General features: G+C 38.0%; 5 protein-coding genes and 2 long non-coding RNA genes across 8 annotated transcripts in view; 2 read left to right on the top strand and 5 right to left on the bottom strand.

Annotated features, from left to right (window-relative positions):
* The first annotated feature begins 9128 nt into the window (after positions 1 to 9128).
* On the top strand, positions 9129 to 10531 carry LOC139192220 (uncharacterized). Its single transcript, XR_011576206.1, has 4 exons — positions 9129 to 9261; positions 9673 to 9794; positions 9882 to 10160; positions 10203 to 10531. It is a non-coding gene; the product is annotated as an uncharacterized lncRNA (long non-coding RNA).
* An 8733-nt stretch (positions 10532 to 19264) lies between these two features.
* On the bottom strand, positions 19265 to 21176 carry LOC114821803 (transcription factor RAX3-like). The gene is made up of 3 exons (XM_029095190.2): positions 20645 to 21176; positions 20376 to 20505; positions 19265 to 20269 (listed from the first exon to the last, which is right to left on the bottom strand). The coding sequence occupies exons 1-3, from the start codon at positions 20778 to 20780 to the stop codon at positions 19396 to 19398; spliced, it is 1140 nt and encodes a 379-aa protein (XP_028951023.1). The 5' UTR covers positions 20781 to 21176; the 3' UTR covers positions 19265 to 19395.
* Positions 21177 to 32181: 11005 nt separating this feature from the next.
* LOC103425095 (branched-chain amino acid aminotransferase 2, chloroplastic-like) lies at positions 32182 to 44844 on the bottom strand. Of its 2 annotated transcripts, none has more exons than XM_029094218.2 (10): positions 44511 to 44844; positions 44308 to 44396; positions 43850 to 44024; positions 42684 to 42860; positions 42463 to 42594; positions 41809 to 41907; positions 41222 to 41338; positions 33264 to 33359; positions 32938 to 33050; positions 32182 to 32549 (listed from the first exon to the last, which is right to left on the bottom strand). In XM_029094218.2, exons 1-10 carry the CDS (start codon positions 44637 to 44639, stop codon positions 32435 to 32437), a joined length of 1242 nt encoding a protein of 413 aa, XP_028950051.1. In that variant the 5' UTR covers positions 44640 to 44844; the 3' UTR covers positions 32182 to 32434. The 2 variants fall into 2 exon arrangements, with proteins under 2 accessions (XP_028950051.1, XP_028950050.1); XM_029094217.2 differs by having other exon boundaries at positions 43850 to 44027; positions 44511 to 44787.
* Positions 44845 to 52926: 8082 nt separating this feature from the next.
* LOC114821770 (protein CROWDED NUCLEI 4-like) lies at positions 52927 to 59486 on the bottom strand. The gene is made up of 8 exons (XM_029095095.2): positions 59023 to 59486; positions 58136 to 58345; positions 57799 to 58052; positions 57152 to 57422; positions 56980 to 57063; positions 55004 to 56880; positions 54569 to 54872; positions 52927 to 53459 (listed from the first exon to the last, which is right to left on the bottom strand). Exons 1-7 carry the CDS (start codon positions 59233 to 59235, stop codon positions 54623 to 54625), a joined length of 3159 nt encoding a protein of 1052 aa, XP_028950928.2. The 5' UTR covers positions 59236 to 59486; the 3' UTR covers positions 52927 to 53459; positions 54569 to 54622.
* Positions 59487 to 67668: 8182 nt separating this feature from the next.
* LOC139191645 (uncharacterized) lies at positions 67669 to 68591 on the top strand. Its single transcript, XR_011575754.1, has 2 exons — positions 67669 to 68083; positions 68272 to 68591. It is a non-coding gene; the product is annotated as an uncharacterized lncRNA (long non-coding RNA).
* Positions 68592 to 71098: 2507 nt separating this feature from the next.
* The window catches only part of LOC114821512 (uncharacterized), a 5400-nt gene continuing 4693 nt past the window's right edge, over positions 71099 to 71805 (bottom strand). The window contains exon 11 of the transcript XR_011576598.1: positions 71099 to 71790. The gene's annotated coding sequence lies outside the window, so the exon portion shown is untranslated. The remainder of the gene's footprint in view (positions 71791 to 71805) is intronic.
* LOC114821513 (pathogenesis-related protein 1-like) lies at positions 71195 to 71722 on the bottom strand. The gene has a single exon (XM_070812857.1). The coding sequence runs from the start codon at positions 71720 to 71722 to the stop codon at positions 71195 to 71197; it is 528 nt and encodes a 175-aa protein (XP_070668958.1).

Consider the following 71805-nt stretch of genomic DNA (forward strand, 5'->3'; position numbering starts at 1 on the left):
ATTGAGGCCCTGCCATTCGAGAACCTATGAAGCCGATAGAGACAAGAGTCATGCAGCTTAACAAGAGCATTTGATTAAGCCGTCGGTACAAAAAACTCGGTTGTAGTTGCCGAAGGGCCGGCCATTCCTGAAGTATTCAAAAGAAGAGCATCGAACTCGACTTCCCATGAAAGAAATTTAGGCAAAACGAAAACGTAAAAGAATATAGCAGAGAGAATTTGTTTTTAGACCTGCTAACATGAGACTTCAACCATGTCTCCTGGTTCATTGCTCGAACCTAGAGAGCTTAGTGGTCGAGCCCAGTGTTTTAGACTGCTTCTCAATTCATGCGACCGATGAAGGTTATCTACCTTCGACGGCCACTAAGGTGGCCAGGAAATATAGATAAAGCCCTTCGGTGTATAAAATTTTTGATGAAATGAATAATTGGGCACCTAACATGTAATATTTTTTTTGGTTTAGACTCGTTATAGCAAAGTTAACAAGAGAAAGTGATCGAGTCTTACAAAAGTCGAAGTTGCTTCTTGAGAGGGAATGCTGAGGTCTTGATCCTGCAGGTGAATTGGTGTTTCTGTTGTCGCTTCAGGCTCAACTTGAGGCATTTTTCCACGATCGACTGCATGAGGATTGGCCTGGCCAGTCACTTCAACCACAAGAAGAGGCTCAATGGAATGGGGTTTGGTTAGTCGTGGGCGACTAGCCAGCGGAATCTCGTCATTCTCCTTATCCGAAAATAAAAAGTTGTTAATATTTTTGAATTTAATGAGAAAAATGAGTTACCAACAACATAATCATACCTCTTCCAAGATGATCGCTGATTGTTTTAGATTTTTAGGGAGACTTTTCCTGACCGAAGGGGTTACCTCCTCCAAGACGGGCCCAATGGTAAGCCCCAGAGCTGCAGGCTTTTCGACCAGCAGAGCAGCAACTTATTCAACCACTGCTTCTCCTTCGAGGCTTGGACAACGGGAGTAGAATGAAAGGCACTAAGAGTGGTCACTCCCGTGGTCTGGCTGGACGAGGAGCTGCACCTGCTGTCTCAGTTTCCTGGTGAGGCCGTTTACTTAGCGAGGTTTGCGCGGCAATTTTAGTTTTCTTGGAGAAAGATGGCAATTTTTTCCTGGCCGCAGCCACATCAATCACGTCCACTTGCTTCAATACTCGACCACCTAAGAAAGCGAAGTCAAGTTAGTAAAATAGAATTAAGTGTTTGAAGAATAAAGGTATAAAAAGCCATATACCTTAGGTCGTTTCTTTGGATTGAGAGGCGATGGTTTTTTGGGGTGGGTCGCCAAAAACTTTATTGACCACGTCTTCGACCGAAGCGCCAAAAAAGTCTTGAGTGTACTCTTCCCACCAGTCACCAAATGTGTCAGTGCGGAAAGATTCAGGAACAGTTGGCCGGAGATGAAATTTTTTGCACCGTTCCTGAAACTGTTTCTTGGTATCTCTACACTCCCTCCCTAAGGAACCAGAGAGGCGTCATTGGCTTATGAGGGAGCGGGAAGTAAGTAAGGGTACCGGGCAACCTTGGAGGTAGCCGAGCTGTCGGGCAACGAAGTGGGGGTGGTAGACGTCCCAGCGAAGTGGGGAAGGTTACGTGTTATCACGAATGACCTTTAATTTTGACAAAGATCAGCATCCTCGCTTTCACTCCATGTTGATGATGGAAGCCTGAGGGAAAAAGGGTATTTTTGACGATGACATATCAAAAACTTGTCGTCTGAGAGGACATCTAAGCTGAAGAAGTATTTGAAGACTTCTTTGGCCCGGTGATAAAGCACCAGTCGAGAGGCCAACTAAAGGCCGAGTGCTGCAATGGACTAAAAGTTGGGGATCTTTGGCCGAAGTGTGGAAAAATAGACCTGCAGCCAGAGTTGGAATACCTAGAGAGGTTCGTTCTGGTACGGGTCGATCTTGTTGATGGTTGTTTCGGCCAGACAGCGTAAGAGGTTTACGAGAATAGTTGGATTGAGCGCTAGGGAGTGACCACTAGCCAGGGCTTTAGCCACCGGTATATTTTCGACCAAGCATTTGTTTGCCTTGTAACATATAAACTTGTTGTACCGGTAAAATATGAAGGTTTCATGCTCTCCCTTCCATAGATTCTCCTCCCCTCGGCCACCAAAATAAAGGATGAGGGTGGTATAGTTGAAGAAGTTCTTGTGCAACTTCTGAACTTCTTCTTTTAAAGGCTCTTGACCTTTTTGGCTTAGTGTCTCGATTACCCGTTCGTCAAATAACGCTTTAAGGTCGAGATTTGACGAGTACCCTAAAAGGGCAGCATATATTGGGATACCTGAGGGAAAAGTCCCAAGGATGGCTGAGATGTCGAGGATGGTGGGGGTGATAGGGTCGAAGGGAAGGATTATGGTGTTAGTAGCCGAGCACCAGAAGCTCAGAGCTTCCATAAGGAGTTATTTATCCATGGTAATTTCCATGGTCGAAAGTTTAATGTCGTCGTGGATGCTGAGAGCCTCATATTCTTTGCTGAAGAACTTTTCCATCCGTTCGACCCAGGCCGCCCAGGTCACGTTGGTCAAAGGCCAGTCTCCTTAGGGCTTCGTCAGGTACCACTTTAACCAATCAAACCCTTGCAGCAAGGGTGTTAGGCAATGGTCTTTGAAGAGGTTGATGATGGACGATGGCATTGCATCCTTGAAAAGCGGTCCCAGGATTTGATGAGTTGCGCTTAAATCACTCTCGAAGCATAGAGTCTTGACGGCGCTCTGGTCAATCAAGTCCTTGCACTTGTTGCATTCGTCGGAGAGCTTGGAGATGAAGGAGGCCATTGATGAAAACTCGAGGATTTCTGGGTTAAGAGCTTTTTTTTTGGATTTTGAAAGCAAAATGGCAAGAAGTTTTTAAGGGTTTTGGAAAGTGTAAGGTACAAATAGAAAGGATTCAGGTATTTATAGGCATTTTGGAAAGAAGGTTAAAGGTTTGATTTTCAAAATTGAGGATAGAATCGAGCGGGAAAGTTGCTAATCATTGTGGATATTTAGATAGTCCAGGTGAAAGGACCGAGGTTTTTACAGTTTGAGGATGCACGATTGTGTGTTGTGATGGTTTTAATGTAGAAGAGATGTTTTGGCTGTCGCACGTTTTCAAGGGTCATGATTAAGGATTGCTAGGTTAGCCAAGGGACCGACACATGGCAAGACGGTTGGAAAATTGAGATCGTGAGATCATGTCTCATAAATAAGCATGGTGGTATTTCTCGAGAGGGTTCAATTTTTGTTTTAGGACGATAGGTCGACCACCTCAGAAACGAAGGGGCAATGTTTAGGCCTAAAATATTTGTTTGAGCCGAGCTTAGGATTGTTCTCGACCCGGAAGCGTTGCTCAGGGACCGACTGTGTCCTATCAGGATGGGTAGTTGATTCCTGATACAATAAGGAGTCTCGATAGAATGAGGATGCTGAAACTTAGGAATGAATACGGCCTGATAAGGGGATGAGTTCAAAGTCCTAATAGGAGTAAGACTAGCCGAGATAAGATTGGATCGAGGTAAGGAGTCCTAATACAAGTATAGTTTTAATTTGATCAGAAACATGTTTGCTACTATAAATAAAGAGGGGAGTGCATCATTCAAGCCCCCTCTAATTCAACATACAAACTGCCCTGCGCAAACTCTCGTTCTACGTGAAACCTCTCAATAAGCTTGAGATTTTTATTTTCTTTTTCACCGACACATCTTCAGTTTGGATAAACAGCACTGTTGCCGTAGAATCAGCTGACCGTGGAGCACCTTCAGTTTGGATAAACAGCACTACGTCGAGGCCGACTGGTTATCTATCCAAGTCTCGGTCAAGAAGGGTTTTTGAATCCTTATTGGCAGAGGTCATCTCGCTAGCCTTCTTGACGATGTGGGGTATTACAAGTTACTGGGCTCGGCATAATGGACGCCGAGTTGTTTTATGATTAGATATTCGTAAGTAAGTTTTAAAGTTCGACATTATGGCGGTCGAACCACATTCACCATCAAGACATACATCTCTTTTGAGTACTTGTGTCTGTATACTCTTGTGTCGATTCGACGTGTTTATACTCTTACGAATATAATCACCGTGACCAAATCTAGCACCGACGATTTATGAACTTCGTAAAACTAGCAGCCTTGTCTTCAGGCTTTAGAACCCAAAGGCCGAGACGTGTTCCTTCCTCGGTCGTAGTCGCAAGATCGAGAAGTCAACCGCGCGCTCAATGTAATATCAACACATTTTACTCCTCGACCGAACTTGGCGGCCAAGTTGACATGCCCCACATCAACCGAAGGACGTAGTTAGGTCATTAGTTACTTGGCCTGCGCGCCATGTAGGCTTGGTAGTTTTTAGGGTCAACAACTTCACATAAAAGACGCTCGCTCATTATACTTCATGATTCTCATCTATATGAAATAAACCAGAGCTACGTGTCTAATTGCAAATCTAACTCACAAGGACAAAATTATAATAAAGATCACTTAGTTGCAAACACTTCTCAAATATTATGTTCTGAATATTGTAAAGAAAGCAACATTTGGCTGATATGCACACTTGATTTCAATGCATTCTACTCTCTCAAGAAACAACTGACACACAATATAAAAATTTAGTATCTTTGAATCCTTAAGGTCTTTAGTTTTTTCAACAATAGGAATACAGCTGCATCCAACAAAATATAGGACCTGAAAGTTCCATTTCTGTCTTGATAGATCGAAAATCTTCTGGTGTGTTAGGGTGAAAAAAAAATTAACTTGAAATTGTAGATGTCAAGATTTTTGAAATCATTATGCAGATGAAAATTTTAGTAAGTACAAATGGAAGTACCACTCTCTACTTTTGCTAGTGTCATAGAAATTAAATTTGACATCAACAAAAAGAAAAGTTATTTGGAGTACCACTCTTCTCAATTTTTGGATGAGGTCTCAAATTCGAATTCTCCTCTTGTAGGTGAAGTTATTGTATCTACAAGTAATCGTAATCATGTGCTATTGAAACAAAATTGTATGAGTTATAATAGGGCTACTATTTACTTATGTAAAAGGTACATGATTCACAAAATTTGTGGACAATAGCAAAGGAACAACATTATGTATATGTTGTATGAGTTTTTCTTTTTCTTTTATCAACCAAATAAATATGACATTGTTGTTGGCCTATTTTAGTTAGAGAGAGAGAGAGGGAGAGTCGGCTGTAGGGAGGGAGAATAGAGAGAGTTTGAAAATTTTGTGGTACAATTTCTCACCCTTTTATGCCTTTATTTATAGTGATAAAAAGAAAGAATCTAGCTCTCCAAGTAGTACAAATAAAACAAGGAAACTGTTGAGAATGAATCTCACATTGATGGGATGAGGGGCCCTGTGTAAGCTTATAAGTTAGTTGGCATACTCCTCATATTGCCAATTGGTTTTATGGTGGAACCTCAACTCTCTTCATGGTATTAGACCTGGAATTCGTGTCGTGTTTTCCATGTTCGTGACGTTTTCGTGTTATACCCGATATCTTAACGGGTCGTGTTGTGTAACACCCATTAAAATAAACGGATAAAATGATCCGATCCAAAATCGACCCGATAATATTAACAGGTAATATGACCCGACCCATTACTCGTTAAGGAAAATATATTTTAAACCAATAAATAATCAAATGAAAAACATAATAGTAAATAAGTATATACATATCATATTGTCACTTACCTAAAGTCTATAATAGTTTTTTAATTAATGTAGAAGTGTAAAAAAATATAGAAAAAATATATAAACGCTCGTAATGACAAGCTTTACAACTTTTATGAAGAGCTTAACTTTGAGATTCGCCACTATAATCATATAAATCATAGATCAAAATTTAACCGTTGATTGTTGTTTACATTTATGCTTCATTGTTCTCATCAAATTTTATTTTTTCAAATTTTCTTTTTTGAAAACTTGATCTATTAGAGGATACAGGAAGATGAACGGTTTGGATCGTTGATATTATATTTAGAGTTTTACGGTTAGTGAAAATATTGCTTGATGGTTATAAAGTTTCTACAAACTATATGACATCAACTCATATTTCAGTTAACCGTAAATATCGAAACGTGATATCAAAGATCTGAGCCATTCATCTTCTTACATCCGCCATATGATCATGTTTTCACAAAAAGAAATTTTTTAAAAGGAAATTCAATAAGAAGAATAAAGCGTAAATGGCAATCGACGGTTAAATATAAATTTAAGGTTTATGAATTATAGTGTTGGATTTCGAAATTGATCCCTTCATGAAAGTTGTAAAGTTTGTTACTATGAGTGATTGTATATTTTTTTAACATTTTTTACACTTCTACAATAATTATTATTAATTTTATTCATTTTTCCCTCAAATAAAAAACATTATTCATGAAGGTTTGGAGGATTTTAAAAATATAAACGATAATGTAAGTGTAAATCACGAGTGTTTATATATTCTTTCACATTTTTCATACTTGTATGTATGTCTTCTTAGTTCTTGCCTATACAAATACTATATTAGTTTATTTTGATTTTGGACAACAACATGTTAAGTAAAATTTATCCTAGTAATGATAATAAGGAACTCTCATAATAAAAATAAATAATGACTAAAACTTTTTCTTTAAACTTATATAGAATAATAATACAAAACTATATATTTAATATAGAATATATTGTATATATTAATATGGCTATTGTATTTTATAAGAAATCTTTTAGTAATTAAACTTTAAAATTATCAAAATAAATTTTTTCATAACGGGTCAAAACAGGTTACCCATGTGTTATCCGCGTGTATACCCGTTATTAACGGGGTTCTTAACAGGTCACCCGATAAGTTATCGTGTTGACCCGAAACCTATTATTTTCGTGTCATTTTCGTGTCGTGTCAGAAACTGCCGGGTCTACATGGTATCAAAGTAGGTTGTCTCATGTGTGAAGCTCAATGCTTACACATGCTCCACGTCACCCGAGTTGTGTTGTCCATTGTTACACTTGAAAATTCACCACATTTGAGGAGGCGTGTTGAGAATTAATCCCACATTGATGGGAAGAGGGACCATGTATGGGCTCCCATATTGCCAATTGGTATTATGGTGAAACCTCAACTTTCTTCAGAAATATCTCATAGAATCAAAATTCTACGTTTTCAGGACACAAGTAAAATGCACACAACTGTACGACCAGCTCAGGATAGGTGCCTCGTTAAAACATCGTTAGGTAGCAAAACCCCAATGGAAGAAATGCTCATAATCTAAAAGAAAAAGAGTACTTTAGGGCCAAGTAAGTAAAGAATGATAAAACTTCTTCTACAAGATTGTATTTCACTCAATGAATTTTACAATTACACAGAAGAGAATATATATAGCCTTTGGCTCTTTACAAATATACCCTTGACTACCTTAACTAAACTTGTAACCATTCTAACTAACTATAGTTAATAACAAACTAACCACATTTAGCTTTTACTAAACTATTTAACATCAACAGAAATGGAAGACTTGTTATCTTCCTTAATACACCCCCTCAAGCGAAAGGAGGAATCAGAGTTGATTCCAATGGGAAGCTTGGAACACAAGTATCGGAACTGATTTTTAGACAAAGATTTTGTATGAAGATCAGCCAATTGATCGGCACTGCAAACAAACTAGACTTTGAGAAGATTAGCTAGAACCAGTTCACGAATGTAATGATAATCAATCTCAACATGCTTTGTGCGAGCATGAAAAATAGGATTAGAGGCTAAAGAGATGGCTGAAATGTTATCACACCACAGTGTAGGCAGTTTAGGGATAGGACAATGAAGGTCACGAAGGATTTTACAAACCCAAGTGAGTTTTGCAGCCGTATGAGCCAGAGACCTATATTCGGCTTCTGTAGAAAAACGGGCGACAGTACCTTGTTTCTTGGCACTCTAGCTGATGAGGTTGGGATCAAGAAAGACACAATAGCCACTGGTTGATCGCCTATCAAACGTGCTTCTAGCCCAATCAGCATCGGAGTATGTTGAGAGATCAACAGGACCCTTTGTAAACCATAATCCCTGGGAAATAAAACCTTTTAGAAATCGAATAACTCGTTTAGCAGCTTGAAAATGTTGTTCACGCGAAGCATGCATGAACTGGCAGAGTTGATTGAAAGCAAAAGCAAGGTCCGGGCGAGTCCACGTGAGATATTGAAGGCCTCCAACAATTGAGTGATACTCAGTGGGATTGGGTAGAGGAAAACCAGTATGATCCAGTTTATGAAAGCCAAGAGGTGTGCAACAAGGTTTGGCACCCTGCATATTTTTCCGTTGAAGAAGATCAAGCAAATATTTCGTTTGATGAAAAAAGATCCCTTTAGAAGATCGCTGGACTTCCAGCCCCAAGAAATAGTGTAAAGGACCAAGATCCTTCACTGGAAATCGATTACTGAGCTGTTGAATGAATTGATGACAGAGATGAGAATTAGGGCCAGTAACGAGAATGTCATATACATAAACGAGAACTATAACCAACTGAGGACCATTAAGTACAAACAAAGATGCATCATGTTTATACCATATTTAGGGCCTCGTATTTAGATCTCGTACAGATACTCGGGGGACTTAAATGTAATTATGTGATAAAAGAAGGGGCAAATATGTAATAAGTGAGGAGTCCTTATTCTATAAAAGGACCCCTTACCCTTACAATTAAGGGAGGCCATTTCTGAGGCCAATTCCTAGGCCTTCTCACCCTCTCTCAACGCTCTCACTTTCAGAGCTCTCTCTCCCTCAAATAAATATAATCAGTGTGGATATAGCCCAAACCTTGTGGTGAACCACGATACATCTTGTGTTATTTACATTACTTGCAGATTCACGGTCGGATTTAAGTTGTTCCAAGACCTCCGGTTTTGTGCATCAACATTTTGGCGCCATCTGTGGGAATCGACACGAAAAACTATGTCGGTTTTTTTTCATTTTTTCATCAAATCTCACCACCGTGAATCTGCTTACCTAAAAAACCCCTAAAAATTGTTTCATCACGAGCCAGAATAGACCGTTGGGAAATTTGGGTTGAACCATAGAGAAGTTACTTGGGCCCAGCCAGCCCAGATTAGTCATCGCGAATCTCTGTTGATTTTTCAAGGGGAATGTGAGGGCAGAAATGGCGACTTTGGCTGAGGGCAGAAATGGCGACCTTAGTGTTCGCCGTTCTGGTCGTTACGCAAGTCTCTGTCGACCCACGGAAGATTCCCGCTCCTCCATAAATCTCTGAATTGGGGTCAGAGATCTCTGTTTCTTCCACAACTCCTCCGTCGACCTCTTCCCAAGGCACATACGCCAAACGCCAACGCCTTGTCGTCGTCGTCCTACTCCCCCATGCCATTCCACCTCCAACAACCCCAGTACCTCGCGCCTTACGCCGTCGTAGTGCCACCTAACCTATCCGTCTACCCGACCCCGGCTCCGGTAACTGGTGTCTGCTTTGGGATGAACCACAGGAGTATCTATCAGAACTATGACAGAAACATCGGCGAGACGCAGCGGAGGAATGGGTGAAGGCTCAGATTTCTTTTCTTGTTATCAGGATGTCACAGAGAGAAGAATTTGGAAGAAGGCTCAGATTTCTTTTCTATGTTCATGGTTTTTCAGAGCCTAGTAGACTTCCTTAGAGAGCATGTTGTGACAACATTCCTCAACCTTTCCTTATGTTAAGATAACAAAGGAATTATCATATCCTCTGGAGCAGTTCCTGGTATTGTTCATGTTCTCAAGAATAGAGGGATGAAAGCACGGGAAAATGCAGCTACGACCCTTTTCAGCCTTTCTATGGTGGATAAAAAAAAAGTTATGATTGGCGCTTCAGGAGCCATACCGCCACTTGTTACATTGCTGACCCTTTTTTCAGCCTTTCTCATGATTTGATCACTGCAGCTGATACCAATGCATCAGATTTGATCCGGCAAAAGCAGATGTCTTTTCCCGTGAGCTGTAACAATTCCTTTCTTTCACAGGACCCAAGGTGGTGAAAAGGGACCCTGCCAAGAAGTCAGATGGGCAGAAGACGCACGTTGACCATTATTTTTTACGACGCTTCTCTCTTTGGCGTCAGTGATAGTGCCCTCAAGCCTACTCATATCCTTTACAATCTCTCTCCTGCTGCTATTTTGCTTTTGTCGACCACCAAGAAGATGCCCACTTTAAAAAGATAAGGCTCCAATTATTATTTCTATCATGATTCCTTTTGTCTGCCAGTTGAAGAGACAGAGAGAATGCGATGGAAAAACAAAACTAAAAGCAAAAAAGCAAAAGGAAATGGCATTATTCTGTCATCTGCCAAAAGAAAGAAAAATAAAGAGAAGGGAAAGATCTGCAACAACCCAGTACGCAATAAGCGCAGTACACACCAACGATCTGCAACTGTCAAAGCTTTTGTGTTGAAACTTTTTTAATGATGTAATTTATTATCCTTCGGAAACATCTGTATAAACCCCATTAGAGAGTAATATGTATAAACCCCCGTCAGGGGGTAAAAAAAAAAAAAAAGGCAAAGCCTAAAATAAATGGGCTGGCATGTCGTGGAGGGCGAAGGCCCATAACCCCAAAATAGCACCAACCAGGTGACCAAAAGTACGTCCAGTACTCTAAAATTATTCGGCAACCTGCCTCTATTATCACCAACCAGGTGACCAAAAGTATGCCCAGTACTCCAAAATTATTCGGCAACCTGCCACTATTACCACCAACCAAGTGATGAAATGTACAACCCGTACTCCAATATCATTTGGCAACTAACCATTCATGCCACCAACTAGGTGATGAAATGTACAACCCGAACTCTCCTTCATGCCACCAACTAGGTGATCAAAAGTACACCCAGTACTCCAAATTATACATGAGCATTACTCATGCCATTCATACATAAACATCCATGTGCATCACTCATGACAATCATACATAAACATTCATGACCATCATTCATGTCAACATTCATGAGCATCACTCATGTTAACATTCATGAGCATCACTCATGACAACATCCATGAGCATCACTCATGTCAATCAGCATAAACATTCATGAGCATTACTCATGTCAATCAGCTTCAAAAGCTTCATTTACAGAGCTCTAGCTTTAAAAGCTTCATTTACAGAGCTCTAGCTTCAAAAGATTCATTACAAAAGCTCCAGCTTTGAAAGCTTCATTTACAGAGTTGTAGCTTCAAAGCTTCACTTGCAAAGCTTCAGTGTAGGGTATACAAATACCGCCTCCGAACAACCGCCACTTCGGCCTATACATGGATTCAATTTGAAATCTCCAGCCAACAGACTCTATTGACGGAAGACTTAGGGGACTACATTATGTACCATAAATTGGGCCTCAACTGGGCCTCATGAAAAATACTTAGGGGACTTAGCCCATTATCTATATACTGAGGAGCGAGCCCTTATTTTATAAAAGTGACTCCCTCACCTTCATTAGAGAGCATCGCCGCCAGCTGAGCAACCGCCTCTCCGCGAGCATCACTCTTAACCCATCATTTATGTATTGAGGAGCGAGCCCTTATTCTATAAAAAGGACTCCCTCACCATCATTAGAGAGCATCAACTCTAGCCCATCATTCATGTATTGAGGAGCGAGCCCTTATTATATAAAAGAGACTCCCTCACTGTTAAACGCCACAAGCCGAGCCAACCAAAACAACATAAGCCACGAGCCTCGCAACCCTGCAGCGTGTGCTACTTCTAGTTGAGCATCATTTCAGATTGAGCACCACCTCATATCGAGCATCAGTTCAAGACAACATCTAGTTACTTCGGCCCACACATGGACTGAATTTCAAGTCTCCAGCCAAAAAACTCTTTTGATTGAAGACTTGGGGGACTACTGTTTATACCATATTTAGGGCCTCGTATTTAGATCTCGTACAAATACTCGAGGGACTTAAATGTAATTATGTGATAAAGGAAGGGGCAAATATGTAATAAGTGAGGAGTCTTTATTCCATAAAAGGACCATTCACCCTTACAATTAAGGGAGGCCATTTCTGAGGCCAATTCCTAGGCCCTCTCACCCTCTCACTCTCAGAGCTCTTTCTCCCTTAAATAAATACAATCAGTGTGGACGTAGCCCAAACCTTGGGGTGAACCACGATACATCTTGTGTTATTTACATTACTTGCAGATCACAGTCAAATTTAAGTTGTTCCAAGACCTCCGGTTTTGTGCATCAACACATCAGATGAAGATTGATAGAACCCAAGGTCCTGCATAGCTTGAAATAGTTTTTCAAACCAAGCTCTAGGGGCTTGCTTAAAACCATACAGCGATTTTTTAAGTTTGCACACATGACTGGGAAAGAAATGATCAATAAAACCCGAGGGTTAAAGCATGTAGACATCCTCTTTTAAATCCCCATAAAGAAAGGCATTGCTGATGTCTAACTGGTTTAAAAACCAATTATGTTGAACAGCAAGACTAAGAAGTATTCGAATGGTAACCGGTTTAGCAACCAGACTGAAAGTCTCTTGGAAATCAATGCCCACTTGTTGATGAAAGCCCTTGGCAACAAGCGGGCCTTGTAACAATCCACAGTACCATCAGGCTTCTTCTTGACACGAAACACCCACTTGCAGCCACCAATGTTTTGAGAAGAATGAGAAGGAACTAAGGACCAAGTTCCTGTAGACAGTAAGGCATTGTATTCATCCTGCATCGCAGCTCACCAGTGAGCAAACTTAGATGCTTGTAAATAAGTGTTGGGAACAGAATCCAGTGCAATGGATAGAGGATGCTTAGTTACGGCATAAACCTTAGGTTTATAGATGTATGCTTTGGATCGGGTAACCAAAGGATGAGTATTAACCATAGAGGTAGAAATAGGGTGAGAAGCATCTGGAGTTGGAGAAGCATCTAGAGTTAGAGAAGCATATGAAGTTGGAGAAGTATCGGGAGTTGGAGAAAAAGCAAGATGAGTATACTTGCTAAAATAGAGATCCATTGAAGGAGAAGTAACTGGAGAAACACTGCTAGAGCTAGAAGTATGAAGGGGTAGAGACTGAAAATGATAGAGTTCTTCATTAAAAATCACATGTCCGGAGATATAGACTCGGTTGCCAATCGGATCAAAGCACCGATAACCTTTGTGCTGAAGACTATAGCCCAAAAACACACAAATGTTTCTTTTAGCATCCAATTTACTGTGAATATAAGGTTTAAGCCATGGAAAGCATTGGCAACCAAAAACTTTGAGTTTGGAATAATCTGGGTGCTGATGAAATAAAATTTCCCAAGGAGATTGTGAGACACCAGAAATGGGAAGACAATTAATGAGATATAGGGCAGTAGAGAAAGCTTCGACCAAAAACACATGAGGGACATGAGAAGCAACAAGTAAGGTCCTAGCTGTCTCAACAAGATGGCGGTGTTTTCTCTCAGCACAGCTGTTTTGTTCAGGCGTGTGTGGACAGCTGAATTGATGAAAAATACCATGTGCACTAAGAAAAGATGCAAACGAATGACCAGTAAATTCACCCCCTTAATCTGAACACAACACTTTGATTTTATTACCAAGCAAATTTTCTACATAGTTCTTGAACGCAACAAACGTAGAAAGTACATCCGACTTTGCTTTCAAAGGGAAAACCAACTGTATTTACTAAAATCATCAACAAGAAGTAAGTAATATCGGAAACCACTGCTAGATGTAACAGAAGCAGGTCCCCATAAATCACAGTGTAAAAGTTGAAGACTATGAGTAGTTGCTGAAGAAGACAGACCAAAAAGAAGCTTGTGGTTCTTTGCCAATGCACAATCTGAACAGAAAAAATCAACTGTAGACTTGCCTTGCACTGCAAGAGTATTTGTAGATATTACCCGACGAAAAATGGCAGAAGATGGATGACCCAAGCGCCTATGCCATATCTTTATTGGAGCTTTAATACTAACAAAAGCTGATGCGGCAAGTGAAGGAGAAGCTTTACCAGAGACGAAACTAGAAGATGTAGTAGAATGCAAAGGATAGAAGCCGTCTTTAACTGAACCCCGTAAAATCGTCTTCCCAGTGGAACGATCCTTAACAACGGATCCATCAGAATCAAGAGTCAAAGAACAATAATTGTCTCGGAGAAATTGAAAGGCAAACAACAAATTGTGTTGTATGTGAGGAACATGCAGAACATTTAACAGTGTAAAAGAAGAAGTAGAGGTTCGTAATGTAGATGAACCAACATGAGAAATGGACAGACCTTTACCATCACCTATGTAAACCTTGTCTTCACCAGTGTAGGGAGTATGAGATTTGATGTGTGATATGTCATTAGTAATGTGCGAAGTAGCTCCTGAGTCAATTAACCAAGTAGGAGAGGGTTTGGCGTTGGAACGAGCACACATTGCTTGGAGCTTGGCAGGAGGGATTCGACCACATATCTCAGGATTTATACGGTCAAAGCAGTCAAGCGCTTCATGACTTGAATTACCACAAATCTGACAAGGAGCCCGAGGTCCAGAAGAAGAACCACGAGATTGAGCAAATGAATTAGAACGATTGAAACCACCAGTGAAAGAATTACCACGATGAGAGCCTCGATTGCCACGATAGGTGCTACGATTCGAATTGTAACGAAAAGAGTGCTGAAGTGGTTGATTCTAAGCAACATACGCATGAGGTAGGGTGGGAAGAAGTAGGGGTTAAGCTTGAATTGATAAGGCATGAAATGGTTCAAACATACTGAAAGAGACACCTTTCTTGCGACGATTCAGATAAAGCTCTTTGGTAAGGAGCAAGCCATGCAATTCATCCAAAGATGTAGAAGTTAATCGAAGCATGATTGAGTCTGTGAATGATTCAAACTCATCAGGAAGACCAGCCAAAGTAGCAGCAATGAGATCGCGATCAGAAATTGAGGCTCCAGCAGCAGTGAGAGAGTCGGAGATCTCTTTGAGCTCTTGCAAATAATCAGACATGGATCGAGAACCTTTTTGAACACATTGAAGTCGAGAACAAAGCTAATGAACATGTGCATCAGAAACACCCCCAAATCTTTGTTCGATCTTAAGCCATAGATCACAGGAAAACGAAACGTCAACTGTGAAAGGAATCACCTTTTCAGACAATGTGGAATTAAACCAGATCAGGAGATTCTGATTGTTCTCATACCAAACTTCGAAAGCCAAATTAAGAGTGCAATCAGGCAGAAGAGGGGCGGGACAGGGTTTCGTGCCATCGACGATACCAAGAAGACGATAACACCGAAGAATCGGAGCAAACAAAGCACACCGTGGCAGATAATTGGTCCTCTTGAGCTTTATTGGCACCATGATGCCAATATTTTGGATTGTGAGAGAGGAATATGAAGAGGAATTAGGGTTAGAAGATGGATTGATAACAGGCACTGACTTAGATGAAGTCGCCATGAGAGAGCAATAAAACAAATCAAGATCAACAAGCGCAGAACAAAATCGCCATAGAAAACAATCAAATCGAGGTACAGATCAGAAAATCGGAGCGGAAGAAAAGATGATCGAGAAGAGGATCGAGAAGAGCCGTGAGGCGACTAGCAATGAAACCATAAAGAATGATAAAACTTCTTCTACAAGATTGTATTTCACTCAATGAATTTTACAATTACACAGAAGAGAATATATATAGCCTTTGGCTCTTTACAAATATACCTTTGACTACCTTAACTAAACTTGTAACAATTCTAACTATAGTTAATAACAAACTAACCACATTTAACTTTCACTAAACTATTTAACATCAACAGAAATGGAAGACTTGTTATCTTCCTTAATAGTAAGTACACTTCTGGATACTCCCCATAAGTTTGACAAAACTTCCAAATGAGAATTACAAGCATTGAAAATCGGATAATTTATGCATACCAATTCCTTGAACAAGCTTATGGAAAGTAGACTTTAACACTGACTTCGTGAAAAGGTTGGCAAGGTTGTCTTGAGAACGAATCTGCTTGACTTCAGCTATCGCAATAAGAAATCGACATCAACTATAACTATTGAAAATTTGGAATGTGACTTCTTGATAAACTCGCAAGGGTATAGTTCATTACTCACATATCCCTGACTAATCAAATACTCACTCAGACAATTATAATACATCCACCTGAATTGTTTAAATCTATAGAGTGAACACCTCAATCTAATCGAGAGGGTGTTTTGTAGTCTAAAACTATTTAATCCAGTCAATGTAAGTCTTTTGGGAACTTTCATATAGATTTCCGTATCAAGATCCCTATATAGGTAGGCAGTTACCACGTCTATAAGTAGTATATTCAATTCTTCAAAAACTACTAAACTAATAAGGTAAAAGAACATTATGACGTCCATTACAGGGAAATACGTCTCTTGGTAATCAATCCCAAGGCATTGAGAAAAGTCTTGTGCCACGAGGTATGCCTTAGATCACTATCTCATTCTTCTCATAACGCTTTCTTATGAAACTCACTTGTAGCCAAACGGGCGTCACATGTAGAGGTATAGGAACTATTGGCCCAAACACTATGTTTCGCAAGTGAATCAAGTTCAACTTGGACTACTTGTTTCCAATTTAACCAATTAGTTCTATTTTGACATTTATCAATGGAACACGGTTTCTCATCAATTAGCATGATATCAATAGCTACTGTGTATGCAAATGCATTGTCGACTAACATCTCATTCTGATTCCAAAGTACGTCCAAGTGTGAAAAATGTGAAACAAATATGCAAACACTCGTGATCGCATCCTCTACGCTTTGACGATGGGTACATCATTTTTTGGACTTTTAAAACTCTACAAACTCTCATGAATAGTGTTTTGAGATGGAGTTCAAAATGTGTAAATAATTCATTTACAAGTGCAAAAAAGTAAAAATTATGCCAACGCTTGTTATTGCAACCTGTATACTTTGATGATGGTTACATCGTCGTTTGGAACATTAGAGTTTAGGATTTAGCGTATGTAGATATTGATTTAGGGACAAAGTGGTATGTAGATACTAATTTGGTATGACGTTTTTCATTTGATTATATATTAAAATAAAAATTATATTTTTAACATGTAATGGGTCGGGTCATATTATCTGTTAATTTTAAAGGATCGAGTCATATTACCCATTTGTTTTAAGGAGTTTGACACGACATGATTCGTTATGATATCAGGCATGTCACGAAAACGACACAAACACGACATGATCGTCAGGTCTAATTCATTCAAAGACTTGAAGTCCTGGAAGTGTAAATGCTGCCAGTCGTGTCTTACTTTATGCAAAAATATATCTTTCTAGTGATCAAAGCGAGCCAGATAATGCATGGATCTTCTTCAGTTAGGTATTCAGTTTGCAGTGCATCATGAATATGTGAGAAACTTTGGGAACACAAGATACATGTATAAGATATTGGATCATAATTCATAAAAGGTGGGTTGATGGTCAAGAATATGTTTTTTGTCGAACTTATATACTACAGGTCACTTAATTAATCCAATAGGCCGGATCCAAATAGGGATCGAGAGTGGAAGCAAGAAAATATAGTGGTTCAGACCCATATTTGGGCCAAGTGGCTGAGGGCTGGTGGGAACCCTAGAGTTGAGCTTAGCCCGTAAGGATAGGCACCCCAGCAAAAGCTGGGTGCAGGCTGAAGCAAAGAAAAACGCCCATAAAGGGTTTGGGCTTAGAAAAAAGGGCACCAACAGTAACCAAGTGTGGGCCGAGTGAGCAACAAGCCCAATAGGGTTGCAGGTTATTTCAGAGAAAGCCCTCTAGTGACAGTATTCTTAAACAGAAGTGGCATATGCAGGTGCGGCCCATTGGTCTCGAAGGTCAGCGACGTCTTGAAAGACGGCATCGAGGGTTAGTTCGTGACGGATGGGTCCAAAACCAATGATAATTGAAGTGAATCCCACAAATCACGATGAGATTTGACTTGAATCTCGATGTATGTCGTCGAAGACGACGATGTTTCATCGAGCCCAAATGAGCGATGATAGAGATAACACAAAACGACGTCGTTTTTTAGTTTTGGAACAGGAGTGGCTTGGTTCCGTGTGCGGCACAGCTTGGCGGCTTGGGGACGTGGTTCACACGTGATTAGGGTTTGAAAAAATCTTAATTTTGCTTCTATTTTCATGCTTTCCTTTGTACTCAAACACTTCACCATAGCAATATTGAATAATACAATATAATATTACATAGGCATGAACAACATATATAAAAAATATTGTGTATTCATGAACAACATATATAATAGAGCAATATAAGTAATATATAAAGCAAAATAAATTTGGGGTTCATGCATCATGCTAAATGTTTTCATGCTATAAAGGCTTATAAAATATTGATTTTGTGTTTGAGAAGTTACTTGATTGAATGGAAACGATGGAAGCTTTTGGTTGTAGAAGATCCTTCTCCAAAATCCTTCCGTTCCTGAGAACAGCAACATGACCGTGCTGATATCATGTTGTAGGTCTATTTTACTGAACGAAAGAGAAACAGAGGGCTGGCGACAGGGAGAGAGAATAGAGAGAGTTTAGGAATTTTTTGGTGTCATTTGTGCCTTTATTTATAGTGATAAGGAAAAGAGAATCTTACTCTTCAAGTAATACAAATACAACAAGGAAAGATCTCATAGAATCCTATACATAATTTACTAAGATTTACAAAATTACAGTCCTAATGAAATTAGAATTGCAACAAAATATGTATATATTTCCACTTTCTAGTTGGAAATACACATAAAATGGACTAGAAAATGTGTTTTTTACAGCTCTTGTCACCGTTGAAGACATGAAGAAAATTATAAAGGAATGCAGCCACATTGTGATTCCCTGCATGCTAGTGTCGAGCCAGTTATGGCCAAAATGTCAAAGCGCTGTGACTTTATTGTGATTGGAGGGTTCAGAGGTACTTTCTGCCACATGGAAATGAAGAGAAGGGAAGAGAAGTACTAGTAGTCTAGTACATTTTTACCATGTAAAAGTTGTAACTAAGAATTAAATCGTAAAGTTGCTCAAACTGCACCTGCATATCAGACTAGTCAATAGAGTATACATGGTATCCCAACTGAATCATTGCCATGCAGGTGAACAGAACCACATTGTTCTATGTTCAAGACTTCAAGTTCCTAAATTAGTTAAACACAACAATCAACATCGTCCACAAGTATTTCAAATTTGAACTGGGAGAGAAATTGAAGCTTATAAGTTACAAATAAAAAATTTGAGAAATAGATCGTCGATCCCCTTGTAACTTGTTGGCTTAGTGGTACAATCAAGGGTCGGTAGGCATTGGGTTCCACTAGCACCCAGTTGGATCATCGTTGAATTACCAAAAAAATAATAATAATTAAGAGAGAGGTGGAACAAAGTATGACTGCAAAGGAAAGAAATCCTACTGAATTCAGACACCAAATCAACTTACAACCCGTTAACCCCAATTACCATGCATTGTTGGTGTTATTTGAGGCCAAAGTAGGTTGCCTCTGCAAAAAAAGAATGTTGATCTTGTGGTACTACTACTGCTTGTTGGCAGCAGGTTTCATAGTCTGCAACCATTTGAGTACTATAAACCAGTGAGTTTATGTCTCCCCAACTAATTTCACTCTCTGCAGAAGCAGTACTGGTCCCTGCACTGCTACCGTTGTTCAACGTCTCCTCGGAGGCTTGATAATAAAAACCACCCAGTTGCTGATGCTGATGAGCAAAACTGTTGTCGTAAACCTCCAATTCAGTTAGCTGGTTAAGATGATCAGCCTGTAGATTGTTATTCTGATCGTCTAGCCCATGAAATATGGTTGGACTACTTGAACCCCCAGTACCGTTACTAGCATCAAAGTTTGTGCTTGGAAATTGAGAATAGTTATTACTGTTGGCTGCTGAAGTAGAAGCAAGAACATCAATGGAGCTCTGATAGAATTGGTGATCTGATGACGAGGTGGACGAAATATCAACTGGGTACTGAAAACTTGTGGTGCTAGTGTCAGAATCATGGGAAAATCTTCCTCCAAGATTGATGAGCATAGTCTTAATGGAAGCCTCATCCTGCATGAGTTGAGGGTCATGTGTTTGATAATTAGCCACTGGCACTACTGGTAGCTCTGGCCAGTTATAAGGGTTTTGGTTGAAAAACCCAGCTGAGATATTAACAAAATTTGCATTATTTTCTGATCTTTTGATCATCTCTTGCTTAAAGATGGCAGCGCGGCGACTCTGCTGAGCCTCCTGTTGTTTACGCTGCTTGCCCAAGAGCTTTTTCTTCAGCCTTGTGTTCCAGTAGTTCTTAATATCGTTGTCCGTTCGCCCTGGTAACTGGGCTGCAATGATAGACCACCTGCCCAAAAAAAAAGTACTACTTAAAATTCATAAAGTGATAAACTTCCAAATTTGAAGAGCATTAAAAACTAAGATATATAGCCTTGAAATTGTTAAAAATATACCTGCTTCCAATACTCATGTAGAGGCTGCAAATGATGTTATCTTCTTCCTCTGAGAACCCGCCGTGCTTGATATTCGGCCGTAGATAATTCAACCATCTAAGTCGACAGCTTTTGCCGCACCTTCTAAGGCCTGTCGTTGATCATGAAAAGTAGTACAATAGTATTGATGAAAAGTGATCAGCTAATAATTAAAAACATAGGTTGGATCATGATCAATAATTTTGTTAATTAACTGGGATGAGGAGGATCTGAAGTGATTAATTACTGACCTATCTTCTGAGGTAAGGTAATCCAGTTGCCGCCGGTGCCATGCTTCTCGATATAAGCCTTGAGTGTAGCATCTTCTTCAGGTGACCAAGGGCCTTTCTTAACGTTGGCTTTGTCACAGCAAGGAGCTCTGCCCATGGCTTTTGCTTTAACCTGGCTTCTTCTTCTTCTTTTCCGGATGTGTGGGTTATTTTGTGATGTACCTTGGTTTAGCTATATATGTATCAGCTAGCTCCCCCTTTATGATTACCAATTGATGATAATTTCAAAAAGTTTATGATAATGTTAATATAATATGTGTAAGAGAGAAAGAGAGAGAGTATAATAGCTGGAGAGCTGAGGAGATGGCTGGGGACATGGAAAGGGTCACAGAAATTCAAAAAGTTGAATTGAAAAAAGGGTGAGCCTTTACCTATAGAATATTAGAGAATTGGAAATGCCAGAACAGGAGACCAGAGTTTTATCTCATTGTCTCTCTCTCTCTCTCTCTCTCTCTCTTGAAGAAACATAAGATAGTGGATGATGATGACCATCAAAAAATAAGTGACGCAACTAGAAGCTTTAAAGAGTTGAAGCAAACAAAGCAAACATCATCAATTGGTTTGAACTCTTCCACTGGTTTATGACCGTGAATGGTTCCTCAAGCCTTTAGTAAGAAGTTAAGAATAATTCGTCCAGGCAGCCATTATCATGGTCTTGATATGCAACACAAGGAACGTGTGAAATGAAAACACCACGTGACAATGTTTCATGCACACATAAAAATTCTATAGCTAGTCAAGATCTTATTTTAAGCATGAGTTAAGGTATTTTTCCATTATTTAAATTTTTGTTTTAAAGGTGAAAAAAGGTTTATCTATATAAGTAGCGTCTATGACTTATATGCAAAAATGTTACTTTTACCATATTTGTACATTACAATTTTACTTCTAATAAAGATGGAATCCACATATGTTAGTGACCCCACCTCTATTAGAGAGGTGATACAAATGTATTATGTAAAATAATAATTGTAGAATTACTGCTTAAATAATATATTTACATAGATGACTATTTCAAGTCCCTTTCTCTGGTTTTGGAGTCGTTGGGGTTGGTTTTCGATGAAAATACCAAGAGGGTTTTGAGGTGTTAATTAGGGATAATTTCTTGTGACGGAACACACCACTATATGTCAGCCCCCCATGGTGGATGAGGCAGTAACAGTCGCTATATACTTGATATAAGAAAATTGTGTCCACCATCTAATATGGGAACAAACAACCAAAATATATTTTATTTACTTGAAAAGGGAAAACTCTTTATGAATTATTATGTATTCGGTTCACCTGGATAACATAGAAGGTAAAGAAATGGGATTAGTCTTGTAAAGAGAAGATGTTCATTACTCCTTGGATTAGACTACATGACATTCTCAATTGGACTACCGGCGGCTTCTAGTGTAACACAAGTGGGGAATTCTTTCGTGGCTAGCATTATTTATTGGCACTCTTTTCTCACTTCTTACATCTTGTATATAATATTTCTTTTCATATTTACACATTAGAGTCAAATAATATTTGTAGACCGTAAGTTCATAAGTATGGACAACAAATGCATGAAAAAACTAAATGTGATCAATGATTTAAATTTACAATTTGACAAAATAAACATCTTATATTCTTAAAGTCTGGAAAAAAAAAAGATTCAAACTATTTAGCTATAATGTAATTGACACGTAGATTATTGCACCAATTATTGTTACTACATGTTAAAAAAGTAAATCAACTGAAAAGTGTTGCTAATGTTGTCAAAAAATGTGATAACCTTTTCTTATAAACTTTGTAGTAGTAAGAGGTTAAGAAATTAATAGTGTATTATACTCTAATCATTTTCCCATTATGTATACTAGCTTTCATGCCCATGCAGAAGATATTTTTTGAATCACTGCATAATACGCACGGCTTACACGTTTTAAATGTATTTAGCGTAAATTGACAAAAGGAAAGTTAAATATTGAAGTAAACGAATAATCATAGATCATGCTAAAAGAAAGCCCTCATAAACCAATTAAAACAGCTGAATTCACATAATAAAATCGGTTTCTATAGAATTTACATTAAGAATAGAGAAAATAATATGTAATAAACAATTGATTGAATCACATTATTGCTAGCTCATTGTGAGGCTCGGCTCATCTCCTTCCCCCTTAGTGTAGATAATATTGTTTGTTAAAAATAAAAAATAAAAAAAATCATTTGACAACTAATTTAATCACATTATTATCCGCAAAAGACTTTTTTTATAATCAGCATTACACGCATCTTCAGATGTTTTGAACGTGTTTTAAAATAGAGAAATTAAATCACATTATTACTAGCCTATTGTGAGGCACTAATTAAAAAAAAACACAAAAAAAATTAATTATTAAAAAAATACTGTTAAAATGATGAAAATGCCTGTGTCTTATTTGATGCATTATTTTGGGATGCCTTTGAAGTTTTTTGTCTTGGGGGCATTTTTGTCCAAATTTTGTTATTGAAGCTTGGTGACACCAAAATCACTATTCACTTTTCCATTCTCTTTACATATAGATATTGACAACTAATTTAATCACATTATTATCCGTGAAAGACCTTTTTTATAATCGGCATTACATGGCTCTTTAAATATTTTGAACGTGTTTAAAAATAGAGAAATTGAATCACATTATTATTAGACTATAGTGAGGCACTAATTAAAAAAAACACAAAAAAAATAATTATTAAAGAAATACTATCAAAATGATGAAAATGCTTCTGCCTTATTTGATGCATTATTTTGGGATGCTTTTGAATTTTTTGTCTTTGGGACATTTTTGTCCAAATTTTGTTGTTGAAGCTTGTTGACACCAAAATCACTATTCACTTTTCCATTCTCTTTATATATAGATACTTTGAAAGATGAAGTACGGGGGGGCACAGGTATTTACCATTGTGTGGAATATAATGGAAAGGTATTTCGTTACGGTAAACGAAACACCACCAATAGAAGAACTAAATCACCGTGAAATTACCAATACCATGAGATTAAATCAGAAACTGTGATGTGATACTAAGATATGACAACGGGTGTCGTGTGACAATATTGCTTACAAAGATTTCAAGAAGAATAGTGTTATTTATACATTTATTTTTATCTTTTACATTTTTTTTTTTTTGTCTTAATATTTTTTAATTCGTTTAATCTAACAGCAAAAAAATTAAGAGAAACATGTAAAAAGTAAAAATAGGTGTATAATAACACTACACTTTCAAAAACTTCTCACGTACACCACAGAACAAACTTGGCAGCAATAATGGGTTTAACAAGGGTTTAATTAATTAATTAATTGAACACTGATGGACCATTGTAGTTTATAAAGCAGCCAATTATGCTAATGACACATGCCATATTTGGACCCTATTGGCATAATAAATATGATCAAAGACTTTACGAGACTAGTGTACTTGTTTATATTAGCATTCAGCCACCAGTCACATACAGGAATTCCACCGTCAATTTTATTATATCACATATAGACCTTCTGATAATAATTTATTGTGGAGTCTGTTTTTTCATGATTTTGATTAAGTGAGTTAAATATAATAATTTAATATCAAATTCACTAACTATAAGAGTCAAATCTAAAATTTTTAACTTTTAAATGAAGATTAGGAATACGGCAAAATCATAGTACTAAGTGAAAATTCATTATGATGTAGCATCAAATTTGAGTTATTTTAGATGCAATACAATTAAAATGAGGAAGCTACGTTTAATGAAAGAAAAGTGATTGAAAAATTAAAAATTCGAATACTATTTGTTGTTGTCATGTCTTGAAAGTTAATGTTCTAAACTTTTAGGTTGCTCCACAAGAGGAAAAAAAATAAGAACAAGGTTCGGTGTTAACAAATATCTGAGACTTTAGTCCCCAAGACTTGTTTTCCAGAAACTTGCACTAAGTTTTTGGATTATTGGTCTTGTGACCATTCCACTATAAACACTTATGCCGTATTTATTATATTTTAGGAAGTCTTTATAATTTTATTATTTCATATTTTAAATTTCTTTTGGAGTTATAAAACTATATAAAGGTTGTATTTCAACATTTATTCATATTTATTATCAATTAAACTTTATAGAGATTTCAGTATTTTTTTTGTTGTATTCCGGCAGTATGCTCTTCCGCTTATGTTTTAGGATTTAATGATGATTAATCCTATCTATCTTGTTTCTCATTGTATCTATTATAGAGTTTTTTTAATTCTCGTAATTGATATTTTACACTAATTTACATAGAAGTAAGGGAGAGAGTTTAAGATTTTTTTTTTTTTGGTTGAATTTGAAAGAAAATTTACATCACGACAATCGATCAGTATCATTCTTTTGATTATAAAATTATCTTTAATGTTCTTCATGAGAGGGCCAGCTTAATTATTGAAGGGAAAGAACATAGAAAAAGAGAAAATGGACACCAAGGAAGAAAGTATTGGCTGACTTGACTCAGTATGAAAGGGTAAAAGTCAAAGGTGGGCTTGTACAAAATGGTGGTTGATTTTTTATGATGCTAAGATTTGCCTTGATTTTCTTTTTTATCATGTGGATATATGCATAGTTTGGTAATGTAATTGAGATTCAATTTATAAATTAAATAATATAAAAGTTGATGATTAAATTATTACTTAATTGTTAATTTAACGTGCTTATTTCTTAATTGTGACACATTATGTAGTTTGCAAAACTAATCTACAAATTTAATCTACTTAGAATTACTCATGTGGTCTCAACAAGTTCATGAAAGTTTTTGGAAGGAAAATAATACATAAAAGTTTAGGAATTGGGTTTTATAATGAAAGAAAAAAGTAGCTAGTAATAAAGTAAGGTCGAAGTTGAAGGAAGTACATTTTGATAAAATGAAGGAAACGGTCATCATGTAGGCCAAGCAAACTGACTCTCTCTCTCTCTCTCTCTCTCTCTCTCTGTGGAAACGGTCTTCTTGTTAGGCCAAGTAGACTCTCTCTCTCTCTCTCTCTCTCATGGTTTCTTATTCAACTTTTTGATATCTTCTTTTTTCTGTGTCTGATCGTAGACCAACTTAGTGTGAAAGGGTTCTTTTGACAGGGTTCAAAGCGCAATACAGCTCAAGGCCACTTCCTTCTCGAGGACTTTTTTTCTAACCAAACCAAAGCAATACAGCACAAGTACAATCAAGAAATGGAAACAAAACTGTTCTTCATGTGTGAGCTAACTTTCATGAATTGCTGCAATATAATCAACTAATTTGGCAACCACAAATTAGAAACTTAATTATTTGCCACCAACAATCGAGTGGAATTAACCTTATTTCCCGGACAAGTAGTAAGGTTAGGATATGCACTACATGTGGATGACTAAATGCTTCAATTGATTATGTACAAATATGATATTTGAATGGCGATAAAGAAAATAAACTATTATAATTAGGACTTTACTATATGATTTGAATACATTATTCATTTTAGTTGGTCTACAAGGAGGTGCACCCATATATGCAAGAACACAAGTACTGCTGGAATAGTTAATTAGTTAGGTTTTTTAGTTTATTATTATTTGGGAGTTTATTTGTAGGAAGAGGATTTGGGTTCCATGCCTATTAGAATTAGGGTTAGTAAATAAGATGTACATAACTCATTTAGAAATAAGTCTAGAAAGATGTAATCTCTTCAAGTTATGTTGCTTTCTTAGAAATTTTGTAACATTTCTTTATTTTTAGTTAGTTAAATAATATTCTTAATTTTGTAGTCCATTCGCTCGTATGTTTAGCACTCTGAATTTTAGCTAGTATTGTTTTAAAAGCACCTTGTCTTCTCCTTGGACGACTGAAGGGGATTTTAATTTGTGTTCTAATACTGCTTTGAAATTGGTTTGCTTCTAATGGAAGTGAATGTATGTAAGGTTCCCACCATTGGACTTCGCACTGAGAGAGAGAATTCTATATGGGAAGTGTTATTGGCACTTTAAAAATCTCATTCTACACTCCTCACAAGTGTATTTTTCTTTCTAAATATAGAAAGTTTGGAGTGTAAAATGAGATTTTTGGAGTGCCAATAACAATTCCCTTCTATATATATTGGAGATTGTCAATTTAGTCTGAGAATAAATTCTAGGGTCATTTTGGTTCCAATCCCTAATCAACCCAATTGTTAGACTGAAACCTTGTTTAGTTACATATATTGATCAAGGTCCTTAACATCATTTAAGGGACTTTACTCATGCATTTAATGTCCCACAAATTATGAAATTTAAAAAAATTCTAATAATATTTTTAAAATATAATAAGTACTTAAAAATAAATATTGGAGTAATATTGTTCTTCACAAAAGTATAGCAAGAAAATAATGTACCCACATAATTATTAACATATTTTACAAAATAATTAGTGATAAATTTTAAAACATAAAATAAATACATATAATTAGCATGGGTGCATTTAGCAAAAATAAAAATGGGTACAAATAATACAAATACACATAAAACTTTAAAAAAATATGGGCATAAAAAGAAATTACTATATGGGTACTGTCACATGCCAAACCAGCTTCGCCATAGCACGATATTGTCATCTTTGGGCCTCGGCCACGCCCTCACGGTTTTGTTTCTGGGAACTCATGTGAGAACTTCCCAATGGGTCACCTATCCTAGGATTGCTCTATTCCAAACTCACTTAACTTCAGAGTTCCGATGGAATCTGAAGCCAGTGACTTCCCAAAAGGTCTCGTGCTATAGGAGGTGGGCATGTACACATAAGGCACATCACCCCATCTCCGTTCGTCGATGTGGGATGTTATAATCCACCTCCATTAGGGGCTCGATGTCCTCGTTGGTACACTCGCACCACACGGTAAGTGGCTCTGATACCATTTTGTCCCATCCCAAACCGGTTGTGCTGTAACATGATATTGTCTACTTTGGGCCCAGTCACGCCCTCACAGTTTTGTTTCTGGGAACTCACGCGAGAACTTCCCAGTGGGTCACCCATCCTAGGACCGCTCTCGCCCAAACTCGCTTAACTTCGAAGTTCCGATAGAATCCAAAGCCAGTGAATTCCCAAAATGCCTCATGCTATAGGAGGTGGGCATGTACATATAAGGCACATCACCCCCTCTCCGTTGGTCGATGTGGGATGTTACAGGTACAAATTAAAGCTGAAAAGAAAATTGGTACAAATTTAAAAGGGTTGCAATTAAAAATGGGTACAAACCAAAAAAATATATATGAAAAAAAATTTAGTCATAAATATAAATATTTCAAATGTAACATTTCTAACACTAAATAAATATATTTAGAAATAAAAAATTATTTTATTTATTGAAATAATTAATGACGTTTATTAAAACTAAAGGACCTTGATAAAAATTTAAAATGAAATAAAGTTTTAATCAATGAAATAGTAAAAAGAGAGATGAGAATCTAATTTCTTCTAAATTCTATTATAAACACGGATTGTCTTGTTTTTTCTCGTCTAATTTGTTTCTAGAAGTACTGTCTACTGTAGTCCACTAAACTAAAAATTTAATTGGGAGTTTAAACACCATGCATGCATCTTCACGCCTCTAAGCCGAAGTATTATTCTTTTTTTCATATAATTAAACCATATTGTAAATAAAACGAAGAATAGAAGTGGAAGAAGATATGACTATCTAAAAATTAACCTGCAAATCCTCAATTCGGTAGTTGGATGAAGTATCTAGAAAACTTCGGATTCTGAAGACCGACAGTCTTAGACAGCACTGATCACACCTTGACCCTGCAAATTACCCATGCATGGAAAGTTTATCTAAAAAATGAACTTCTAGAAGTTGAACTTTCTATATATGCAAGGATTTCATCACTTCAAATGATGAATACTGATCCGCACAAGGGGTTACAAACAGATTTTTTTTTTTTCTTTTTGAAGCACGAAAACTACAGTTTAACTATTACATATGATTTTATGATATGCGTTACACTGTTACTTAGCTTTGGAACTGTATATTTTTAGGTACAGCATCCCTAGTTAATTATATCCAAAAGTTTGCTTAAAACTTAAAAAAAAAAAAAAAATCAAAAGTAGTTCCCCCTTTGTGGTTTGTGAAAATTTCCAACGCATGACGCCGACTTTGTTGCAGTCTACTTATAAATAGCATCTTCTATATACAAACTTGAACAGTAAAAATAGAAAAAAATCTGTGCAATCATAATTTCTGTAATGACGACAACGCCGGACAGCGACAGATCTCGAATGCTTTGTGAGTGTTGTGACAAAGGGGATCGGAGGAGGGAAGCATTCCCATATATAATTGACTGCAACAAAAAACTTTCTAAGAAGAAAGCAATTGAACCTTTCTCTTATGAAAATCATTGGTCTGCTCAACTTTGCTTTGCTTTACTTTCCATTAAAAAACGAAGGCAGCAACGCGGTTTCTTCGTTGTTCTTTCGGGGAGGAGGAAAAGGGGGTGCAGAGGCATTGAAAAAATAGATAAGACAAAGATGCAGATAAACTTTACATATATTTTAGCATTTACTTTTGAAGGTTAGTGTTTTAGCTTTTGCATGTTGATAACCCGGAGATTGTGTTTAGGTCTGGGGACGCTACAAATCTTCCATACATTGGAAACCAGAAAGCAATTTGACTCGTGCAAAAACGACAAATACAGCAGATTGCTGGAGTTGAAAAGGACTCCAATATATGGTGTTTTCCAAAATAACAAATTTTGCAGAAGCCATGGTTTTGAGTAATTGAGTTGCATTTCCCCTGTAATGGGACTGATTTATGAAAATCCTTTTTAACATCGTCCATGTTCTTTCTTTTTAGTGATTGGATCGAACAAATCAAAAGAATATTAAAAGCCACAATTAAAAAGAGGTGGAGAAGGTGAATATATGTGGAAAAATCCCATCCTAGTAATTTAGGAAGAAGGATGGTCAATAATCATGAGGAAACTCATTTACGCTACGCTTTTGATCTTGGTATGTCACATGATGATATTGTCACATGCAATAATTTTGCATAATTCTTGGTTTAACCTTAACTTTAGAGCTTAAGAACCATCTTATGATACAACGTCAATAGAGTGTATGATATGAATAGCTCGAGGTAGAGCACTCAATGGGCTAGGGTGGCACATTTTGCTTTACCAACCTTAAGGAAACTCCAAATCTAGGATGCTAAGATCCAAAGTCAAGGAAAAGGCACTAGCTACATTTGTTCTTGTAATGCATAGCATGACGGAACACGTAAAGTATTAATTGTGGACACTCCTGAGAATTGGCTTCGATTAAATGGGGTGACATGAAAATACACAAATAATATCTTCTGAGATTTCTATTGATCGTTAGAGAGATGTTATATTTTTAGACGATCACAGTCACAACTTAGACAAATGAAGAGAAAGACAAAGAAAACGGAGATGAAAGCAGAGAACGAACCTAAACACCGAAGAATGCTCATTGAAAGAAGAATTTAACTTAAGAATATATTGGAGGAAAAGAAGGATTGCAGAGATACGGCTTTTGTTGGACTCAACTAATTTCGTTGTGCACACCATGAGCTCAGTCATGAGGTATAACTTATTAGAATGTGCCACCTTTGTGTCTAGAATTGGATTGGGTTACTCTTTTGCATTCAATGCATGTTTATAAAGAAATGGACGAAACTTCCAAATCTTGTGCAAGTTAAAAAGGCAAAAGATGAATAGGTCATGAAAGTAACTTATCCCTCACAATCCTACCATTTTGTGGGGATTGAGAGAGTTAAGTTTTGTTTTTATTTTTGACAAGCAACAATAGAGTGATTTCATTAATAGGAATCGAACAAATACATATTTTTCAGTGACCAATTTCTTGATCTAGAGATTAATTTGCACAGCAAATAAGTTAAACTCCTACTGGCTACCACAAAAACTAAGTGCAAACAATATAAATTTGCCACAAAGACGATAAATGCGACAAATCTATCACCGAATGCACACATAACACTGCCGCTAAGGGCGAGGCCACATCAAATCGTTGTTGTAACAACGAGGCCACAACAGGTGGCCGGAGCTACACAACCCCGCTATGCGGCACAAACACAAAACATAAATAAAGCTTAAAATTTGGAAAGAAAAAAAAACTACCTAATCCGAGAAAGGACCACCAATAAACTCGTCTCCTTCACAAGGACAACAACGCTATAGATATGGCCTAGTAAGGTGGGACAACCAGGGGTTGGCTAGCGCTCAAAGACCATGGAAATTGGGCCATAAGAGGTAGATCCAACCAACCACAACCGCAAATCTGACCCACAACCATGGATCTAGTCCAGTTCTAAGGCACAGCCCGCGTTTGAGAAGATTACTGCGTCGAACTTAGAGGGTTGTTCGCAAAATGGTGGAAAAGAGAATAGGAACAGGCAGACGCAGGTTACGATTAGAGGGCCTCGTGGGCGCAGCCATGGAGAAGGGAGGAGGAAGGGAGGTGAGGTGTGGAGAGACAAGCCACACGAACGAGAGGGGAGGAAGAGACTGGCGGGAGAAAAAGTAGGAAAGGGGTGACCGCGACTGCAAAATGTTAGGGCTCTGTCAACTCAAATTATATCTAAAGAATCCAAGACATTGAACGTGTCCTGAAAAAACCAATGTCAACACAGAAAAGAATTGGGATCCAGTTTGGATACACTAAGGGGTGATTTGGGAGTGAGGTGCTTAAAAAAAAAAACTATGAGGGTTTTAACTTTTACGTGTTTGGTAAACTAAAAAAAAAAGGCTTGTTTTGAAAGCTGCTGTGAGAATAAGCTGAAATCAAAGGAAAAAGCTAAAGCTGCTATTTGCAGCTTTGGAAAACTGATTTTTTTTCAAAGCTCATGGAACTACAGTGCTCCTTTAATGAAAAGACCCACTATCAAACTGTTTTTTTTTTCAAAAGCACTTTTACAAAAAAATTTACCAAACACTCTACTGATTTATTTCACAACCGTTTATTCTCACAGCATAACCGCTTATTCTCACAGCAGCTTTTTTTCAAAGCACAGCAATACCAAACAAGCCCTAAGACAATCACCCGAAGCAACGGCTTCAAAGGCGGTCGTTGTTCTAAAGTTCAGACAAAGTTGCATAAAGCTCGTAACTCAAGTAATCAGAGCATTAATTATTCATCCAAAATCATGAGTTCAATTCCCATCTCAAATACCGCTTGTTAAAAAGGAAAATTTTGGTCACTATTTGAGTTCTGGTTTTGTGGTTTTGGCAAATGCACATTAATTTATACCACTGAATAAGACCTGGGGTAGAAACTTTTAGAGAGGCCCTCTTATTTCCTACCCCTCCCCCTTCCCCTTCCAAGGTGCCGCCAATGCCTTGCGCTTAGAAGCACCATCATGGGACACCTCTACAGCAGAAGCGTTGGTGGCTCAGGTAGCAGCCATTGTTACTTCCGTGACTGGAACTAATTTAGCTCTCACAATTGGAAAAATGAACAACGGAATAATTAAACTAACTTAATGAAAGATAGTAATTGAAGTAAATTCCATGTAGAAATCTAGGCTTACCATAATGCGGCAGTTTATTATCTTTCGAGGCTGAATTTACCAGCACACAACAATAACCAATATGTAGATATTGAGGTTAGTGACGCACACAAAAGAAATTCTAACGAAACGCCAAATACTGGTTCAAGAACCTACTTTCTACAAACTCAGGAAATAAGAAAATAACAGAACTAAGCAAGATATAACTGGGACTGACTGGTTTGCAGCACCTACAGCGAGATTGCTGAGTGGAATTCACTTCAGTATGCTTTACCTTAGCTCAACAGTCCAATCCATCTTGTCCTCAGAAAGACCCATCTGTAATCTGGTAAGCACAGAGTAGAGCTTTTCCGACACGTCTCCAAAACCATCTCCATAACAAACCCTGCACAAGAAAAAGGTCACAATTATGTTTCTTTGAATGTGATATGGATGATCCCACCTAAACCCGATCTTCTATTTTTATAAGCAGGAGTGCTACTGAAGACACATTTTACATGGAATCTACTTTTAGCCAGAGTTTAATTTAAAGGGCAATTTTCCACTTATAAGAGGATGACATAATCAAAGATTACGTTAATTTCTTCACCCGCAAACAAGAAAAGGCCAAAGAAGAAATCTCTGCTTCCCATTTTGAGGAAACATTTCAAAATGTAAGACTTTTTTACTGTTTTGTTGATGGACAAAGAAAAACTTGCTTTGCAGGCCAACAAAGAAAAATAAAAAAATTGTTTTCTTTCTCTGAAACTTTTGCTAGACGAACAAAAGCTTACCTTTTTCCAAGATACGTTATGCTGCCAACAGGTGATACAACCACAGCTGTTCCGGTACAAAAGACTTCATCAGCATCAAGTAAATCCTCCACTGCCACTTGGCGCTCCTCAACCTGCACATTACAAGATGGAATTCAGCAATGAAGTTATTGAAGAAAACATCAAGCTATTATTTTAGCTCCATAACTAGTAGTGTATGCCTTGCACTATCTAAACACCAAAAATAAAAGGTCAATAACAAATGAACACCAAGAAATGTCTTCCCCATCCCCAACTCTCTGATCATATATTACAATCATACTGATTGATAAGTACCATATACGTACCTGCAATCCTTCACTACGAGCAACGTCAATTATACTCTTTCGAGTAATGCCAGGTAAGATTGTCCCTTTTATTGCAGGAGTAGAGATAACATTATCCTAGGAAAACAATAAACATGGACAAATTAGGTGTGACCACCTCAAACGAAAACATAAGACATATATGCTTAATGAAAATACAAATGACATGCCAGATGCAGGGGCCTTTGTTGCAACAAACAGTAAGTTCCACAAAAAGAATGTACTTGAATATGGGAGAGCAGACGACAGACCATCTCCAAATAAGCAACAACAACAACAACAACAACAAAGCCTTTTCCCACTAAGTGGGGTCGGCTATATGAATCCTAGAACGCCATTGCGCTCGGTTTTGTGTCATGTCCTCCGTTAGATCCAAGTACTCTAAGCCTTTTCTTAGAGTCTCTTCCAAAGTTTTCCTAGGTCTTCCTCTACCCCTTCGGCCCTGAACCTCTGTCCCGTAGTCACATCTTCGAACCGGAGCGTCAGTCGGCCTTCTTTGCACATGTCCAAATCACCGGAACCGATTTTCTCTCATCTTTCCTTCAATTTCGGCTACTCCTACTTTACCTCGGATATCCTCATTCTCAATCTTATCCTTTCTCGTGTGCCCACACATCCCACGAAGCATCCTCATCTCTGCTACACCCATTTTGTGTACGTGTTGATGTTTCACCGCCCAACATTCTGTGCCATACAACATCGCTGGCCTTATTGCCGTCTTATAAAATTTTCCCTTGAGCTTCAGTGGCCTACGACGGTCACACAACATGCTGGATGCACTCTTACACTTCATCCATCCAGCTCGTATTCTATGGCTGAGATCTCCATCTAATTCTCCGTTCTCTTGTAAGATAGATCCTAGGTAGCGAAAACGGTCGCTTTTTGTGATCTTCGCTAAATTGCTCCGGTCATTAGTGTGGATAAGTATATAAATGGATAGAGATAGGAAAGCAAACACAAGATGTACGTGGTTCACCCAGATTGGCTACGTCCACGGAATAGAAGAGTTCTCATTAATTGTGAAGGGTTTACACAAGTACATAGGTTCAAGCTCTCCTTTAGTGAGTACAAGTGAATGATTTAGTACAAATGACATTAGAGTACAAATGACATTAGGAAATATTGTGGGAGAATGATCTCGTAATCACGAAACTTCTAAGTATCGGAGTGTGGTATCATCTTGACTTGCCTTATCTGTCTCATAGGTAGATGTGGCAGCTTCTCTGGAAGTACTCTTCCTCCATCCATGGGTGGTATCTTTAACTGGTGGAGATGCACAAGGTAATGTATCAATTTCACTTGAAGCTTACTTGTAGTTTCAGGCTTGGTCAAGCGCGATACAAACCATGTAGTAGGAGTCCCCCAAGTTGCCGAGCTAGGGGATTTGCTGAAAGAGGTGACAGACAAGGTAAGCAATCAGAGCTCCGGCTGATTGTTCACCTTCTCCCCATCTTGCAGCAGCATGAAGGATAAAGAGAAGAAAAATGAGAAGAGATGATATGGGATACTTTTGCTTTTGAAGAAGTAACTTTCCACAGGCTTATTCTTGAACTGAGCTGGAGGGTTTTCTGGTTTCCTCCAGAGTATAAGGCCGACTGAAGAATTTGAGGGTCAAAACAAGTCCATCAAATCTAGAGTACGTTCGACCCTGCTGATATGGGATACTTTTGCTTTTGACAGAGTAATGGATGGATCGGCACGTGTGCTGTTACGCTTGTCTCCACATGCTTCCTTGTATCCTTCGCACTTGCCCTATCTGTTCCTCAAGCAGATGCGGTATCTTCCCTGGCAACATAAGATGTTGAAGATGAGTACTCGAGAGCAATGCCAGGTAAGTAATCAGGTAAGGGGTTCCAGGCTGTCAGTTCCTGGCTGTGAGCTTGATTTCAAGTGCTGACTGATTGCTCTCTTTCTCCTTATCTTGCAGGTAAAAACAAGGTCAAAGGAAAAGACAGGGAAAAAGCATGATATGGGATACTCTTGCTTTTAACCCTGATGATATGAGATATTCTTGCTCTAGTATAGCTTGTTTGCAGAGGTATTATCGGGGGGAAAGAAAGCTGAATATTTCGAAAGGCTTCGTTGGGAGTGCCCTCTCAGATATGAGGAAGGGTTGAGCATTTTTGCAGGTCTGCCTGTCCGTTGGGGATGGAGGTCGACATATATAGGAGTCTCCCTAACAACAAGTAGTAATGCTATTCCTTTACCCTGCTTGGTCATAGCACGGTAGTGGGAGCTGCCAGCTTCACATGTTTTAACTCTGTCAGAGCACTTTGAAAAAGTGGTATGTGGTATCTGGCTCTCGAGATTCGGAGAACGATGCTTCTTCGATTTTTGAGAAAGCAATCATGGTGGGGGTCTGGCTCTCGAGATTCGGGGAGCAGTGTCTCTTCGATTTTTGAGAAAGTAATCATGTTGGGAGTCTGGCTCTCGAGATTCGGAAGGCGGTGCCTCTTCGATTTTGGAGTAAGCAATCTTGTTGGGAGTGTTTTCTCGGATGTGAGTAAAGGTTGGGCATGTTTGCTAGTCTACCTTGCCACGAAGCACGGAGGTTGACACACAGGGACTTTCCAATTATCCAGCAGTGGTACTGTTCCTTTACCCTTGTGGGTAATAATATGGTAGCTAGACCTTCAAAATTTATGTGTCTAAACTTTGTTAGTGCTGTTTCTTTGCTATTCTTTTACCTTTCTTGGTCAGAGCGATGTAGTGGGAGCTGCAAGCTTCACGTGCTCAACTTTGGCAGAGACTTTGACAAAGTTATCTGTGGTACCCATGAGCTATTGTTGCGTGTGGGAAGTGGGTGATTGAACAGTAAGATTCATGTGCTTTCTACTTCACCAGAAGTCTTCGACAGAATGCCCATAATTTCCGCAAAGCTGAGTGTGCGTGTGACAGGTGCTGACAAGGCTAGAAAAGAAGGTGCCTCTTCGATTTCTGAGATCGGCCCTCGTGGTCTCTGAGCAGCCCAGCTTTTGAGAAAGCGAGCGCCTCTTCGATTGATTCGGAGAACGATGCCTCTTCGATTTTTGAGAAAGCAATCATGCTGGGGGTCTGGCTCTCGAGATTCGGGGAGCAATGTCTCTTCGATTTTTGAGAAAGTAATCATGTTGGGAGTCTGGCTCTCGAGATTCGGAGGGCGGTGCCTCTTCGATTTTGGAGCAAGCAATCTTGTTGGGAGCGTTTTCTCGAATGTGAGTAAAGGTTGGGCATGTTTGCTAGTCTACCTTGCCACGAAGCACAGAGGTTGACACACAGGGACTTTCCAATTATCCAGCAATGGTACTGTTCCTTTACCTTCTCTTCGATTTTTGAGAAAGTAGTCATGTTGGGAGTCTGGCTCTCGAGATTCGGAGGACGGTGCCTCTTCGATTTTGGAGCAAGCAATCTTATTGGGAGTGTTTTCTCGAATGTGAGTAAAGGTTGGGCATGTTTGCTAGTCTACCTTGCCACGAAGCACGGAGGTTGACACACAGGGACTTTCCAATTATCCAACAGTGGTACTGTTCCTTTACCCTTGTGGGTAATAATATGGTAGCTAGACCTTCAAAATTTATGGGTCTAAACTTTGTTAGTGCTGTTTCTTTGCTATTCTTTTACCCTTCTTGGTCAGAGCGATGTAGTGGGAGCTGCAAGCTTCACGTGCTCAACTTTGGCAGAGAACTTTGGCAAAGTTATCTGTGGTACCCATGAGCTATTGCTGCGTGTGGGAAGTGGGTGATTGGACAGTAAGATTCATGTGTTTTCTACTTCCCCAGAAGTCTTCGACAGAATACCCATAATTTCCGCAAAGCTGAGTGCGTGTGACAGGTGCTGACAAGGCTGGAAAAGTAGGTGCCTCTTCGATTTCTAAGATCGGCCCTCGTGGTCTCTGAGGAGCCCAGCTTTTGAGGAAGCGAGCGCCTCTTCGATTTCTGAGATCGGCTTTCGTGGTCTTTGAGCAGCCCAACTTTTGAGAAAGCAAACACCTCTTCGATTTATGAGATCAACCCTCGTGGTCTCTAAGCAGCCCAGCTTTTGAGAAAGCAAACGCCTCTTCGATTTCTGAGCAGGCGCCTCTTCGATGTCTAAAGCTCCGTCGAGTGCAGCTTTTTATAGGGGCTGGCATTAAGTTCCAAAGCACACTTGTATCTCCACCAGTAGAAGCTCCATTCTTGCACTTCTAAGATCTTGATTTGTCCGACCTCTTCTCTCTTCAATACCTTTGAAAATGTCTGGCCCCTCCGACCGTCGTTTTGACTTGAACCTTGTTGAAGAGGCAGCCCCGCCTTCTCCAGACAACATATGGCGCCCATCCTTCGTCTCCCCTACTGGTCCTCTTACCGTTGGGGATTCCGTGATGAAGAATGATATGACCGCTGCGGTGGTGGCCAGGAACCTTCTCACTCCCAAAGATAACAGACTACTTTCCAAACGGTCTGATGAGTTAGCTGTTAAGGATTCACTGGCTCTCAGTGTTCAGTGTGCAGGTTCTGTGTCTAATATGGCCCAACGCCTATTTGCTCGAACCCGCCAAGTTGAATCATTGGCGGCCGAAGTGATGAGTCTCAAACAGGAGATTAGAGGGCTCAAGCATGAGAATAAACAGTTGCACCGGCTCGCACATGAATATGCTACAAACATGAAGAGGAAGCTTGACCAGATGAAGGAAACTGATGGTCAGGTTTTACTTGATCATCAGAGATTTGTGGGTTTGTTCCAAAGGCATTTATTGCCTTCGTCTTCTGGGGCTGTACCGCGTAATGAAGCTCCAAATGATCAACCTCTGATGCCTCCTCCGTCTAGGGTTCTGTCCAGTACTGAGGCTCCGAATGATCCCCCTCCGATGCCTTCTCTTTCTGGGGCTCTACCGACTGCTGAGACTTCTCCTAAGCAACCTTTGTGAAGGCTCCATCTTGTTTGTTTATTTTGACTCATGTATATGTACATATTTGTAGCTTATCGGGGATATCAATAAATAAGTTTTCCTTCATTTCAACGTATTGTGTTAAATACACCAAAGCCTTCTTCGCTAAGTTCTTTGAATTTTCTTTTGTTGAAGCTTGTATGTTGAAGCTTTCTGAGTGGAGCATGTAGGTTGGGGTAGTGTTCCCTTAATTTTTCGAGTGAGGAAAACTTCTCGGTTGGAGACTTGGAAAATCTAAGTCACTGAGTGGGATCGGCTATATGAATCTTAGAACGCCATTGTGCTCGGTCCTGTGTCATGTCCTTCGTTAGATCCAAGTACTCTAAGTCTTTTCTTAGAGTCTCTTCCAAAGTTTTCCTAGGTCTTCCTCTACCCCTTCGGCCCTGAACCTCTGTCCCATAGTCGCATCTTCTAATCGGAGCGTCAATAGGCCTTCTTTGCACATGTCCAAACCACCGTAACCGATTTTCTCTCATCTTTCCTTCAATTTCGGCTACTCCTACTTTACCCCGGATATCCTCATTCCTAATCTTATCCTTTCTCGTGTGCCCACACATCCAACGAAGCATCCTCATCTCCGCTACACCCATTTTGTGTACGTGTTGATGCTTCACCGCCCAACATTCTGTGCCATACAGCATCGCCGGCCTTATTGTCGTCCTATAAAATTTTCCCTTGAGCTTCAGTGGCATACGGCGGTCACACAACACGCCAGATGCACTCTTCCACTTCATCCATCCAGCTTGTATTCTATGGTTGAGATCTCCATCTAATTCTCCGTTCTTTTGCAAGATAGATCCTAGGTAACGAAAACGGTCGCTCTTTGGTATTTCTTGATCTCCGATCCTCACCCCTAACTCGTTTTGGCCTCCATCTGCACTGAACTTGCACTCCATATATTCTGTCTTTGATCGGCTTAGGCGAAGACCTTTAGATTCCAACACTTCTCTCCAAAGGTTAAGCTTTGCATTTACCCCTTCCTGAGTTTCATCTATCAACACTATATCGTCTGCGAAAAGCATACACCAAGGAATATCATCTTGAATATGTCCTGTTAACTCATCCATTACCAACGCAAAAAGGTAAGGACTTAAGGATGAGCCTTGATGTAATCCTACAGTTATGGGAAAGCTTTCGGTTTGTCCTTCATGAGTTCTTACGGTAGTCTTTGCTCCTTCATACATATCCTTTATAGCTTGGATATATGCTACTCGTACTCCTTTCTTCTCTAAGATCCTCCAAAGAATGTCTCTTGGGACCCTATCATACGCTTTTTCCAAATCTATAAAGACCATGTGTAAATCCTTTTTCCCATCTCTATATCTTTCCATCAATCTTCGTAAGAGATAGATTGCCTCCATGGTTGAGCGCCCTGGCATGAACCCGAATTGGTTGTCCGAAACCCGTGTCTCTTGCCTCAATCTATGCTCAATGACTCTCTCCCAGAGCTTCATTGTATGACTCATTAACTTAATACCCCTATAGTTCATGCAATTTTGTACGTCGCCCTTATTCTTGTAGATAGGCACCAAAGTGCTCGTTCGCCACTCATTTGGCATCTTCTTCGTTTTCAAAATCCTATTGAAAAGGTCAGTGAGCCATGTTATACCTGTCTCTCCCAAAACTTTCCACACTTCGATTGGTATATCGTCTGGGCCTATTGCTTTTCTATGCTTCATCTTCTTCAAAGCTACAACCACTTCTTCCTTCCGGTTTCGACGATAAAAAGAGTAGTTTCTACACTCTTCTGAGTTACTCAACTCCCCTAAAGAAGCACTCCTTTCATGTCCTTCATTGAAAAGATTATGAAAATAACCTCTCCATCTGTCTTTAACCGCGTTCTCTGTAGCAAGAACCTTTCCATCCTCATCCTTGATGCACCTCACTTGGTTTAGGTCCCTTGTCTTCTTTTCCCTTGCTCTAGCTAGTTTATAGATATCCAACTCTCCTTCTTTGGTATCTAGTCGTTTATACATATCGTCGTAAGCCGCTAACTTAGCTTCTCTGACCGCTTTCTTCGCCTCTTGCTTCGCTTTTCTATACCTTTCACCATTTTCATCGGTCCTCTCCTTGTATAAGACTTTACAACATTCCTTCTTAGCCTTCACCTTTGTTTGTACCTCCTCATTCCACCACCAAGATTCCTTTTGGTGTGGGGCAAAGCCCTTGGACTCTCCTAATACCTCTTTTGCTACTTTTCGGATACAACTAGCCATGGAATCCCACATTTGGCTAGCTTCCCCCTCTCTATCCCACACACATTGGGTGATTACCTTCTCTTTGAAAATGGCTTGTTTTTCTTCTTTTAGATTCCACCATCTAGTCCTTGGGCACTTCCAAGTCTTGTTCTTTTGTCTCCCTCTTTTGATATGTACATCCATCACCAACAAGCGATGTTGATTAGCCACGCTCTCTCCTGGTATAACTTTGCAATCCTTACAAGTTATACGATCCCCTTTCCTCATCCCCTTTCCAAATAAGCAAAATCATTAATAATCATATTAGACACCAGTTGGCTAATCTTGAAAGCACTAGGCTGTGTTTAAATTCAAGAAACAATGCTGCTGTTCAAGTACCGAGCAAAATTACACTAGAACTTGTCCCAGAACCTAAAGGGGGTAAAAATTTCTACTTTGATTATGAGACACAACAATGATGCAATGCTACAGTATCCATTGTAATGGTAACAGTATTGAGGAAAGGTTGCAATTCTATAAGTCGATTTCAGTGCTTAAGGTTACCAGACATGCCAAGTGATATAGATATTTGGTAAGGTTCTTAAAAGAAAAAGTTCTGGCTTGGATACTGGCATACTGCTGCATTTGTACGAGTGGTTGCATGAGGATCCAGATTGCAGCAAGTGCAGGTGGATGGTTTTATTCAGCATGCCATTTTGTGAACTCACAAACACAATGAAAACATAGCACATAGAGTAGGGGAAACATCTAGGCAGCCACCAATCAATAGTAACATAGTGTAAATAATAATAACAAATAAAATAAGACGTGCACCCACTAAATTCCTGTCACATTACCTTCACAACAAAAATATTGCACGAGGAAACCTCTTCTAGATATCTTTTGTGAACACAGTCGAGGTATAAAACATCTGAATAGCCTTTTGCTTTCGCGGCAGACTGTGCCTTCAAAACCTACAGATAAACGATTTAACATTAGAAGTTTAACAGGTCAGCAGCTACATACTATAGTTTTAACTTTTAAGTTTAACAAAGTAAAATGATAAAACACTTAGAAGCACTAAACCACAGGAAAATGGTTGGAATGAGTCTTCATTCAGTCATTTGACTTAATTCACTAAAGAATAAATATTTGATTTTCATTGATGTACACAGCCAGAGCCTCACATTTAAAGAGAGAATAAAAGTGTATGTGATCACTTTGTAATTAACATCTATGAAAGTAAAAGGGTTGTTGCTTTTAGTTCTTGACGCACTAAAGAAGAACCGTATGCACAGGGAAACATTAGGTCACAGTTTTATAACCTCACACCAAGAAAAGCCAGACCATAGTTGTAGAAGCAGACAACTAATAATTTGCAAAGATGAATTTGGCCAAGATTCAGGTAATTAAGAACTAAAGAATAAGAGAAGCACTAGCTTACTGCGGCATAATTCCCTATAGTCTTGACCCCTCCAGTACCACCAGGAGTTGCACGATGCAATTCATGTTCGACAATCAAATTTATTGGTGCAACGCCTTCCTGCCACCAGATATATAGATATAAGACACTGAATATTTGTAGGTAGAAATGCAACAAAACTAGCAAATAATTAGAGAACAAAAAGATTACAATAGGGTAAAACCACATAAAAACAACTACCATTTAAATTAAAAAAATGGAATAAGACAAGAACGTTGAAGCTAAAAGTAATGAGAAAAAACCGCATATCCAATGAAAAAAGCAAGAAGTGTTGCCCTATAATTAATTGAATCATACATTCAAGCACCAAACACTACGATAAAACCTTAATATGTAACTTCCAGTATTCACGACCATGACTCACTAAAAAGATTTCAAAACGCTCGTACCAATCATGACTACATCATAATGTACAATCAATCAGCAATATTGAATTTGCTTTAAATTCAAATAAATCGTTAGTAAGCAAATTACACAAGACTGCATTAAGTGTGAAAATAGAATGCCAATATTAAACTTGGTATAACAAAATCAATTAGAATAAAATTCCTGAAAACCAAGGGCAGTGACATGGCATTTTCCACTTTGTAGCAATATGCAAGTACAACAACAAACCTTAAAATAGTTTCCAACAGGTGAAACATAAATAAGAAATGTGTACTCAGGAGCAGGTGCAAGACCAAGAACAGCACCACTTCCCATTAGCAACGGCCTGATATATAGGGAACCTTTGCCTGGAGGGGGAACCTGAAACGAGAGATTGACAACTCATTAACAACATTACATATACTAACATTTAAAATGAAAATCTCTTAACACAGGAGTGTTTATATTACCCAACGTTTATTTGCTAAAACAGTAGCCTTTACAGCTTCGACAAACTGTTCGACAGTTGGTGATGGCATACACATCCGCTCTGCACCCAACCTCATCCGCAATGCATTTTCCTCGGGACGAAACAAGAGTATTGTACCATCTTCTTTCCTGTAGGCTTTCAAACCTTCAAAAAGTCCCTAAAGAGATAAACAAAAGAAAAATTAAAGTGAGATTACTCAATATTCAAGTAGTCCGACTAAATTATTTCCCTAACTTTTCTTTCAGTTTAACTGCATTCCTCAAGTTTCTGGGATCACCACCTATTTGAGGTGGGTGTGCCCTCAACATGAGATGATAACGAATCTCTCACCCCCTTGACTTATCCTCCATATATGAAACCAATCACTTTAATGCCCTGCTTAGTTACAAGACTGCGCTACAAGGCTCAGCATGTTCATGGTAATACCTTAACATTTAAACATGATACCTTAAGATTCAGACTCCTATATATCTTAAACTCCAAAATAATTAAGAGAACATCTAAACTGGTGCAGAATATGATACTTGTTCAAAGTGTGTTGTATAGCACACAAGCTATATTTAATTCATTTTAATAGCTCATCCAACTCTATATGCAAAGCGTCAAAAATAAAAAATAAAACAGGAAACACCACACCATATGGCGCAGTTCAAACAGTGAACACACTAAAAATGTGCATATTTAGGGCTTAGGTGTTAGGGTTTAACTCTCGAACTTTGGGCTAACATCCAAATAAGAGAGTGAAACCCTAAAACATAAATCCTACATGGAATTTCTACAACCTAGGGTTATAAACCCTGTCATAAACGAATAAAAACTACATGAGGAAATGCTGGATCCCCACGCCAGTACACGATTAAATTGAGAATGTATATCCCAGACCCTGCGTAAAGCGGGAGCCTTGTGCACTGGGTACGACCTTTTTATACATAATCATATATGCTCCAAATCAGAAGAAAAAAAACAATGTTTAGACATCGCACACAGATCTCGTGTAATAGTAGGCACATCAATGGACTATTATAAACTCCAATACCCCCATTGTAGTTTTGCACTCATAATTTACCATGAAAGTAAGAATCCAAAAGTACAAAACTTTACATTGAATAAAAATAGCATTAGAGTGCAAAGTTTTAAGTATTTAACCTGCCCATAATTCAAGACTCCGGCTGAGGGGCTCAATTCGATGTTCCCAAAACGCTGTAATTCACCTTTGGAAAAGCTTCCGCCTTGAGCACATTTCATGACGTACATGTAGTCGGTAGAAAGAAACGCAAAGCCGAGGTTGTCCCATTCGATGTCAGCTAATTCGCTTGTTTCACTGCTGAGCCCAACAATAACATGTAAACATAGCAAATCTAATCACATAAACCCGAAAAACGAATTGGACAACGAAATCAAAACTAAGTAAAACAGAACACATTAACCAAATCAAAACTACGTAAAAGGATCAAATCAAATCTGAAAGCAGGGATTAACTAATGTAAAGTTTGATACAACAACATAATCAAAGCAAACAATGAGTTAAAAATCAATCAAATTCACCATTTCAACAACAATATCAAAATTTAAAAGAAACCCAAATGGAAAGGAAGAGGATTTACACGAATGTATCGGACAATGTGGCATATGGGCAAATGGGAGAGGAGGCGGCGGAAGCTCCATGAGAAGTCAAAGGAAGCTGCTTCTGGAGCTGCAAAACAAAGAGTGAGCAAAACCCATCTTGAAAACGAAATCAAAATAAAAATAAAAACAATATGTATGTATATATATTTGAGATTAAAAAGTAGAGGATGAAGGAGCGTACCTTGAGGGAGAGAGGAGAGGAATGGGAGGTGAAGGAGAAGGGGCGGATGGGAAGAGAGGAAGAAGGATTGCGGGAGGGGCAAAGAAGGTAATTTAGCTGAAGACCTCCAAGGACGGCGCTGCTCTCCATCTCTCTCTCTCTCTCTCTCTCTCTCTTTCTCTCTGAACAAACACTAGAACCCTCCCTCTCTCTCTCTTCCTTGTCTCCCTCTATCTCTCTCCTCCGTCTCTGTCGATTTGAATATAATATACTTGAGAGAGCAGAAGCTGAGTCAGAGTGTGAGGCTTTTCCTTATTAGAAAACGTGATATAAATCTAATTTTGTGTGTCAGCGATTATTAGGTATAGTCAAATAACTTGATTATTAGTTGGTTTAAATGTCCAAGTAGTCTCTATGTTTTATTTATTTGACCAATTTTAGTTTTCGTATTTCCAGTTTCATCTTCGTATTTATTCTTGTCAGTTGGAAATTCATAAACTATTATAAACTTATTTATAAAAATTTATCTATTCTTAATATTTTTTAGATTGAAAATTTTATCTCTTATAAGTGTTATTTCTCATTACTTTGCACTTTCTTTGAGAGAGGGATTCAATTGGAAATGCATCTGCAACCGACCCGCATTCAATTGCAAGCTTGCAGATTGCCTTGTAAGCTGGGCTGCACAGCAATAATGGCCCATCCCTGCAGAATTGTTGCAGCCTTGCAGGCCGTGCCTCAAACAGCTAGCTAAGACGTGTTAGGCTATGGTTTTCTCGGCCCAAAGCCATTTTTTTGGGGCAATTTTTCGACCCAATGCTATTATTTTAGCATTCTAAATAATTTTAACCCGTCTGTTAATATTATTTTGCTTCTATAATCGACTTTGTACGGCCCGATTTATTGAATTAATTAAAAGTGACCTGCAGTCCATTAATCTGATAATGAATCCAAAATTATTGACCTGAAGATCACTTTTGGACATTAACGATTCAATAATTTATTTCTATTCTTTGAACCGTTGACCCACTTTCGTAGTCCTGAAGCACTCACACTTGAGTTCCTGAAGCAACCCAAATCTACTACACGTAATTGTATATTGCATTCTGTGTTCTTGCAGGAACCTCTCTTTTATGAACTAAACGTTCATAAACTAAATTGAACCTATAGTTTCAAATTTAGTGCCTTTAAAACCCAAAGTTTTCATAAAACAATACACTCATTAAAACCCGACGTTTTTCATGAAAACCATGTCTTAGAACTCGAATATTATAACTTTGATGCTTATGGATGATTCATTCCCATAGCACCAATCACAAACTTGTTCCTTCCAAATTCAGTGGATTGTCGAACCCTCACAAGTTCAATTTTCCTGATTTGGACGTTTCTTATAAAAAACCACTTTATGTGGGGTACAAGATGTGAATCTCCACTATCAAGAAGCTGAGACACCATTGAAAGCCAACAATGGCATGAAAGAGCTAAATAAGCCTCTGTCATGATCTTCATTCGAAGACTTATGCTCAAAGCATTACAAATGGAAATACCTCCTGAACAAGGATTCCATGGCACTTTGGCTCGCTTATACGGATCGTCTAATCATGAAAGACATTGCCTAAAGCACACCATGATTACATCCATGAATGAGTACAATTCTGAAGTTTATAAATCCGATCAAATTTTGACTGGAGAATACTTTTCTAGTCCTTCCTTGTTTCTAACTCGCCCCTGAAGTAGCAGTGTAGAAAGCATAAGTTTACCAAATTCTCGGATCTAATTACTACCACAAACATATGGTAGAATCAGGGCAGGCTAAGGTGTGGCATCATGCCCACAGCATGATCCTTGGTACCTAAGATCTAAAACTTCAAGAATAAGGAAAAATATTCTCGAACCTTAACCCTACAGAATCTATTTATGTCTCGATGGAATAGGCCATTGGTTAAGCACCTATTCGTGCACCAACCAATGTTGTTAAGGAGTACCATTCTAGTAGTCAATACGTGAGACTAATTTTGCTCCACCAAACACCGATGGACGAGCAAAATTTTGACATGGATGGCCTTGTTGGCCGAATCCCCTTAGTAAACCATTTACTTTGTGAACATTTTTCCATGTTCTTGGATTCAAGTTTGGTGTATGTTTTACTTATGGATAATCTTATTGATATTGTCCTCAAATATGAGTTAATTGAATCATGTTTCTTAATACATGTGACCGATTCAATTAAACACGTGATTATGTAGGAATATGGGTTAGTTGTCTGGATGAGTGCGTACTACGCACACTAACTTTACACCTAAATCACATCTCTAACAACAACTTCAGGTTTATCCAACCTGATTAAGAGCATTGGCACGCTCCTCGTTGTATGAATGGTACTGAATCACCATTTAAGGGACCTTACATTCTCCATGACGTTGAGTTTTTAAGGATATTCGAGATGACAATGATCATAAATGAAACCACTAAAGAAAATAGAGTCGAAGCCTGCTCATTAGGAAAATTGATTTTCTATATCATTCCTTGCAAAGATACAAAATCACCCTTTTTTCATAAGTGGATTCAAGGGAATATATGTGGACTACTCCAACCAAAATGCGGACCATATAACTACTTATGGTTTTGGTTGATTAATCGACAAACTGGTCACATGTTTGTCCACAAACATTAGTGCTAAACCTCATGGCCGATTAAAGGTTCACCACCCTACTTATCCCTTAAGGTCTGGGAGACTGGATAATGATGGAGAGTTTATATCGACGGTTTTCAATAAAGTATTGCATGTATTTTGGGTTTATAATTAAACATCGAATTCTCATGTTCACCCCAAATAGCCTCGCCTAGCGATCATAAAGCGCAATTTAAATGATCGCCTGAATTTTGGTAAACGTACCACGTTTTCAGTTTCTACTTAGGGCTATGCAATCCTTGTACGCAGTTATGTTGGTCTGCCTTGAGGCCCATTGCCACCCAACCTATATGACGTTACAGTTGGTTACTGGGTACGAACCTTACGATTTTCGTATTTACACATTTGGGTGTGCATTCCATGTGCCAAGTTGTGCCGCCGCAACGTACCACCATGTGTCCTCAAAGAAGGATGTGTATCTTTTGTCGATCATGATTCTCCTTCACACTAACTCTCTTCGAGCCCTTGCACGCTATCTCTTTATCGCTCATTTGCGGGTTGTCGCCTTAATGAGACAATCTTCCCGTCGTTAAGGGGAGATAAGAATGTCAACATTCTTGAAGAACGAGGCAAATTTGCTTGGACGTTGCACACTATATCTCATCTCGATCCCCAAACCGCACAAGTATGATAAGTAAGTGCGATGAATTCTAGTTTTCAGAATGTTGCTCCAGACGTATTACTCTGATCTAGCTAAAGTGACAAGATCATATATCAGCTGCAAACATGCTTGCAAGGATAGATGTACTTAACGAACATCGAGTCAACATCCCTGGAAGGTGTGCCACCCCTGTTGGACGGTTTGGACGCCCTTGTTGGATGGTCCGGTACAGTGGCGAATAGCCAATCAATCTGTCTTGGCCTTGAGCACGACAGATCATTCGGTTCATAGGATTCACTTCCCTAGAAGAGGAAGATGCGGCATGACAATGAATCTAAACTCAATCGTTGTCTCAAATCATTTCCATTTCATGAGATTAATCTGGATTTCTCTCGAAACTTAAAGTTCTTGGTCCAGTATACTAGTTTGGATGAGAAAATGGAATTGAAATGAGATTATCATCGATGATGTTTTCACTTATATGGTAGCTACCAACATAAATGAAAAACGACGATATCGAACCGTGTTCCATTGATTAAATGACAAAGTATAACTGATTGGACAATTAAAGTTACAATCCAGGTTAAATTCCTTACCAAAGTGTGTATTGGACCTATTGTCCCTACACTGCCCAAGATAACCTTGTTGTGTTACAAGTGGGAAACGAAGCGTTATGAGATGAATGAAATAGTACAATATGATGCACGCCTTATGACACAAGGTTTCTCTCAAACGTCCTTTGATTGATAGCAGCATTATGAAATGTGGTTAGTGTTTTCTCCATGGGGATATAGATACGGAGATTTACATGTAAGTTCCCGAAGAATTACATGGACTGGTTCAAATAGTTCCAAAACCACGAAACACCCTCTTAACTTGTTTTGAGGCGTTCACTTATGGATTGAAAAATCCGACGGACGTGGTATACCCGTCTATATGATTATTTGATCAGTCAGGGATATGAATCACGCCCTTGCGTGTTAAACTATGAAGTCTTATTCCAAATTGCCAGAGTTACAGTTTATGTCGTTAACACGAATCTCACTAAGACTCTGGAAGAGCTTGAGCAAAACTACCTCGCACCTGAAGACGGAATTTGAGATGAAGGATATTGGGAAAACTCGTTTATGCCTTAACCCGAAGTTGAAGCATTGTTATAATGGTATTTTGGTTTACCAGTCGAACTACACCCTGAATGTGTCATCTTTGAGTATACCCTTGATCGTCCATACGTTATATGTAAATGAGACCCTTGAAGAGGTTATGGAATCCAAAATTCCATATTTAAAGTTCAACTTTGCGCTTCGTTGTACTTAGCTCATTGTATTTAGATAGGACATATCCTTCGTTGTTGCTTTTGATAAAGATGCAGCATCGCGCCTACACGCAACCATTGAATTGGTATTAAAGACTACCCTAAAGGTACTACATGGGCAAATCCCAATGCATCTTAGCGGATCCAACCCCCCTAATCCTCAAAAAAATGTTTTTCTTGTTTGTTATGCTGACGCAGGTTACTTATCAAACTCGCACAAGGTAAATCCCCAAATGGTTATGTCTTTACCGTTAGGGATATCGCAATATCTTGGAGGTCCACGATATGACCATAGTTGCAAAATCTTCGAATCGTTCCAAGACTCATCTCACTTCACTACGCCATAAGTAAGACATGGTTATGAGTTCTTGTTGAGCATATTCGAAGTACTTGCTGTGTTTTCATCCATCGTTGAGTCCCACGACGATCCATGAAGATTATGCCGCATGTATCAACCAAACCAAGCCATGATACACAAAGTCAACGCCAAGACATATTGCATCTACATCTACATCAGCAAAGCATCAGGAGATTGAAGTCATGCAAGCCGATCCCAGACAACCTTGTCGACCTCTACATGATGTCACTGCTGAAGTCAACCTCCCAGAAGCTTGTCCGAGGAATTGGTATGCCTAATTATTCATATGCAATGCTTGTAGTTCTCATTTGGAAGTTATGTCAAACTCAGGGGGAGTATCCAGAAGTATACTTACTTGATCTTAATGTACTTTTTTTCCCTACGATTAGAAGCATTTTTCCCACTGGGTTTTTGCTACCTAACTAGGTTTTAACGAGGCACCCATCCTAAGCTGATCATACCCTTGTGAGCTATTCTACTTGCATCCAAAAGACGTATAGTTTTGACTTAATGCAACTTCTCACTTTTCTCCTTAGTTTATGGGTTTTTCTCCCACCTTGGGTTTTACCATAGCGAGGTTTTGTGAGTTTTACTTTTTATGCATTCTTCCGTTGATCTGAGACTCGCATTTGCTCATTGTGCCGACGACTTCATCAACTATACTTGCTTCATCACTAAAGACTTGATGCGTCATTTACTTGAGTATTTACATACTCAAGGGGGAGTGTTGCAATCTTATTGGAATAAGAATGTGATTGTGTAAATCCTAGTAGATATGGGAATGTATCTTATATTCCTATTAGGAGTATAGTACCTATTAAATGTTGTAATCCTAAAGGGAAATGTTTTACCCTTCCTACTACTATAAATAAAGGCACAATGAGGTGGAATAGAACACACCCACAATTACAAATCTCTCTCTTTCTCTCTATCTATGCCGTACCCCTCTCTCTCTGGCCTCCATAATTGTTTAGTAAATTATGCCTACAACAAAAATAAAAATATTAGAATAATTAAAATTCTGAAAAAAGGTTTTAAAGTACATTGTAGCATTTTTAATATTGGTAGAAAAGTGTATTTGATTTTTTTATATTAATTAGTAAATAAAATTATTAATTTAGGGCGAGTATTTTAGTAAGCATATTAGTTTCAATTCCGATTCAAGTAGATTAGTAAAAACTTAAATGAAATTAATTACAATTCATTATCTGAATCCAGAACACTTTAGTAAACAACTTTAATAGGAAACCAATTCTGACTCATTCGAATTACAACTCATCCTCAATTCAATTCATCTCATTCTAATTACGTATTAGTAAACGAGTCATAATATAAATAATCAAAATAAGCTGATAAATTGCTCCACCAACTCATACTCATGATTCAATCACTTGCATTATGATTTAGCAAAAAATTTCACCACTTGTAAGTAAAACGTTATAAGTTCGTTTCAAATCAATATAAATGGCTCTTCGACCAAAACAATCATTATAAATAGTTATTATACAAATTAGCTTAAATCCTCAAGAATAACTTTACATCTCTCTCTCTCTCTCTCTCTCTCTCTCATCACACGAGTAAACTATACTAGATAACTATGACTTTAGCCCTAAATTCTAAAAATAGTAAGAGCCAAAATCTAAAGAACTCTAAATTCCACTATTCTAAAAATCCTTGCTTAGGCGTTAGATGGTTGTTCACCGCCCCGATTAATGCCTAGGCGTTTGAAAATTAAGAAAAGAAGAAGCATAAACCGACTGAGGCGCCCGCCTAGACCGCCGAGGCACCTGCCTAGCCTGCCCAAACCCGCCTAGGTTGCGACTCACTTAGGCAGAAAATAGATAATTTTTATTTTGCATTTTTTTTTCAATAAATTGTAAGAGATTTGTAGAATACTTAAATGAGCACACATTATATGCTTGTTCTCATGTTTTCATTATGTTCCAATACTTCATAATATATGTGTCATTCTATTTTGTAATTTATGATGAAATTATATATATTTTAAGTATAAATATACACTTAATTACATGAAATGTAATGGATTTAGTTTAATCAGCCTAAACCCCGCCTAACCGCCTAGGCGCACGGCCTCAGCTCGTCGCACAACTAACGTCTGGCGTCTTTTAAAACCTTGCTAAATTCAATAAGAATAATGGGTAAATGGAAAGGGGGTTCCAAAATGGTTGATGGGCGTCGTAAGCCATTTTTCATGTTTAATGAAACGTCTATGTTGGTTAACTCCATCTCTAAAGCATAGTTGCCTTGTCAATTTGCGTCCTCTTATCCTTTTCAATCATTCAATCAAAAAGGACCGAAACAAATAAAAAAAAAAAAACTTTGAATGCAGTCCCTAATCCTTAACATTCTTTGATTAAAACCTTAATAGTATTCAAAGTTTGATCAAAGTCCCTTGACTTTGTACACCTCATTATATTACTATTAATATTTATAGTTTTATAATTTTGACATTAATTGTTTGATATTTTATGAGATTTATAATCCTATAAATTTAAAATCTCCCATTATAATACTATTAGAAACGGTTACAATAAAAGAATTCAAACATTTTGATTGAATAAATGGATAAAAACTATGTAAAAATAAGAAATAATAAATGGCAAAAGAATGTATCCATAGTGTTAAAAAAATTGGTACATTTTACAAAAAAATTGGCACATTTCACATATGTACATTAATAAAGAAGAATGGATACATTATAAATAAATTAGGGTACATATAAAAGATTAAAAAATTATGAGTACAAATGAATTTTTTAAAAATATAGACCCTAAAAGAAATTAATACATAAGTACAAAATAAAACTAAAAAAAATACTGCAAATTAAAAAAAAAATGTTGCAAATTAAAAGTAGGTACAAACTAAAAATATAAATATATGATACAAAGTTTAGACATAAAACATAAATATACCATACGTAATTTTTCTATCATTGATTAAATATACAATATCACGTGATGGTATACACATGGATACAAACACAAATAAAACTTTAAAAAATATGGGCACAAAAAGAAACTAATATATGGGCACAAAAATATTGGTACAAATTAAAAAATATTTGCAAATTAAAAATAAGTACAAACTAAAAATAAAAATATATAATAAAAAATTTACCCATAAATATAAATATACTAATTGTAACATTTTTAACAGTATATATTGAAAAATAAAAATATTTTATTATTCAAATAATTAATAATGTTATTAATACTCCCTTGATCAAAAATTAAAAATGAATAGGATTTTAATTAATGGAGTACCAAAAGGAAGGACGTAAACCTAATTTCTCCAAAAAAAAAATTGTACAGAAAAAAAAAAAAAAAAAAAGAGTTCGTGGATAATTCTAGGGCCTCCCGATCCTTATCCAGACCATGAAAATAAACTAAACCCTAGTCATAAACCAGTTAATTAAATACACATAATCGGCATAATTAGCGGCAACGATAATTAACTTACTCAACTAAGATTAATTAACGCTTGGCAAATCACTTACTGTTTACAAATGGTACTGCAACTTGAAATATAGTTGGCCTCTCGAAGTGTAGCAGCAACAACCAGACAAATCCCTTGATCATCAAACAAAATAAGGTCCTATATCTTACAAACAACATGCCACACCAAACTCCACGTTTCCCCTGAAGCACCAACTCCAAGGGGAAAACAAATATCATACCGGAAGAACCAAACATTCACAAATTGTCCCACTCCAAACTAGATCTCATCAGCAAGAACGACTTCGCATTACTTACACGCACCTTAATGAAATTCAAAAAGCGATAACCAGTAGGGGTGGCACGATCTATTTCACCATCCAGGAAACAAACTAAAGTACACTATCAACAACCAAAGTTCTACCACTACTCTCTTTTTACCATGTAAGCTTTCTGATTTGTCTCTTCATATCTAAGCTTCTGTACACACTTTTCCAATATCATCTCACTCCGACTGCAAATTCTTTTCGTTATATCTTCCTCTTGAATCTGCATATCAACGCATTCATTAGTTTCAAAGCCATAACCGCAAGAAAATAAAGAGTACAGAAGCAGCGGTACGATTTCATAAATAGAAGATGCAAGGTCTGTGCAGTTCGCGCGGAACTGCATAGTTCCAAAGATTTTTGTCTAAAACTATTTTAGCTGACTCATAAACTATCATGAATTTGACTCCAGTACAACTAGACTAAATTTTAGAGGGCTGGGAAACAACCATTCAATGCAGGGCATAATATCTCCGCAAATAATGGTACAGAACAAAAATTGCAGCTCTGCTCAGATTCCAATAGAACTTAAAAAATCAAAATTTATAGAAAATAGATTTTCCTTCAGCCATAACAAAAGGGATTAAACATCACAAGCAATAATTGACATCAAGCGAAACAACAAAATTATCGCACTTTAATACAGAGATTTTGTGCCTTAACATAATACAGTTAACTGACAAACTCTTAACTTTTTATTGGGGAAATGGGGTCTGGAATGACAATCACAGAGAAATTAAAACTAACTATTCCTTCCAGTAAGATAATCTTCTGAGAGATATCCGCACACTCCATCAGATCCCATAATTTATGCATACTTTTCACAGCATATTAACCGCATAGAATGAAAAAATGTTATCCGGATATCAAGCAACTCCAAAGCATTGCCAGAACAAAATACCTTTTTATAAACCTAAATCCGGTTTTATACTTGCATTAAAATCAATCCTATTCAACAACTGACATCACCCCACAGCCAACAAAAGCACACACGATTAATTGATATAATCCAAATAAAAAATTATTGATGTTAAACAATCAAAAGCACAACTTCAAAAAATAATAAGAAACACATAATCATGATTTTAGTAGAGGCCTTCAAGAACGTTCAAATCAGTGGGAGCAATCCTGCTTATTGTTAACTTAACTGACACAATCAATTCCATGTCCTTTCTGTTGATGCTAGCAATGTAAACACTTCAAATTGCAATATATGCAAACATAATTATCACACAAAGCATCCCATGCAAAGACTTTATATGATTAAGAAGCAGAATTTAATGCTTTACATCCGCAAGGAAAAACATCAGAGCAGGCATAATTAAATAATACCTGGCAGTGGTCAACAACTTGTCCAGCATCCCCCAAGTTCAATTCTTGTATCTTTTACCGAGCCTTAGTGTCACAGGGCAAGACACCATTCTTTACATGGTGTGGTTCCACAACAGAATTCTGTGCCTCGAATTTGTCTTCATTGGAAAGAGTGCCAGTTACACTCTCCTCAAAAATCACTTCAGTAACCTTTGTGACTTTATCTACTATTAAAACACTACCCTCTTCAGCACCTTCACGAAATTGATCACATGGCACTGATACATGCTGATCCTCCAGCACTTTTTCCTGAGTTGATGCAACACTGAAGCCAAAATACATATATGACTCAGTTCAAAATTTTCTCAAACAATTGAAGTAGATGAAATGATGAATTATTAAGGTACTTTTACCAGAGATACTGGCAAAAGACAGTAAAGAGTTTAAGTGTTATACCAGTGGCTAATGGCATGTTCTGAGGAGTTCACAATGGCATCCTGCTGTTGCCTCCTTTTCTTAACATTCTGCCTAGGCTCAAGTACTGGATCAAAACAGCCATTGGATGATGATTTGTCCACTCTTCTTTTTCTTCCTCCCTTGAAGACTTGTTCAGAGACTACAGGGTCACAACTTTCACCATCAACTTCCTTAATTTCAGAATCCTTTGTTCCATTTGCATTGTCACCAACAAAGGGAACTTCAACAAAAACCTTTGGTCCACCAAAAGCACTCTGTCTCTTGCTGGAAAATGCAGGTGAACTGCCATTTCCCATGTACCGATGCCCATCATATTTACTTGATGTTTCTACCTGTTCAGTTACTGTCAAGTTTGTTTTTCCCCGAGAGATCTCATGGCTTTCTTCAAATTCCAATTGTTGCTTCTCAGAAGAGTTTTTAGAGAACAATTCCGTGCAACGTCTTAACCACGAGAAACGAGCAGAACTGGAAGGAGACAACCCTGTCTTCAGCATGGATGGGATGCTAATGTTGGCAGCATTTACTTCATTATGCGAATTAACATCGGTGTCTCGTACAGAAGTTGTCTGCTTCAAATATCGTCTAGAAGTTTTCCGGCTGCGAGGCCCCAAATTAGATTGTTGCATGTCAGCCACAGATGCACTATCTAAAGCAGCCTTCAAATGTTCCAGTTCCTTCAGGTGTTGGATATGACCAAGAATCTCTCCTCTATCAGCGTGCAATAATTCCCTCTGTTCTTTTAGTTTCTCCCTCTGAACCTTCAGTTCCTCAATCGAATTATTTAGCTCTGCCCATTCACGATCCCTTCGCTCACGATCCAAATTTATCTCTATTCTCTCAGACTCGAGCTTTTTCCTTTCTAGAGCAACCTGCTCTCTCTCTTTTTCTGCTTCTTCCTTAAGGGAGCTGATATTCTGAACTTCATTTTTCTTTTCTTGCTCAAAGGCAATCTCCTTTTCCTTCAATGAACATTCTAACTCTTCATGTTTTTTATCTATACAGTTCTCCAACTCTCCCTTCCGTATCTCAATTTCCAGTAAGAAATCTGCACGCTCCTTCTGCATCTTACTGAACCACTCAGTACGCTCATGGACCATCTTACTCATGAAGTCCTCCCGCTCACTGACAAGTGATTCCACATCCCGTTTGTGCTGATCTCGCATTTCATCCTTCTCTCGCCTCAGGTTGTCATGCTCATCCTTGATAAATTTTGAGATCGCCAACCTCTCCTCTGATACACGCTCCACTTCCTTACGCAGTTCTTCTCTCTTTTCATCAATCAATTCCCACTCAGATTCAAACTTGGCTTTCTCTATGGCCAATTCATCTGCCTCCGCCATCAACTCTAGCTTTTGAGCCCTGACTAAATCTATTTCTTCTTTAAGCTTCATCTCAAGATCCGATAGCTCACTTGTTTCAGATTTCAAAAGCTCAAACCTCTCCCTAGCACAATCAAGTTGTTTCCTTTTTTCTTCAAGTGAATCCAAGGAGCTTTGAAGTTCTAGCTTCATTTTGATAATTTCTTCCTTTTCTCTTTGCAAAATACCACTATTCATCTCAAACTCCTTCTCAGCCTCTCTTAAAGTTTTTTCTTTCTTGCCAACAAGATTTGACATGCCTGTCACTTCTTTCTCCCTATCCACCAATGCCCTCAATTGAACTTCCAATTCATGCTCCCTTTCACGCAGTAGGTCATCCCGTTGACTGAGATCCACCTCCCTCAACTCCCAAGCCCGTCTCTTGGCCTCAATTTCATCTTCAAATGATTTCCGCTTGATGTCCAGCTCCGTTTCCAATTCAGATTTCTTTTTCCTCAAATCAGCTTCGTGACTTGCTATGGCTTTCTTAATCACATCCTGGACCATCCATATAAGACTGAGGTTAAGAAAGAATTAACAGATATTAAGTCAACATCAGAACAAATTTAACAGGAAATAGACTATTAAATTACTCACAGATTCCTTGCTCACAAGTTTTTCCTGCAAAGCAAGTATCTCTTGCTCTTTTTTGTTCAATAGAGCTTCTCTTCTGGTCAATGCCTGCAATCACTCGAAACAGAATCACACTAGTGAAGATTTCAATAAACAAATAACATTCGGATTGGGAAAAGAATTTAAAAATGCGAACCTCCTCTCTATTAATAAGGGAAGCCTCAGTCAGATCCAGATTCAATTTCCCATCATTTAGGGCTCTACGCTCTTTCTCAACCTTTGTTTTTACGTCTTCTAACTCTTTTTCAAGTCGATTCAGTTCCTGAGATCGACCAAATATGAAATCCTCCCTTTGGTTAAGCAGAGCTTGTGCATCAAGTAATCTGTCTTGTTCTTGCTGCAAGGATTTCTGCCTTTCACTTAAAGATTGTCTTTCAAGGCTTATCTCTTTCTCTTTTGTTTCACAACTACAAAATCAAAAGAAAATCAAAATCAATAAAGTCCCAAAAAAAAAAAAAAAAAATCTACTGATGTTATGCATAGAAGATACAGAAATTGTGTATTGAGCTAGCCTGCCTAGAACAGCACTCACCTAAAGGACCTACATTGAGGGATAGGTGGGGGACAATGCATTTAATGGCAAGATTTAATACAACTGTTGAATTAATAATTCATTTTAAGTGAATCCATCCCTTGATGCATTGTTCCTCACTTGTCCCTCATTCAAGCCCCGCAAATGAGAATTTGTCTGAAATGTATTTATCTGACAGGTGATGGTAAAGCTGACAGATTCTAAGACTGAGAAAGTTAATCATTATTTTAAAAATAACTTAAAACACATACTCCATCTTGAAGGCCAGAATGTTCCTCCTAAGATCATCTTCACGAGCTTCGACTTCTTGCATCTTTCTTTCAGCAATATGGTGAAAACGACAAGCTTCTGCTTGCAAAGATTCCGCTGCATGCAGCTTTACCTCAGCATCAGTGAATTTCTTCTGAGCCTCCTCCACCATATTCTGTGCTTCGGCCAATTTACAGTCAGCTGCAACCTTTGTTTCAGCAGATTCTGCACGCAGCTCATGCATCGCCTTCTCAATCTACATTTCCATGCAAGAACATGTTATCATCACATGCAAATGAAGGAGATGGTTACCATAAAGATTCTCAGTCGAAAGCTTACACTAGCTATACACTCTTCCTTGACTCCTACTGTCTTTTTTAGGCACTCCTCCCGTTTCCTTGCATCAGCCAAAGCAGATAAATGTGCAGCTTGATCACACTTATGCAGAAGTTCAGCTGTCTCGGCAGAGGCTTTAATTTGATCATAATTGGATGCCAACTCTTTTCTTTCCAATATAAGAAGGCCCATGTGGTGTTGGTGGTCAAAAATCTAAATTAAACTAAACTGGTCAGCAAAACAACAAAAAGAAAATTTTCTACCACACACAAAAATATATGAACAACATATTCAAGTTTCTCACTTCAAAAAAATAAAAAATTAAAAAAATTAAAGAATATCCCCACCACCAAAAGTAATACCACAAAAAAGACTCAATGTTGTACTTTCCTAGAAAGAAAAAAAAATTATGATCCATTCATTATATTGGTTTTCTGTGGTCCAAGTAGAAAATGATAGAAATTGATATCGACTTATGCCATTTCTTCTTCGGATCAAATAGAATAGTTTTCTTATCAGGACTCATTGTATACATACCAACATGTCCAAGCACATTCTATTACGATATTCATTTTCTGAGACCAATCAAAACTCACTAGAAAGGATATAAGTTTTTTTTTTTTTCAACTATTTCATTTATCTATCTCCAACCTTTACCAGCCATAGAATCGAATCGAATCAAACAGAGAAACTAACAAGAAACTCATCTATATAAAAAATTGAATTCCGTTAATTTCCAAATCCTACATTCGGCCAATACACACCTCCCACAAACTATATCCAAAAAATTCAACTAAACAAAATACCCACGGTTGGAATTAGAGAGTAGAATTCAAAAATTCAAATTTCAAAACACAAAATTCAAAATTGTACAGAGTTGAGAAAACAACCTCGGCTTCAAGCTTCGCAATATACGTGATGAGCGCCGCCTTGTCCCTCCGCTTAATCGATTCTTCGTCAAAGCCGGCTTCTTTAAGGCGCTTCCAGATCGTTTCATCGCTGACGGAGCCAGGGCTCTGCAAAATCCTAGAGCCCGGAGTTATTGAGAGAGCTCTGGTGGAACTCGGCGTCCTCCCGAAGGGTTCCGACTGTGGAGACGCCATTACGATGTCGGATCACCGGTTCAGTACCACGAAACGAAGCCCTAGATTCTCTCTCAGCACCTTTTGATCTCCCACTCCTCAGCTTTTTCTTGAACTTTCCCTCTCCTCACTCACTCTCTTTTTCGAAGCGAAGTTCTTTCTTCTTCCTCTCTCTCTTTATCTATCTCTCCTCTCTCTGCTTTTTGGATGCCTTTGTTCCGTGCGTTGGGTCAGCAGAGCTTTTTACTCTTTGGACTGAGTTGGGTGAGCTTTTGTATGATAGGAGAGCCGACGTCGTTTAAAGAGGGTATTGGTAATTAAGCCGCCTTTTAATTCTCCGATTAGCGGCACAAATTGTGATTTAATATTCAATTTACTTTGGGAATGTGACGTGCGAGACGGGATCCCACTCTTCCAATAGAAGCTAACTGGAGTCAACTTTCCACGTCATCAATTTGGTTAAATGTTATTTAATTTGGATTTTCAACATTTTTTTAACTATCTACACTAGTCTAGCAATGAACTAGCACTAATGTGATTCAAATTCGTATTTGGTAAGAAATTGAATTTAAAACCTATCACTTACATGTGAGGAAGAATATCATTAGACCGTAATACTAAATGGCTAGATTTTCAACATTTGGTAGAAAAGAAAAAAAATGATATCCTTTCTAGTGAATAGCGAATTCGATGCCAAATTAGGCTGCCTATTGTGTGGTTTAGCTGAACTCTTCCTCTTCTTAGTATAAAAATATCGATGTACTAAAAAAAATAAAAGATATTCCACGACAATTGATGACAGACTAATTTTTTTCTCTCCATGTAACCCATATACCACTTGAGACTGCAACATATTTTCAGCACTCATATCAACCGCTAAAATAGTGTTTGATAGACCAAATAAATATATGCGCAGAAGATAAAACTCGAATTGAATGTCTAAATCTTTGTTTGGTTTCTAATATACTAACCCCTCGAGTTCACGAATTTAATATGTAATGTCAGCAGAAAGAATGGGGGCTCTAGGGTTTATGGGTAAGAAGGATTGGGGAAAGGAAATAAATTAGGGTTGAGTATTTAGAGAAAATAAAAACTTTGTTCAATAAGGGCACGTTTGTTTGACAGGATTAGCAAGGCTTGGACTGGACTAGACTATAGTCCTGTGTTTGGTGTGCAACCGGATTAGCTTTAATGAGCTTAACCCGGACTCACTTGGACTAAGGACCTCCTTAGGTGGTCTTCGCGAGCAACCCCAAAACTGGGCGGATTCGTAAGCCAGAGCAAACCGAGAGAGTTTCTGCCTTCCCTTCGTCCTGTCTTCCCTTCGTCCTGTCTTCCCTTCGTCCCTTCGTCCTGTCTTCCCTTCGTCCTCATCTCTACGTTCCCTCTCATCTTCGTTGCCGTGCTCTCTCATCTTCGTCCTCCTCACCCTCATCTGAGCGTCTTCCTGTCTCTGCATCTGCTCGCCTCATCTGAGTTGTACGGTAAACTTCGATTCTTCTATTAATTGCATGTATTTGTGTTGCAGATGGTAATTTTACTGAGTTTTATGTGATTTGATTGTTTTGGGTTTGATAATTTTTGAATCATAGAGATCTGCACTTGAATAAATTAGGGTTTTGATATTTAGGTGAAATTGAAATTAGGATTTGGGCTTTTCATAAGATGAGATGGAACTTGGGAATTTAGGATGTCAATGTTGTAAAACTTGGAAGTCCTACCCACATGTTGTTTTCGATTTTTAAAAATTGGGGTTTCAACAATGGGAGTACTTTGTGCGTGTGTGTGTGTGTCTGCGTGTGTGTGTGTGTCTCTGTGTGTGTGTATAATTTATGTGTATGTCATTACCAAAAATCCTCGTCTCCAAGCATACTCTCTCCAAGCACATGTTTCACTGTATGTTTCTATCTGCCAAATTAGGATGAATTGATGAGTTAGTACAGAAGAGTTTCCTCTTCTCGATTTAGTGTTAAAGTCTGTCATTCACTAGAAGGCCTTTCACTGCCAAATTAGGTTAATCGAACATAACTGGGCATAGTTGTTTTGGTATGTTTTAGCTCATATCGAAACATTTGCGTTTCTTTAGCTTAACTATTCTGGATGATGAGGTCAATTATTCTGTTTGCATATTCTAATGTCACTGAGCATGGATAACTTGATTGTGCATTTCTCTTTTCTCTTAAGTTTTTGTTTTCATTTTTTTAATTCTTGTTTCATTTTGTTTCTTTATAACTTTCTGTGTGTGTGTGTGTGTAATTTCTGTGTGTGTGTGTGTTTGTGTATGTAAGTTCTCCGTGTGTGTGTGAGTGTGTGAGTGTGTACTGTGAGTGTGAGTGTGAGTGTGTGAGTGAGTGAGTGTGTGTGTGTGTGTGAGTGTGTGTTTGTGTGTGTTTGTGTATGTAAGTTCTCCGTGTGTGTGTGAGTGTGTGAGTGTGTACTGTGAGTGTGAGTGTGAGTGTGTGAGTGAGTGTGTGTGTGTGTGAGTGTGTGTTTGTGTGTGTTTGTGTATGTAAGTTCTCCGTGTGTGTGTGAGTGTGTGAGTGTGTGAGTGTGAGTGTGTGAGTGAGTGTGTGTGTGTGTGAGTGTGTGTTTGTGTATGTAAGTTCTCCGTGTGTGTGTGAGTGTGTGAGTGTGTACTGTGAGTGTGAGTGTGAGTGTGTGAGTGAGTGTGTGTGTGTGTGTGAGTGTGTGTTTGTGTGTGTTTGTGTATGTAAGTTCTCCGTGTGTGTGTGAGTGTGTGAGTGTGTACTGTGAGTGTGAGTGTGAGTGTGTGAGTGAGTGTGTGTGTGTGTGAGTGTGTGTTTGTGTATGTAAGTTCTCCGTGTGTGTGTGTGAGTGTGTGAGTGTGTACTGTGAGTGTGAGTGTGAGTGTGTGAGTGAGTGTGTGTGTGTGTGTGAGTGTGTGTGTGTTTGTGTATGTAAGTTCTCCGTGTGTGTGTGAGTGTGTGAGTGTGTACTGTGAGTGTGAGTGTGTGAGTGAGTGTGTGTGTGTGTATGCAGTGTGTGTGTGTGTGTGTATGCAGTGTGTGTGTGTGTATGTATGTATGCAGTGTGTGTGTGTATGCAGTGTATGCAGTGTGTGTATGTATGTATGCAGTGTGTGTGTGTGTATGCAGTGTGTGTGTGTGTGTATGTATGTATGCAGTGTGTGTGTGTGTGTATGCAGTGTATGCAGTGTGTGTATGTATGTATGCAGTGTGTGTATGCAGTGTGTGTATGTATGTATGCAGTGTGTGTGTGTGTGTGTATGCAGTGTATGCAGTGTGTGTATGTATGTATGCAGTGTGTGTGTGTGTATGCAGTGTATGCAATGTGTGTATGTATGTATGCAGTGTGTGTGTGTGTGTATGCAGTGTGTGTACTTGGTTTATAACCATGATATTACAATGTGAATGTTTTGTATTGTGTGTACTTGGTTTATAACCATGATATTACAATGTGAATGTTTTGTATTGTGTGGGGTTGATGCTGAATTGCAATTTTTTGTGGTTGTTGGTTGCAGAGAAGAGGAGCATAAACGGAAGGCTAAGGCTAAGGCTACTACATTACAGGTGTCCTTTAATTTCCCTCTTCACATGCAATGCCTAGCAATGATAGCAATCCTCATACTAGTGTTCTTAGACACATGTTTATAGATGTATAAGAGTAGAACATTTTGAATATGATGCCTCGGGTTAATGATAACTTTTTTTTTTCAACGCCACCTGTATATTTGTTGCCTCGGGTTAATGATAACTTTTTTTTTTCAACGCCACCTGTATATTTGTTGCCTCGGGTTAATGATAACTTTTGTTTTCAACGCCACCTGTATATTTGTTGCCTCGGGTTAATGATAACTTTTGTTTTCAACGCCACCTGTATATTTGTTGCCTCGGGTTAATGATAACTTTTTTTTTTCAACGCCACCTGTATATTTGTTGCCTCGGGTTAATGATAACTTTTTTTTTTCAACGCCACCTGTATATTTGTTGCCTCGGGTTAATGATAACTTTTTTTTTTCCAAAACCACCCGTATATTTGATGCCTCGGATTGTGACTTCGCTAGTTACTTTGATCTAGTTCATTTCGTATCATAATCACTTCATTTCCATCACCCTTAATAACAGTAAATATTACATATATAATGATCTAGTTAATTTGTTTTTTGTTTTTTTTTTTGTTTGGATAGATATGGATCGAAGGAAGCTTTTATTGATCTTATTGTTAGAGATGTCTTATTTGGAGACAATTTGCATTTGTACGATTCTTGTGTTGATGATGCTACGTGGCAAACAGAGACATGTTGAACGACCCATATTGACTAACCGTTCACTTATTAGACGAGAGATTAGTTTGTGTTATCTGAATGGTATCATAGGGAATACTGATACTGAATGTGTCAACGAATTGAGAATGGATAGAAGGACTTTTGGCATATTATGTGACTTACTTCGTCAAGATGGGAGGGTAAAAACTAATGGTTTGGTGTCTGTAGAGGAGCAGGTGTGTATGACTTTATAAATATTAACACATCATACTAAGAATCGTAGTGTTGGCGGTAGATTTTATAGGTCGGGAGAGACTATAAGTAGGTATTTCAATAGCGTATTGCAAGGAAGTTTGCGATTACAAGGTATCCTACTAAAAGTCCCTCAGCCTGTGCCTATTGATTCTACAGATCCTAGGTGGCGATGTTTTAAGGTATGATGAGAATTTTTTTTTCATTTTCCCTAATCTTTAACTCTTCATTCCCTTTGTATAAATTAACAAAAACTTTTTTTTTTTTTTTTTTTAAGAATTGCTTGGGAGCATTGGATGGAACACACATTGATGTGCATGTACCTGAAATTGACAAACCAAGATACCGAACAAGAAAGGGTCGAGTCGCAACTAATGTGTTAGGTGTGTGTTCAGGAGATATGCAGTTCATATATGTGTTTCTGGGGTGGGAGGGTTCCGCATCAGACTCTAGAGTGCTACATGATGCAATTACTAGGCCTAATGGTTTTAAGGTACCAGCGGGTAAGACTATTACTTAGTCTCAACTTTGTAAGTTAGGTCTAGTTCTGTTTGTCAACTACAAAACACTAATAAGGTCTGTTTTTTTTTTTCATTAGGTTATTATTACCTTGTAGATGGTGGTTATACAAATGGTGAAGGATTCCTTGCACCCTATAGAGGAATACTTTATCATTTATCTGAATGGGAGGGACGAACACCTTCTAATAAGGAAGAATATTTTAACATGAAGCATTCTAAGGCAAGGAATGTAATTGAACGCTGTTTTGGCTTGCTAAAAGGAAGGTGGTCGATACTAAGGAGTCCATCTTTCTATCCGATAAGGACACAAGGTCGAATAATTACCGCTTGTTGCCTACTACACAATCTTATTAGGCAAGAGATGTCTGTAGATCCAATGGAGAATTTGCCAATAATAGAAGATGGACAAAATACAGAAGAAGGTGAATATGTTGGTAGTGTTCAAACATCTGACCAGTGGACTGCAATGAGGAATGACATAGCTCAGGAAATGTATAATGAATGAAGAGCAATTAGGAACCAGCAACCGAACTAGCTATATGTGTTAATGATAACATTTTATTTTAGTATTCCTTTTTATCATGCATTTGTTAGATATTAGCACAATGATTGGATGGTATGCAAATTAATTGGATATTATGCAAGTTGATTGGATATTATGCAAATTGATTATTTGTATGGTATTTTCCTTCATTAAAATATTTTTTGTTTAGGTATGGATAACGAAAATATTTTGAATGCTACTCAAGAGCCAAAAGGAAGAAGGCGTAAATGGGAAGCATTTGAGGAAGAAGTATTACTAGGAGTTCTTGAGGATTTTGTTGCTCGGAAGCAACGGTGTGACACCGGTGCTTTCAAACAAGGTACTTTGGTTGAAATAGCAAAAGCTGTCAATGTTTTATGTCCTCATTCAAATATAAAGGCAAATCCACATATTGAGTCCAAGTTGAAGAAATGGAAAACAACATATAGTATGGTCGTTGACATGATAAACACAAGTGGATTTGCATGGAATGATGTCAAAAAGTGCGTTGAAGTTGACAGTGATGACGCATGGCAAACTTATGTGCAGGTTCATATCCTATTTTATTTATACATTAGTTATATTCTTGCTGCTATATTTGTTACGCATGCTAAATTTTAGTTTTGCTATGTTGATATAATCTTAGAGAAATAAAGAAGCCGATGGATGGAGAAGCAAACCTTTTCCACTGTTTGATAGATTTGCATATATATTTGGAAAAGATCGGGCTACGGGTAATGTAGCCGAAACCCCTGCTCAAATGGTGGAGGAACAAAGTCATGATCATGTTGGTGAAAGTGATATTGGAGGTGAAAATTTTGTTTCTTCAATGAACTAACAAAGCCAACAAAGCACCCCATCTGAAAATAGCCAAAGAAAGAGGAAAAGAGCTGTGGGAAGTTCAAGTGATGGAACCGAGGCAATTATCAGTGGACTGAAAGATTTTTATGTTGAAAGTGGGAAGAGGATGCAAATGGTAACTGAAGCTTTAGTTCAAGGTACTGCAGATTATACTGACATAGCTAATGAACTTGAAGCAATGGGTCTCTCTCCTATGGATCAAATTGATGTATTGTCTCTTATTTTGGATAAACAAAAAAATGTGGGAGTGTTCAGGGCAATCAAACCGAAACTCAAGAAAGTGTTCGTCCAAAGGCTTTTAAGCGACAACGCAAGCGGATGAGGATTTTGGCTAATGTTAACATGGATGTATTTTATTAATGTTAACATGGATGTATTTTATTAATCATACAATCTTATGTTATGGCTTATAACTTAGCTTTGCACTAGTATTTTGGCTTATGTTAACTAGCCATTTTGTAAATTATGGAGATCTATTTTGGCTAATGTTAACTAATGTTAACTAGGATTTTCTAAATTATGGAGATCTTCTTATGTACTTGTATTTGTTGAAGTTGCATGTATTGGGCACTATTATTTTTCTTCTGTTGGGTGATAGAGTTTAAACCAAGCTACATTTGCAAATTAAACCCAATTCTATTAGCAGGTAATAGAAACAAAACAATTGTCAATTTTTTTTAAGATTCATAATATACATGGCAAAAATATGCTCCAATTAACCCATATCATGAGATTTGTAGCATTACTCTATTACACAATGGCAAAAATTTGTAGTCCTAGTCTAAGCAAACACAAATCTGGTGAACAGTACTGTTTTTCTTATCCTGCTTCTTAGTCCGACATTACACCAAACGCTTCACTAAGTTAGTCCAGCTTAGTCCAGTCTAAGCCAGTCCAGCTTAGTCCCGGCAGCTAGTCCAGTCCGAGACAGTCCGGCGCAACAAACGCACCCTAAAGGGATTAGATGGTCTCCGATCATAAGTTCGAAGAGGGTTATACAAATCGTCGGCAATGAGCCCTTTCAGTTGGATTAGCAGGTTATTTAGATGTCTGCAATCTACTCGTGCAAAAGTCCTTCAATTTGACTGGTTGTGGGAGGTGTGTACCTTGTAGTGTTTAGGGTTCTATATGGTTGAGAGTATTAAACGACAATTAAGTAGGATTATTGGTTTTGATTCAATTGACTGGGGGCTGGAACTTGACTTGCCTGAATATGTTTGCTGGTATTTGTATGCTTAATCACCAGAATGTAGTGACTCATGAAGGAAGTACCGGACCTTTTTTGTTTATGTGAAGCTAAAATGAATTTGGATAAGATCCCAAGGAACTTCCATGACAAAGTTTTTGATATGGTGTTTTGTTGTAATCCCACTTCAAGGGCTGGTGGGTTATGCTTCATTGGTGATTCCAATAATATTGTGGATGTGTCAAAAAAAGAGGAGGTTGTCAAAATACGACGACTTACATGAACAATTTTATTAACTTCTTGAATAAGAGAAACCTTATATCGTTGAATATGATGAGAGTTCCTTATACTTTGATGTAACGGTCACTCTAATGGTACTAGAATCTATGAAAAACTTGATCAAGGTATTGTTAACATTTACTGGCTAACTAAGTACTCTGATTACAATCTTCATAATTATCCAATTTATGGTTCTAATCATGGCCACATTCTGTTAACCTACAACATGATTAATGAAATTAACATAACCCTTTTTAAATTTGGAGCAGTGTGGCTTCTTCTTCCCGAGTTCAAGGATTTTGTTAAAAATGCATGGCGTTGTAATGGGGAGTTTGCCCCAATTGATAAATTTAGGACATGTGCTACTAAGGGTGGGTTCGGTTCAATTTTTTTTCGGTTTGGTTTTTTCCGGTTCGGTTTCGATTTTTTTTCCAAAAAACGAAAAAATTTGAAATCTTAAATTTTAACATATCCAACACAATCATAACATAAATATTCCGACTAGACTTAGAGATAATGAAAATAAACATTTAAAGTTCAACTAGAATTATAACATAAAGGTTTTTTTTTAATATTTTGGGTTTAAAGTTTAACTGTAAATAGATTTCTTTTTAAACGATGATGATGGAGTACGACCTTATTCATTCCTCTCTTTCTCTCAATCTCTCTCTCTCTCTCTCTCTCTCTCTCTCTCTCTCTCTCTCTCTCTCTCTCTACATATATATATATATACATGTATTCTTCACTAGCAATAAGATAAACATTCTATAATATACTATTTATTTTGATTATTGTCTAGGTAACAATTTTTGATATTTTCTTTATCTTTATGGTCCGAATTTTTTTTTATCCATATATATGGTTACATAATATAATTTCTACATTCTGTGTTCAGCTTGTACCACCAGCAAATTTTGAAGAGGTGTTCATCAATATTTTTGAATATATTGATATACTTTTCAAAATTGTTAGGCCACGGAAGCTACTATACTTGGCCATAGGTGAGAAAGTTTGAATTTTGTTTTTGATCTCGTAGTGTTTAATAAACTCATGAGACTTTTATACGTTGTTTGCTTTCCCTAATCAACTGCAGTGCATTTGAGATATGTGTTCTTATATATGTGTTACACTTAATGATATAAACTAGAAATATTGCATGTAATGGTATAAGTTCTAATTTTTGTTGTAGATGTAGAAGCTGAGAAGACAAATTGAATTGGAAAGTGTTGATGCACAAAACCGGAGGTCTTGGAACAACGTAAATCCGACCGTGAATCTGCATGAAATGTAAATGACACAAGATGTATCGTGGTTCACCCCAAGATTTGGGCTACGTCCACACTGATTGTATTTATCTGAGAGTATTTGTGAGGGAGAGAGTGTGAGAGCTTTGCTCTAGATAGGAGAGACTTAGGGTTTGTGAGGGTGAGAAGGCCCTTTTATAGAATAAGGGCTCCTCCCCTAATTACATATTTGCCCCTTCCTTTATTACATAATTACATTTAAGTCCCCCGAGTATTTATACGAGGCCCTAAATATGGTATAAACAGAAAGCAAATAAGTCCTACCAAAGCAGCAGTCCGAAATATCATATTCTAATATAATAAAATCAAATAATTAAATAAATAAAATTAAAAAATATTAATTTAATTATTTTGGTTCGGTTCGGTTCGGTTCCGTTTCTAGACCACCAAAACCGAACCAAACCAAAAGAGTTCGGTTCGGTTCGGTTCGGTTTTCGATTTTTTTCGGTTTTCGGTTTTTTGAACCCACCTCTATATATGTGCTGCTACTTTTAAGTATCTTGTGAAAAGCTGGAATAAAATAGCTCTTGGTAATTTAAAGGAACACAAGAAAAAGATCCTAAGTTCTCTTAGTGAGGTACAAGAAACGATTATGAAGAATCAAATCATTGATAGAGAGCTGCAGGTGGAGAAGAAGCTTAGTGATGAGCTAAAAATACTAAAACAGGAAGAAACCATGTCGGCACCAACTAGGGGTAAAAATACAAGATATTAATCACAGTAACATTCCTCTTATCCCAAAGTGGAAAACCTTGAACTAGGAAATATTTATAGACCTATAAGTCTTTGTAAAATGTTAGTTACAAGATAATTACCAAAGTTATTATTAAGAGGTTGAACTTCTTAATCTTTGTATTTTGGGTAATTAAGGGGTTTTTGCTCCTGGACGTTCTATTCATGATAATATTCTCATTGCTCATGAGATGTTTTCCAATTTTAAAAGTGAAGAAAGGCGGGATGGGAGTGATGGGGATTAAATTGGATTTGGAGAAAACGTATGATTATCGAAATTAGGAGTTCATTGGGTATGTTCATCGCGTATGTCCTTCTTAGATTCGGTTTTAAGAAAATGTGGGTGAACCTGATTATGGAACGTATTTCATCTATCTCTTTCTTGATTGTGGTAAATGGCTCTAGTCATTGTTACTTTTACCCCAAGAAAGGAATACAACAAGGTGATCCCCTCTCACCTTATATTTTCATTCTTTGCATGGAATCGTTAATTAGACATTTTAATATTTTGGCAAGCAATCCTAAATCGCATGTAGGAACTCTGTTATCCCCTAGTGGATTTAGAATTTCAAATCTAGTGTTTGCAGATGATTGTTTATTGTTTGCTAACGAGGACTGTTCTGAACACATTAAATATGTTTGCTAAGCCTCAAGACAAGAAGTAAATTTTCATATGCCCTATCTTTATTTTTCAAGTAATACCAATGCTCATATGACTGCCATTGCGGACATTCTGCATATTCAGCACAAAACAACTATTATTCTTGTTCAAAATAGAAGCGACCGTTCTCAATAAAGTTGGCAACTTGGATCGAGAGCCATAACCATCAGGATGTAAGCAGACATAAGTTACGTACTAGAATTCGGCTGAGTAAAATTTGTTAGGAATATTGATAAAATGTGCCCTCTATGTGGCAATGGTGGTGAGAATGAAGATCATTTGTTCCTTAAAGGTCATTACGTGAAAAATGATCTAGAACCTTTCTTGAGTGAGTCCATGGAATAATAATTCGGTGCAATTTGACAATGTTATGGAATTCTGGGGGTGGAACCAGTACCCCGCATCTCATTAGATGGCATCCCCTCCTCCTGGTTTTATTAAACTAACTTTGATGGCTTGGTCATTTGGAGATGGCGACTGCTGCTTTTGTTCTAAGGAATGAGAAGGGGAAACCGGTCGGTGCTGATGCTTTTATTCTTGATGGCACTACTATCTTAGTTGTGGAGGCCATTGCTTTAAAGGAAGACCTTTTGTACACCAGGCGCAACGGTATAAAGAACATAATGGCGGAAGGGGACTCTAGGTTGGTCTTTGAATTTCTTTATGTAAGGTGAAACCATATCTTCAAGGAAGCAAACTTTGTGACTTTAGCTCACTTTGGCCTAACCATAGCAAATCCATATTTTTGGGAGTATTGTTTACCGAATTCTGTTATGGAGGCCTTGAATTTTGATTATATGGAAAACGGTTGTATTTGAGGTTTCAAGTTTTAGTAAATTTTTACTAATCGGCTTTTATTCATTGAATGGCTATCAATTTTTTTTTTAAGTTTATTATTATTAAGACGAGGGGGAAAATTTAGAACTATTACAATAATTTAGGAGTGAGGAGTTTCGAACCTATGACACATGGGTAAAAACCAAACATCCTATCTACTAGGATATTGGACCACATGCTCATTATTCTACAATCATAATTTTCTTGGATCATAGGGTCTAAGAGAGTGAAATTGTTATGCTAAAATACACAAATAGTTCAAATTATATTGTAAATATAGAGGTTATTTACGGTGCTTCACAGTAGCAGATACGCAAGGTCTTTTAGTCGTTAGATGCTTAGTTAGAAACACAACAATTAGAAGTGTGGGGTTAACGGGCAACGAGGATTCATAATTTTCTTACTTAGTATTTTTCTCGTACATGCAATTTGCAAAGCACAAATAACCCCCTTGTAATAATTAATTTACGTTAGACCTCTAATAAAGTGATTAGACTATTGGTAATGATCAATTAATCGTCAAAACAATAATCCAATTCCAAGTGGCTACGAGTTCATGCATGCACATCCCATAATTTCTAATAGGGTTTCTCTCCAACCCAATTTCCTGGCGGATCATAGTTACATATGATGAGCTCCCCGGCTCCATTTCTGCAAACCTCTCGTGCACAACCCAGACGCTTCGTGTCCTTCCACACCATTTGCGTATAATGCCCACACATCTGCCCGGTTTTACAACTATCCGTCTGGTAATCATAGAACAACTTCTCGTGTGACCACGACTTCGCCGCAAACCTCGCCCCCCATGGCTGATTCCCGCCGCCCCAGAAGATGTTCTCCCCGTAAGGCCCCGTTGAGTGTACCATCCTGCAGTCCATGCTCGCTCTCTGTTTCGTGTAAATCCTAGCAACCGCTGCTAGGTTTTCGTCCCACACCAAGGGCGGTAGGCCAATTTTCCATCGTAAATTGTTGTGAACCTTCAGAAAATCATGAGGGTTCGCTGTCGGAGCACGGCGAATATGATGACGAGCTTGTGCGGCCTCAAGACACATGAAAATGCATACGATAGTTGCTAAAATAGTTACTCGGCTTCCCGTTGACGTCATTTTTCTTTGGAATTGTACCTTGATTTGTAAGTTATATAAATAAGCTGATCAGAAGCCTCTCAGGGTTTCTGTTACATTGAGAA

This window comes from Malus domestica, chromosome 15 (assembly GCF_042453785.1).
Source record: "Malus domestica chromosome 15, GDT2T_hap1".
NCBI classification, from domain to species: domain Eukaryota; kingdom Viridiplantae; phylum Streptophyta; class Magnoliopsida; order Rosales; family Rosaceae; genus Malus; species Malus domestica.

Excerpts from the sequence above, each read along its gene's own strand:
- LOC114821803 (XM_029095190.2), bottom strand. The coding sequence starts at position 20,780 with ATGGGCAGAGCTCCTTGCTGTGACAAAGCCAACGTTAAGAAAGGCCCT. Across the intron at positions 20,506-20,644 it reads TACCTTACCTCAGAAGATAG|GCCTTAGAAGGTGCGGCAAA; the intron begins GTCAGTAATTAA and ends GATCAACGACAG. Across the intron at positions 20,270-20,375 it reads TACATGAGTATTGGAAGCAG|GTGGTCTATCATTGCAGCCC; the intron begins GTATATTTTTAA and ends TTTTTTGGGCAG.
- LOC103425095 (XM_029094217.2), bottom strand. The coding sequence starts at position 44,639 with ATGGAGAGCAGCGCCGTCCTTGGAGGTCTTCAGCTAAATTACCTTCTT. Across the intron at positions 44,397-44,510 it reads CCTCTCCTCTCTCCCTCAAG|CTCCAGAAGCAGCTTCCTTT; the intron begins GTACGCTCCTTC and ends TTTGTTTTGCAG. Across the intron at positions 42,595-42,683 it reads TTTTAGCAAATAAACGTTGG|GTTCCCCCTCCAGGCAAAGG; the intron begins GTAATATAAACA and ends CTCTCGTTTCAG.
- LOC114821770 (XM_029095095.2), bottom strand. The coding sequence starts at position 59,235 with ATGGCGTCTCCACAGTCGGAACCCTTCGGGAGGACGCCGAGTTCCACC. Across the intron at positions 56,881-56,979 it reads AACTTGTGAGCAAGGAATCT|GATGTGATTAAGAAAGCCAT; the intron begins GTGAGTAATTTA and ends TGGATGGTCCAG. Across the intron at positions 54,873-55,003 it reads GAACATGCCATTAGCCACTG|TGTTGCATCAACTCAGGAAA; the intron begins GTATAACACTTA and ends TTTTGGCTTCAG.
- LOC114821513 (XM_070812857.1), bottom strand. The coding sequence starts at position 71,722 with ATGACGTCAACGGGAAGCCGAGTAACTATTTTAGCAACTATCGTATGC.